Source organism: Malaya genurostris, chromosome 1 (genome assembly GCF_030247185.1).
Source record: "Malaya genurostris strain Urasoe2022 chromosome 1, Malgen_1.1, whole genome shotgun sequence".
NCBI lineage: Eukaryota > Metazoa > Arthropoda > Insecta > Diptera > Culicidae > Malaya > Malaya genurostris.
Genome location: NC_080570.1, coordinates 49,359,766 through 49,416,784, shown reverse-complemented (window position 1 = coordinate 49,416,784; position 57,019 = coordinate 49,359,766). Strand labels below are relative to the sequence as shown.

General features: G+C 38.3%; 1 protein-coding gene across 2 annotated transcripts; it reads left to right on the top strand.

Annotated features, from left to right (window-relative positions):
* The first annotated feature begins 1,552 nt into the window (after window positions 1-1,552).
* Window positions 1,553-54,380, top strand: LOC131439042 (protein hairless). Of its 2 annotated transcripts, XM_058609578.1 has the most exons (5): window positions 1,553-2,153; window positions 2,330-4,163; window positions 41,019-41,165; window positions 41,259-43,778; window positions 48,319-54,380. In XM_058609578.1, the coding sequence occupies exons 2-5, from the start codon at window positions 3,563-3,565 to the stop codon at window positions 48,345-48,347; spliced, it is 3,297 nt and encodes a 1,098-aa protein (XP_058465561.1). In that variant the 5' UTR covers window positions 1,553-2,153; window positions 2,330-3,562; the 3' UTR covers window positions 48,348-54,380. The 2 variants fall into 2 exon arrangements, with proteins under 2 accessions (XP_058465561.1, XP_058465552.1); XM_058609569.1 differs by having other exon boundaries at window positions 1,553-4,163.
* The last annotated feature ends 2,639 nt before the right edge of the window (window positions 54,381-57,019 follow it).

Sequence of the window (57,019 nt, the reverse complement as noted above, 5' to 3'; positions counted from 1 at the left end):
TTGCACACACTTTCTACATATAAAAACGAGACTTCAACGTTTTCCCTTTCGTTGTTTGTTGCTTTGGGGTGTTTTTACAGCTTCAAAATGGCGGATTTTTTCGTTAAAATCGTAGTTTTCACTTCGAACCACCAAAAGTTAAAAAAAATTAAAAAAAAAATCAAACAGAAACGTTGGGGTCTAGGAAAACTTCTAATCTAACTATGCTGCGTGCATTTGTTCACTTCTGATTAGTCTGCGCTGAGATACAGTGGACACCGCAAATCATGTGTTTTTAGAAGTATCTTCAAAAATACCTCTTCATCGGCTTATTTCGTAATATCTTTCCATAAAAAAATTACAAAATGTTGTTCGAATGATGCTTTTTGTCATGCAAAACATTTGAATTTGGTTAAACGATAATTCTGAAAAAAATCGCAAAAATGTCTTTCAAAAGTTGGCTGGCTTTAATTATAAACAAACCAGGTTTTCTAAACATACTCTAAGAATTTCAATTTTGCATTCAAATCCACCATGGGCTTCAGATTTAATTAAAATATGAGCAGAAGAGTGAACAGAGTGAAAACATTAAAGGAAACGAAAGTATTTACGGAGAGGTAAATAGATTTTGCAAAAATAAATTTAACTTAGATTAATTAAACAATGCTACCGAGTGTTTGTTTTAAACTACACTGAAATGAAAATAATTTTTATTAGATTTGTCAAATGAATCGTATGCAGGTTATAATTCATAAAGCTCTTATGGATACATATAACCTTTATTAAGAATGTACGTAAAGTGTCTATTTACGTAACCATAATAAGTTTGATAAGAATATCATATACAATGTGTACGAAAAGCCAATACAAATATAATTTTCATCAGAAATGTTACTATTAGCATTTTTATACAAGATATATTGAACATTGAAATAATTCACGCGATACTACATAATCAATCAGCATTTATCGAGCTTTGATGAAGTGCATGTTGTATTCATTTCAAATGTATATAGATAGGTTAATGAGGAACATATGACTTATTCTTTCAATTGTACATAAAAGGTTCAATGGATTTCATTACATTTAAAATTGCCGTTGACTTCAATTTTGTATAACAGATTCAGTATCATGGATTGTAGAGTTTTAGTTCGCGAATATTTATTATGATGATATTTGATCGATATGTGGGTTCGAGTAAATTCATCTCCTGCTAGTAACAATTTTTGGAAAAATTTGCATTTAAACAAAGTCATGCAGTGGCTACCACTATTAATTGAAAACGGAGGAAGAAAATCACAACAAAAACGCAAACATAAAATGGCAGCGATTTCGCTTTCGCTCCGGTTTCATTTCCAGGCCGCTTCAGGGCGAAAATCGTGGGCTGAGAATGAACCGCGGATAATGCTGTATGCTATCTTGCTTCCACTTGCAGGTCACACTAATTGTCTATCTCATTTTTTCCCACGATCGCCACGTGTGTATTGGTGAATGAAATGGAAGCTCGGGAACTGTTGGGATGTGAAACCTGCGCTTGTGGCTGGTTGCCGCTTGCTTTGCAGCTTTGATGGGTACATTTTTCATCGGTGTGCTGTGTGTGTCGACAGTAAAGAAGCTGAAGGCGCACACAAGAGGAGGCGAATGAAACTCCGCACACACAACGAACACGGCGACGACGGAGAAGAAGAAAAGCTAGCGAACTCGCAGCTCTGAACATACTGTGGCACGGGAAAAAGACATTTTTCGTTTGAATTTGCCTAGTTTCCTTAAGTTTTGTAGCAATTCAAGCTAGTTGAAGTGTAGTTCCGGTGAAATTTTGTTATAGTGCGCGGAGTAGAACATTTTCGAACAGGATTTTCGGGACTAAAATCGAAGCAGTAACGACAGGCAGGAGAAGGTTTCGAGCAAAAAAAGAAGAAATCGATACACATACTGGGAAGAAGAAAAGCGGCCAGAGTGAATGTGTGGATTTGGAAGAGATTCGAGGAGCCTCAGTTCAAGAACGAAAAAAAATTTTTTTTCTTGAGAATAACCCCCAGTTTACCGCAAATTAAAGACGGCCAAAAACTAAGATTTAGTGGTGTGATGGCGTCTTGTGATCAGTGTTCATGAACGGATTAATTATTACAGAAAGGAATTTCTATGGGTAAAACGGGAATGACTGTTATCAGCAGGTGGGTATTGGGCAATTTGTTTTTCGGTGGAATATGGCCCTCGACGTCCTGTTGCTACCGTATGTGCCAATGAAATATCTTCCACATGTGTGCCCAATAAAAATTGAAGAAAGCTAAGCTCAGAAGTTTTTTTTAGCATAGTTTGCTGATGAATTATGTCATATTTTTATTACTAGTGAAAGCTGTCCAGGAATAGTAGAACCATGAATCATCGGTACCCGGCCTAGTGATAAATGCTGTAGTTCGTTCATAGTATCAATGGACAATGGTGATTTGTGGCTGTGATGTTGGAGGAGAAAAATTCTCAGGGCTCTCGGAATATACTATTATTTGCAGTGACCAATAGAAACAATTTACTGGTAATTTTCTAAATGCTGAGTTCCTTGAAAGCAGAAGTAGAAAATGGTGACGAACCTTTGAAAAACTTCGAGAGTGAATGGAAACCATTAAAAACACACGAAGGGAAGTGAAATACGAAAAAGGCTGCAGAGCTAGCAAAAGAAAAGTTGACAGATTGCGAGTGTATGTGCGTTGGTGTTAGTGTGTCGGTGTATGTGCGCGATGATATAGGGTTTACGGTTGGGGAGAATCGATTTTTCCCTCGACAACTACGGCGACGTTGGAGTTTGCCTATCTCAAAGCATATTCTCCCTTCAATGGGGGAAAACTTCGTTTGGAAGGACCAAGTGCGGAGAGAACGGTGGTAGGAAGTGTGAAACGGAAATACACCGGAGCTGGTGGAAGAAAACCGGAAATTCATCAATCAAACACGTACGCACACAGAACCATACATACATGATTCCATCCTTGGTGCAGCATAATGTGAATTAACATCCAATAACTCACGCAAATGCAATATCGCCCCCGTGTATGGTGTCCAGAAGCGAAATCGATGGCAAATTGCATATTCAAACTACCAACATAATCAGTTCAGGCATCAGCAAGTTTCAATTATCCATTATGACACTTGGTTGGCTATAGACAGCGGCACTCAGCAACCTACAAGCTGAGGAATCAAGTAGCAGTCAAAATAATTAATTGATAATGTCCTCTTCCAGTGAAAATTATTGCCGCGGCAAGGCGATTCACAGTGAGAGCGAGAGCTTATGAATAAAACGAACATCAATAAGAAAAACAACGAACATCACTTGAGTCGGACATTCCACGGTGGAAAAAGAGGAAAAAAGGCGAGCGACACTCACACCAACAAAAGACACACACGGTTGTGATCTGGAGCTGGTACACACCAAATTAAAGGTATTACTGTAGAGAGAAAGAGAGAGAGAGAGAGAGAGAGATTGAGAGACTTTGGAATCCTACACACATTCTCAACCTTTTTGCCTGCCACATATCTTGAAACCGTGTGATCAAAGCCGACTTAAGCCCCGTTCCGGTTCGGTCCAAGGACCATGTATATTATCAATCCAAGCAGTGGTAAGGAGATCCCAAACAGTTATCCCACTAGTTCCAGTACCGGAAGTAACTCTTCCACCAGCAGCGGCAACAGCAGTATCAATAATGCTAACACCCACCAGCAAGAAATTATCAGCAAAATCTTGACAAAATGTGCCACAATGACCGATGAAGCTGCCACCAGTGGTACAACCGCAGCTGCCACTGTCAATGGTACCGCGACGATACTACTCTCTCCAACGCACCACCATTCCCATCATCAGTCGCTTCCATCCGGAGTTTCACCTCAATCGTCCCCTACTTCGTCATCCTCCAGTGCTTCCTCTCCGACGGCCGATGGACCACAATTACACTCCAGCTTCGGTGCTGCTGGACGCGAAAAAGCGAATGCCACCGGCAAATCTGGTGGCACCGCAACCAGCGGATCGTCGAACGGAACAGCAACCGGGACGATAGGATTAAACTTTGGCGCCGATGGTAGCTCGAAGCAAACCCATGGCTCCTCCACCAGTAGCGGTAAAGTCAACGGCAATGGTACCCTGCCAGCTTCGATCAGTACCACGAACGCTTCCGGCGGAAGGTTGCAGTTTTTCAAAGGTAGGTTTGCTTTGTTGACTTTCAAAAATAACACTCTGGATCGATGATTCTGGGTTTCTGTTCAGGTGCCGTCATTACATGTCGCAAGTTGTTATAAGTTTGAAACTTAATCTGGAAGAATTTTTGATTCAAATTGACCTGTTCGGCTGAGAAATTTATTGGTTACCATTCCCGGTTCCGGAGATAGACTTAAGCGACAAGACACATATTTTGCTAAACCTCAACTATCTTAGGCTTGATTTGAAGCTGTTAGTTTGGGTTCGGAGATATAATGGTATAAGTAACGTAACCGACGAAGTGCACCGTTTTTTCTTTCCGTTAAATTTTCTCATAGATGTCTAAATCGATTACAATAAGCTTAGGTTCGTTTGAAAGCTATTATTGGTTCATTGATGAAGTTCGAATATAAAATGGCTGTCACTACGGTTCCTGAATTTTAATCGTATAAATGACGAAAGCGACAAAACGCACATTTTCTTCTTCGCTCAATTCTCTCGTGGATGGCTAAACCTGTTTCAGCAATCTTGTCATTGATCAGGTTCGAACATCAACTAGTGAAGTGTTTCTCAGTAAATGCGTAAAATATCGGTAAAAACAAATTATAGTCGGAAGGATCCAAGTGTGGGGAATATGACGTGTGCGTCTAAAGCATCTATTTGAGTCCACAATGTTTATGTTATATGGTGCTGCAGAATTACTTTCTCAGCTATTACGCTATTAAGTTTTGCAGTTGATGTCGGTGGGTCGATCCATGATTTTCCGCGCTTGGGATTCTCAAGTTTCCCATCTCGTGACAATTCGGTGCAGAAACCCTGTACCATACCGTTTCATACCGAGAAACATTTCATTCAACATTTCACTCACCCCTGTTTCACTTTTCCTACTGTCTATCATTCAGCTCATGAGGAACCCATTTTTCCCCTCTTTGAATTTTTCCCACCACGAGTAGACAATCAGAAATGACTTCGCGACTAACGTCCAATCTTTCTGCAATTTGTTTTTGAGTTTGAGTATTGTCTTCGTTCAATAATCGTTGCAATTCGACATCTTCCATTTTTTTGGGTTGAGCTTTGCGGTCTTTGTCTTTGTCTTTTACATTGAAATTTACACCTTTAAATCGTCCGATTTTACTTTAGGATACTTCCGATGCGCTTGCTTCATGATGGCGGAGTACTTTTTAATTGGTCGCAGCTCTGGTGCGTTCGATGGATTAAAGTCCTTCGGTGCGGAGATCCATAATAAGACAACGGTGCGGTGATCCATAATAAGACAATGTAGTTTTATCAAAATCTGGGTGTGGAGCTTCCGTGCACGTGATTTTCTCTCCGTATTTTGCCGTTCATTTGGGATTCGATGTTTCGGTGTCGGTTTTCATTTTCTTTTGCGCGTGTACGAAATCAAACACAGCATGCTGTGTGCTTCGTTCGTAGAGGCAGTGTTGTTTTCTTCTTCCGTACCAGGGCATGTGATGAGCATGAACTTAGCGAGGCACCCCTCACCGATGATAACGCAAATAGGTGAATAATTTGTTGCTAATTTGTTGCTAATTAGTTACGGTAATTTTGAATTCGTTGCTCAATTTTTTTTAAATTTTTTTGAGTACTTCGCTAAGTTCATATGAAGTTAGCGAAGCCCCCCTCCCCTCGAAGCCCAGTGAATAATTTGTTGCTAATTAGTTACGGTAATTTTGAATTTGTTGCTCAATTTTTTTTAATTTTTTTGAGTACTTTGATAACTTCATATGAAGTTAGCGAAGCCCCCCTCCCAAATATGCTTCAAAACAAATCGAAGCCCAGTGAATAATTTGTTGCTAATTAGTTACGTTAATTTTGAATTTGTTGCTCAATTTTTTAAAATTTTTTTGAGTACTTCGCTAAGTGCATATGAACTATTCTTCTTCCGCGAATAAAGTTTGTGCGCGTTTTTGAAGTATAATTTTCTCTGCTTCTTTCATTTTCCAGAGAGTTTTCAACAATTCAAGTATATGTATTGTTAACTAATAATATTTTTGCCTCTCTCATATAGAAAGGTTATGCAATCACTTGAAAAGCCGACATGTGAAAATTGGCCCGGAAGGCCAAGTGTCATACCATTCGACTCAGCAATGTCTTTGTGTGTGTGTGTGTGTGTGTGTGTGTGTGTGTGTGTGTGTGTGTGTGTGTGTGTGTGTGTGTGTGTGTGTGTGTGTGTGTGTGTGTGTGTGTGTGTGTGTGTGTGTGTGTGTGTGTGTGTGTGTGTGTGTGTGTGTGTGTGTGTGTGTGTGTGTGTGTGTGTGTGTGTGTGTGTGTGTGTGTGTGTGTGTGTGTGTGTGTGTGTGTGTGTGTGTCAAATAATCTCACTAGGTTTTCGCGGAGATGACTGAACCGATTTTGACAAACTTACATTCAAATGAAAGGTCTCGTGGTCCCATACGGAATTCCTGAATTTTATCCGGATCTGACTTCCGGTTCCGAAGTTCTAGGGTAAAGTGTGTTCAATATTGTACACCGTCACTTAAAATATTTTCGGATGCAACAAATGAAATTTTCGAAATCGAAAAAATAATTTGGATGCCAAAAGGCTTAGAATTGCATGAAACGTCGAGATTAAGTGTCATCTCGAAAAAAATTTTTTTTTTTGAAAAAAATCGATTTTTTTAAGACTTAGAAAAAATATCAAAGTTTTCAAAAACGATGCTTTTTTAAGATCGAAAATTTTTAAACCTTGACTGCCGGGCAGCACCTCTTACACATGTCCGATTTAGCTCAAATTTTTCATGAGGACATTTTTCGAGGCGCTTAAACTTTTCAGCGCTAGCGCTTTACGAAATTAGAAGTGATCCCAAAACATTGACACCCTTATATGTATAAGAGCGGTAAAAATCAACGTGTTTTGTCGGTTACGTCACTTATACCATCATATCTCTGGAACCAAAAGTCACAGCCATTTGATCTTTGAACTTGATCAATGGCCCAATAGTAGTTTTCAAACGAGCCCAAGTTTGTTAAAATCGGTTCAGCCATCTCTGAGAAAATTGAGCGCTTATAAATAAAACGCATTTTGTCGATTACGTCACTTATACCATCATATCTCCGAAACAAAAAGTCACAGCCGTTTGATCTTTGAACTTGATCAATGGCCCGACAGTAGCTTTCAAACGAGCATAAGTTTGTTCAAATCGGTTCAGTCATCTCTGAGAAAATTGAGCGCGTATAAATATCTTCGAAAAGTGCACAAACACACACACACACACACACACACACACACACAGACATTTTCCGATCTCGTCGAACTGAGTCGAATGGTATATAACACTATGGGTCTTCGAGGCTCCGTTCGAAAGTCGGTTTTTCCAGCAATTCTAATACCTTTCTATAAGAGAAAGGCAAAAAGGGAGTACACACTTATAAAAAATCCCTGTGATTTTACATCTTATAAGATGCACATAAATGGAGCGTCGTTGTTCACGCAAAATCACGTGGAAAAACATTTAATATTGTGTCTAAAACTCCATGCATGAAATTCGTTGAAATAAAAAAAGAATACTGATAGTAACCACCGCGACTTGAACCGAGAATCATTGAATCGCAAGTACGTCTGTTAATCGACTGAGCCACAGAAGCATACATCTGCTTGGTTGGTAAAAGGTGCATTTAAATTCATACAGTCGCACCTTCTAGCAGAACGCAAGTTACAGTCGAAACCAGTAAAACTCAAGCTATTCTAACATTTTTTTTAGAGTGTAGATAAACAATTACCTCATTTTTGTCGTAAGTTGATCGTAAATTTTATATTGGAAATAAGATTGAAGAAATTTAATCGCACATGTAAATCCACCTGATAGCCACTCCTGACTAACGTAACTACTTTCAAAATGATATCCGTGGAGTAGTCGATGATCATCATAATTTTTTTTGATATATAATTTCCGTCCAGACTTGTAGTTTAAGAACATTGATGACGTGATAATTTTTGTTTCCATTTTTATCTCTTCTTAGTCTCGTGAATTCCGTAATCATTAAACTCTTGTTCACCGAATTTCATATTTGGGAGGAGGGCTTAGCTAATTTCATATGAACTCAGCGTAGTACTCAAAAAAATTAAACAAAAATGAGCAACAAATTCAAAATTACCGTAACTAATTAGCAACAAATTATTTACTAGGCTTCGTTTTGTTTTGAAGCATATTGGGAAGGGGGTTGCGCTAACTTCATATGAACTTAGCGAAGTACTAAAAAAAATTTAAAAAAAAATTGAGCAACAAATTCAAAATTAGTGTAACTAATTAGCACAAATTAGCAACAAATTATTCACCTATTTGCGTTATCATCGGTGCGGGGTGCCTCGCTAAGTTCATGCTCATGGGCATGTGCTTTATATGAAGGTTCAAAATTGAACCAGGAGTCGGATTTAGATTTAAGAACTCCGTAGGTGATCATCAGACCGTTCATTTGAATCTAATTTTTCAGAAATAAGTCAAGCCATCACTGAGAAAAGTGAGTTCGATTTTAGAGTTGTCTCTAATGCTAATGTTAATGCTAATATTACCGGAGCTTCCAGATCCGGAAGCCGGGAACTAGAATAACAGAAGTCGATTAGCCTGACCGTTAGACCTAACTGGCCTGACTGGTAAGACCTAACGATTGGAATTTATTTGTGCCTAGTTTTGAAATATATTCTCGTGTTTTGCATCACTGCTCTGTATAACTGAAATCGGATCCGAGTGAAATTCGGAAATTTTGTGTGGAACCATAAAATCGGTCACGCCATCTCTGAGCAAAGTGAGGAAGTAATTTGAAATTGGAACTTTTTCACTAATCACTCAGTAATTCCGGAACTCCAGGAACTTTGTATGAGACATTTATACCTTTCATTTCAATCTAAATTTTTGTAAATTGGTTCAGCCTTTTCTGAGATAGGTTAGTAAATTTATTTTTATTTTATTTCCATTATCACCCTGTAATTCCGGAAACGGAAGTTTGATTCGAATAAAATGTAAAAAAAAATAAAAAATGTAAATGTAAAACAAAAAATAAAATGTAAAAAAAGGGATTGCAAGACCTTTCAGTTGAATCTAAGTTCATGAAAATGGGTTCAGCAATCTCCAAGAAAAGTTAGTGCAAAAATGCATACACATACATAATCATACACTCACATAAAGACATTTTGCCTACTCGACGAACTGAGTCGAATGGTATATGATACTCGCGTTCAAAAATCGGGTTCCGCAGTGAGGTCTTATATCTTTTTCTCATGGAATTTCTGAATTTGTATGTTAATTTGCGATTAATTTTATTTTCGTATTGTAATTATTGTTATTCATACTTATGTTTTAAAAAATGGTGGATTGCGCCCATTTGAGAATTGCTAACAATGATCAAATGAAATGAACTTTTTCTCATCCTGTCCATTTAGATTTTTATTTCCGATAAACATAATGATAAATATACACCCCAAAAAAATCTATTTTACCGGTTAACTAATTGCTCATACGATGAAAATCACAAAAACCTAAAGACTATTTTTGCATAGTCACTCAAATGATGGCTGGAAATTTGAATATTTTTTTTCATAATATAATTCCGGAATTCGATCTGAATATGTTTGCGGAAATTGGTCATCAGCTAACGATATCTGCCAATCCGCTTATTATGACATTGTCACTCACAAGAAAGAAATTCTAAAATTGATGCACATGATTCATTTTTTGCACTAATAACTTTGTAATTCCACAACCGAAAATTGGATCCGGATAAAATTCCGGAACTTTGTTTAGGACCATAAAGACCTTAGAACCCAAATTCGTTGGAATCGGCCAAGCCATCTGGGAAAAAGTGAGTGCAACAAAAAGGTTACACACTCACATACACACACACGGAACGACCGAAATTAGCTCTGAGCCTAATTGGTATTACAGTTTTTGAATTAGTTGATTTTAACAACAAAATTTCTAAAATAATAGTTATTTTAGAAATTTTGTTGTTAATATTCAAAATCAACTTTGCTGCTTTTTTGAGAATGTGTTTAGTTGGCGAATATCCTGGACACAAACCATCAAAACTTAAATCTAACATATATTTCTCATTGGCAACTAATTTTGTGATAAAAATAAGAAAATTTGACTTATCTATCTGTCACCATAACTGCTGAAAGACAGCACAAAGAAAACAAAAATGAATTTGGTTTTATTCGTAAATTTATTAGCCAAATCTCATGAGAAGTTTCGAAGCAAAATAATTCATTAGGAAGCTAAAAACGATAGTCTTGTTGAAACTATTTTTAAATGTTTTGATGTTTTTCGCAGATGTTACGATATATCCATATTTATATTTTTAAACCGATTTGTAAAATTCTCAGTGGAAAGTGTATTTATTCAGAATTTGTGCGTAATACTGTTTTTATGTGGAACAGTGAAGTGAGTTCCGAATGTTGCTCTCTATTTGCATCTGTCAAACGAAGTTTGTAGTATCTTCCAACATACACACTTTTTTAGCTGAGTCTCGGCAAAAAAATGCCGAGATTCGCACAGCCGAGTAATCAGCAATCATCTCGGCAAAAATAAAATAACTGAGCGTCTCGGCACCCTCAAATTTGACAAACGTCAAATATTGCCGAAATCGCCAGCATAAGATTTGATGTTTGCCCAGTGAAACGTTCGCTGAATATTCGGCAATCCAATAAAACGAAAAAATGAAAAAAAAAAAAAACAAATTACCGAATTATCAGTAATTAAAAATCTAGTCAATTAATTTTGTTTGTAATTTCTAAACATTATAAACACACCATTCAGGATCAAAAATTCATTTTATTAACACTTAAGGAGCAAGACTCTTTGCAAGCGTATGAGTAATGTCAACAATGTGTGCGTAAAACAAATTCCGGCGCTTCTTTTCCTGATTTTAATCAATAAATCTTCCATATGGTTGAAAAATAAACCAATCGGTTCATTCTGCTTAAAATTGCAATTCAAGAAAAGCGAAAATCTTAGTCTAAAACTCTTCCACTTTTCTTAAAACTGCTCGTGAAAAAATATTTCAGTTTCAGCTTACATCCACTAACACATTTGATTAGCAACAAACACATTCCTATATGGATTTCCTCTTGCAGCAATTATTGCGATATAAAGATCTACGTACCTTATAAAAGTAAACCCGAAAAAATGGAACCTTTAATCCAACACGCGAAATGCAATGGATATGGAATGTTGTCGTAAAACTATTTATTTTTCCGGAAAACTGCTTTTGTAACAGAAAATATTCAGTGTTGTTTATTTTGTGTAGCGCAATCTAATACAAATCCATTGAAGCAGTGTTGCTAACTTCTTTATTAGGGAATTGAAATCTACATTTAAAAAATGTAAGCAATTTCCCATCGAACGTCGGTAAAAAAATTATCAAAACTGATATTTCATCCAAAAAGTCTGGCGTAACGTTCGTTTGAGAATAAATTATTGCTAAAAAAGATTGTTTGAAACTCAATCGTGCAAGCCACTTTGATAAACTCGTTGCACTGCATATATGAATACATAGATCTATGACATACGTACCAAATAAAATGTACGTAATACACAAATTACCAGCACAAGTTAACTTGGTTTACTCTTGACCCTTAAAGGAGGCTTACAAATTTGTTGCCAGTAGTGCTTAAAGCCTCTACCTTAAAACATGTAGCATAATAAAAAGCGGCGTTTCCGGATGCGGCCACCTTGAGTCGAGCTGGAAATATGAAAATAAAAATAAATATACAATATTTAATGATGCATATACGGTATTGTTCAAAAAATAAAACTTACTTTGATCTATTGAATATGTCCATGCATTGGGTTATTTTTTCGCATATCCCCCAAAGTTTTGTCTCGAGGACTCTTTGAGCTCCGTGTTGGGTGTTTTTCCCTTATAATGTGATCTGATAAAGTCGCTTTTTATAAAGCGAAACATGTTACTATATTTATTCAATATTTTTACTTACAAGTGGTTCCACGTTTCTTCGAAGATTATCCATTTTTTCACTCGAGAATTTCATCAGAAAATAATCGCGCAATGCGTAGTGAAAATGTAACGTGGCAATAAATGACAGCTGTCGTGCCGAATCTCGGCAACACCTAGCGCTTATTACGAAATCTCGGCAAACGTCTCTGCTGATGTCGGCATATCTGTTGTTTACTGATAAATTCAGCAAGCAATTATGCCAAATTTCGGCAAAGTGAAGCATTTTACCGAAATATCAGTGAATGCATTTAACGAAGTTCAGAAACATGCGTATTGATTACTGAGCAATCAGCAAATTTAGGTGTTGCTGATCAGTTTCGGCATTTTATTATGCCGAGCTCAAGAAATCGTTTTAAGTGTGTATATTGCAAATGTTTGTTTTTTTCAGCTATATCACTATACCGAAACAAAATGAAAGGAAGGTTTATATCTGTTCAAAACATAGTTTTGGATCAAGAAACTAAGAAATAGAATACTCGTAGTAGACGGTTGCTCTTCTCTGTGGCTTCTTGTTATTTAATGGTATGTTTCGCTCGGGTTCGAATGAAGAAAACAGTGATTTATAGAACATTTTTATGAAAAAGAAGAAAACAGTGATTTATAGAACATTTTTATGAAAGTCATTTTCTCGGGTAGTCGCTATCGTATTTATACCTGCCAATATAGAAAAACTACCGAGACTGAAAAATTCTTTTCGGTAGTAGTGTGCCATCTAGTGGCTAGTAGTCATTACAGTATTAACATTTTTTCGGCGACGGAGTGCCATATAGCTGCAGATTTCAGAACCCAATTCATTTTATTTTACTAATTCAACTAAAATATTAATTGAGTGAAAACGGATTGTGGCTTAGCTGAGAAATGACAGCACGTTTAATTGGTGAATTCAACTAAAAAAAAGCCATTTTAACTAATATTTTATCATTATTAAGAGAATGAGAATTAAACAATCATAATTAGCAAAACTAACTGACTAAAATAAAAACAATCAACTAATTTTTTCGTCAAAATGCTGATTTCGGTCTTTCCGTGCATACATTTGACAATTGACGAATGGTATATTACACTCGTCCCTCTCTGACGCGGGTCAAAAGTCAGGTTTCTAAGTGATTGTATAACCTTTCTATATGGGTGCGGCAAAAACTAAAATAATCATGTGCACTAAGCACAAACCGGTTTACTACGTGTTTCCAAAACTCCACTATGACGTGACAATCTTTTGACAACCAGAAAGTCGTCACTTGCTTTCGTTCGGCACGTGAGTAAAGGCGTTCCACTTCGGTGCAAAACAAGAGTTTTGCAAATAGGTTTTGCGAGGTCGCATTAGTAGTTCAACATAAACTGTTAATGTACTAATTTATCGAAGACCAAACGAAAACAAAAGTGAAATCTTTCATCTCACCCAGCGTTTTACAAGTTTAGAAATTTAAGCACCCGGTTACCATGGTAAATAATGATGTAGAACATGAATCTGAACTAACGTAAGCCATAATAAAATAATTTCACATTCGTGAGTCTGATTCGTATTTTTAAAGCAAATATTTCCGACGACGACTCAGAACCATGCTCTGTGCGAAGTTCCGTTGCAGTGAACCTAATATCTCAAGCACCAATTTTACTGATAAATCTGAAATTCCTCGTACTTACAGTTCTTCGAAACCTCTTTCAACCGTGCAACCGGATACTATCCGCAGATAACAACTTAGCACGACCAGATTATGCCCGCGCTTATTGCGGCGGGCGATGTCGGGTAATGGAGCGCACACGACCCATTCCGGTAATCTCCGGCAGCTATGGATGCGGCCCACGCAGGCCATTCTGTTTCAATTTCACATCATTACCTCATCGCGGACCGCGGACAGTTTACGTCGGGGTTTGCCTTATTTCATTCGAGCAAGATACAGCGGCAGCGGCATCTCATCCAGCATCCAAAATCACTCTCGAGATTGCTCTAAATGAGTGAAAATTGTTAATCCTCCCACGTCTCGTTAAGCGACCGGAGAGCTGGTCCGAAAAAAATGCAACGTAACGCACGTTATTGTGTCTCGTATGACACGAAAACGAATCCAACGATACGGGCACTATCGACGAATGGTTTTAATCCGAGTATGAAGGTATGGGGGCCTTTTGGTCGTGAAATAACAGCCGAATGATTGGTGTTGATGATAAGAATACTTTCGCTGATAAAGCAGCGAAAAAATTTCACTTCGTCCCGGAGACACTCGGAGCACATTTTACATTAGCCGATGAGAAATTGAACCGTGTCGCTCCCAGGTGTGTATGCACACGGTTGATATTCGGTCTGATAATCTTGCCATTGCATTTGATTAAACGTCACCGGCCCAGGGTCTCGCCACCGGTCACGAGTGAATGAAAGTAATTAATGTTATCGCCTGGAGGAAGCGATGAAGTGTGTCATATCTCGCATCACCTATGGGGAAGGTTATTTTTGTTCGAGAGGCCAATCGTTCGATAGATGCCTGAAGGTAGTAGCAGCCGAGTGTTTGTAAAGATCATGTTTTGAGTGAACATAACATAATAAATTACGTTACGGCATCGGCAGCCATGCACATATGATTCATTTTTTTTTCGTTTCCAGCGGTGGCTACTCTGAACTTCTCTCTCTCCCCCCGATCCCGCCGATGGTACATTCCCCGGTCCCCGAGCACCACTCGAAAGAAAACAGTATTGTTCAAAGTTAGAGGTGCGAGGGATCATTAATATGTGAGAATCAGCGCGCGGGTACCGTGCAAGGAATAAGAACAATGCACACTTTTCCATTCGACTGGTTTCTTCTTCACCGACCAGTCCCGGTTGGATAGGGTTGGTTGGGTTAGATCGGGAGAACACAATATGTACCATAGTGCGCGCCTCTTTCGGCCTCCGATCCGGTCATTGCACATGAAGCATGGGTGATCCACACAGATGGCACATTTGTATGACGGGGAGACAAACGGCTGATTTGGCATCCCTTCGGTAAGGTTTCCTGAAAGCAATACCGGCAGATACGGCGAGTTGGTAGAGTCGTGGGTTTCCTACTGATGGCAGTGAGGTACTCTAAATTGGAACTTCACGCATCGTTGATCGGTGTTTGTGTGAACGCGTGTGGGGAACAGATTTGTTGATGAGGCACAGGGCACACGTGGAGGGCTGGCCTTTCGTGTACGGCTTACAATAGAGCTATAGCAGCACGAGCGTAGAGAACCACGTTATAGCAAGGTGTGATCCGCGGAGGAGAAATTCGTGGCAGCCTTTTCCTGATTCGGTTCTCTGCACATTTCCTGCAGATGTTTACTGTGTACGTATGTGCTATTAGAGTTATTATTCGCTATTATGAAGTATTATAAAGAAAGAGGTAAAACTACTCTTTTTTTCCAGCGCTAACACTGAAGAATCCACCGTCACGTTGAACTAAGGGAACTTCGGAAACCTAGTGATGAGCGGTGTGCTCCAATGCATTACCGCACTGTGTTCTCTCTACTCAAGTCAACAGCTATGCTAACAATAAAAGGTGGCAGCAAATAATAGCAGAAATAATCAAGCACTTCGTCTGAGTCACCTAACAGGGTATTCAGAAGATTTTAGAACAAATTTCTCAAACGAAACAAAACTCGTCGTGGAAAATTTGGGATATCTATTATATGATCAAAGCAACACAACGTTTATCTTTGTGAAAATAGTTGCTCTTGAAGCTACATGCACTTAACCAAAAACCGTTATTTGTATCACAACCAATCACTAAGAAATCACTGCTATGTAGGGAATATATTCGCCCACCTAAATCATTTGAATTTTGGGATGCATACACTGAGGTCTTTTTTTACCGCGTAACTTCGGAAATCCGACGAAAAAAAAAACGCAAAACTAATTACATTTTTATGCCAATTATTTTAGAAACGCAAGAAACGTCCAGATCTGGTGTAAACTGTGTATGTATGTAAGTATGTCTGTATGTGACGAATAATGTCACTCACTTTTCTCAGTAATGGCGGGACCGATTTTTACAAACTCAGATTCAAACGAAAGGTCTTATGGTACCATAGGTCGCTCATGAATTTTATCTTTATTCGACTTTCGGTTCCGGAAATACAAGACAATATGTGCAAATCTATGAGAAAATGCGCACTCAATTTTATCGTAAATTTGTTAATCGATTTTCACAAACAAGATGCAAATAAAAGGTCTTGAAATTCTTTAAAAAGCCTTCGAAAAGTTTATCTAGATCCGATTTTTGGTTCCGGTATTACAGCGCGAAAAGTGAAAATTTTTCAAGTTCTTGAGAATTTCTTCAAAAGTGATGACGAAACGAGGTGGAAATGTTTATAAAATTTACTAGTAAATTCATCTAGTTGGCTGACCTTGTTAGTTAGGGGATATACAAATCTACTCTGAAACTACTAGTCTCTGGTTTTCGCTTCCAATCGCACCGGTAATAGTGAAGAAAAGCTCCAAAAACGGAACTCACTTTCTCAGCAACGGTTAAATCGATTTTCGCAAATCATGATTCAAATTAAAGCTCTGAGTGTTTTAAAATATACTGTGCAATTTCATCCCGACTGCCGGTTCCAAAATTGTAGGGCAATAAGTATCAAAACTTTCTGTCATACAAAGTGATGCAAAATCGGTATGTATCGGTACGTATTGGTACGGAAGAAGAAAACTTCACCGTCTAGCATACAGCGTGCCTTGTTCAATTTTGTATAGTGTGCAAGGTTGCCATATTTAAATCTATATTAACTTGACATAACTGTTTACAAATTGAAAAGGTTTTGTTATTTTTTACCAAAGAAAGTTTATGATTTTATTCAAGTTTGAAACAAAAATTCTAGACAGAATGTTCTAGTGATGTTTTTATATGTAATAAGGAGTGTCTTTTTCCCTTCAGAGTAGATTTTTTCAACGTTTCACATCTGATTACTCTATTTTACTAAATTATCTCTTCATTAAACTTTATTCAACTTATCAATTTCCGGCTAGCTTCTGAGAAAAGTGGATTATTATTTATTTATTACTGCAACTTCTTGCAGTTTTCAATATAAATCGAAAGCTTGCAGTTTTAACTTGAAAGTTTTCGTCACTCGTTTATTTTGCAGCAGGCAATTCTATTTAGAAAAAAAGTAGGGAAGTTTTTATTCGTTACGCGATAGCATTTAAAATTTTTCTTCAGTTTCCACGAATAAGAGCTGTGAATTCTTGGGACATCAGTGTCGGATATTGTTAAAACGTTCACTCGTAAACTTTCCACGAGATTTTGCAAATAACTCTGGTCAATAGATTCCACGTCTTTTGTAGTGTTTCAAACAGTCAACATTTATTGATAACGTTGGATTTAATCAGTTTTGCATTCAAAATAGACCATAAATTATCTATTGGATTCAAGTCCAAGGATTGAGGAGACCATTCCAAAATTTTACTGTATGTTTCGGATCTTTGTCCGAAAGACCATCCCAAAATTTTACTGTATGTTTCGGATCTTTGTCCGAAAGACCATCCCAAAATTTTACTGTATGTTTCGGATCTTTGTCCTGTTGGAACACGAAGCCATTTTTGTGTCCAATCTTCAGGAGGGGTTAAGAAAATAACAATGTTCTTATCTGCATTCATACACCCATCGATTGGAGCCAATTCTCCAACTCCGGATCAGGCAAAACATCTCCTGAACTTTTTTGAGATTTTTCCTGCATGAAAGTCCTTTTTCGCATTGTCTTACAATAAGATTTGCAACTCAATTTTCATGATAACGACCAACATGGACGAAAAACCGATGTGTTAGTTAATCAATTTGATGTTGTCTTTGTAAAACTTAGAGTTAGCTATCCGATGAATGCAATTTTTTCTCGTCAGGCTCTAATAACAAAAAATTTATAAAACGAATATAATAATGATATGGTGGCGTGAAACCAGAATAATTGAAATACGTTTCATTTTCCCGCAAGTACTTTCTAGTGGATTCTAGAATAGCTGTGAAAAAAGTACGAGTGCATAGCGAATGTAATAAACTCAAATAAACTATTTCTAAAACATGTTTCGCTAGTTCGTCTCCAAAAAACGAAATATTTCGATGCTTAAATATTTATTCGGTTCAAATTAATCTTCACAATCTAATGACATGTTTTCGAAGATATTTCTTTTAAAAATTAATCAATGTCAAACGAATCAAAAAACCTGTTTTAATTCACTTAGTGGTGTAATGATGCCTTTCACATAAGAAGTTCATCAAAATACTACAATTCAAAAAAAGTTTAGAAAAAAGTTTTGAAGATTTCTGTTGCATTAAACTACTACATTGATATATTAAATTTGAATTCAAGCTAGTGAAAATCTATTCAATCATATGTAAGAATGTGAAGTGAGCTTCATTTTAAAGATTTTGATTATTATCGTTGGTACCGTAAACTGGATATCGGAAAAAAAGTTACTGAAAAAATCACCTCGAAGTTCACAAGTGTTTTTTTGTGTCAGCGAAAATTGTTGACGAACTTTCACCCACAGAAATATCGCTAAAGAGATAATCGGAAGGAACAAGAGTGGTTAATGTGAACAAACAAATTTTTGTCACATTCCAAATAAACCGAATAAAACGCTATTTATTATGAATTTCATTCATAGAAATAACAGGAGCGCAGCATTGTCATCAAGTCACGAACACAAGTAGGTGCAGTGTTTGAATGGTGCGTTTGAATTGGCATAGCGGTAGTCTGCGCTCCTGTTACTTCTGCGTACGTTATTCAAGTTAAATGGCTAATATTTTTTAATCAGCTGCATAACACGTTTTTTTTATTTAAAAAATATTTTTATTCAGGCCTATTTGCGTACAAGCTTTATGTGGCCGTTTGAGCCGATTTTTTAAATAAAAACTTTTCTTTGTGTTGGATCCTGTTGTCACCCTTTTTCTAGGAGGAGAGAAGCTTCCATTTCCGTCCTGCGAGGATTGAGGGGCACTTTGTTCGTGGCTCGTCTCGTCATCCATTGCCGCATCGGTGGTATTGTTGTTGATTTCCGTCTTGAGTTCGTTGCTAGTTGCTGTAGATGCGCCTTGTTGTACATTGGTTGCAGTTCCAACCAACCGGAGGGTAAGTTGTTAACTGCAGCTGGTGTACTTTGTTCTATAGGGGATACTGATGGTTTAGTTGAAGGGGATTCTTCATTGTTGTTGGTGGCTGTCACAGGTGTACTGGGGTTGCTTGGGGTTGGTGCGAAGGAAGCACCGTTGTCCTTTGGTGTAGTTGTCTCCTTGTCCAGTTTATCACATGGCTTACCGTAGTGAACAGCTTTTTGGCAATATTGACATGTGGCCATCTGTGCACATTGTTATTCTCTTTAGCGAATTGAATTGCACCCAACTCTTTATAAAACTGGATGTAAACAACATTATTTGTTTTATTGCATTGAAGTAAATGCACACGTTTAATGTCAAGATGCTACTCAAGCAAACCTTCAAGTTCTCGTATCGGAGGTCGAATTTGGCACCGCCTGAAGTCAACAATAATTGTATTCTATCGTGTCGGCGGTAGCTTTTGTTCGTTTAGTTCACTCATTTCGAGGTCGTTCTATTGTTCACTACACAATACTGTACCTGGATTCTTCCGTCCCGAACGTAAGCCGTTTTGTTTTATCGACTGACTTGGATGAGATGTGAAAGCGAACTGAGCATAATACGTTGTTTTTATTACCATTACAACTATTATTAATCACAGGACTTGCCGCTTATATCCCACTTTGAGAAGAGTTTTCTCATGGTCAAATGTTCGAGCATAATTGTAAACAAACTACGTTCTGATATCTTTTCGATCTCAGCTATCTCACGAAATTTCAATTTTCGATTAAATATAACCAATTTGTGAACGATTTTAATGATTTTCTGGAGTAATTTCTTCAATTGGACGACCAGAACGTTCACCATCATCTGTGTTAGTGTTCAAATTTAGCAAACCAATAACAAATGGAGCAGAGTTCGGATAACACTATTGAAGCCATTGCTGTGCTTGTACAGAATTTCTTTCATAAAGTAGCAATGATAAATGATTTGGAATCCATTGTTTTGAAAATAACGGTCATCACTTAAATGGCAGTCACTTTTTTTTATACATAGTCTTTTAAAAGTTGGTACTTCATAAACGTCATATGGATTTGGACATGATAGCGCCATCTTTGTGTCAGTTACACTACTTATTGAGTGATGTGTTAAATTGGATGGTTAATTATTTATTGAGTAATTAAGTTCTAAGAGGTCATCCTAATAAGGGGTGTAATCGAGAAAAATAGCACACTCATATAACCTCACCAAAATTAAGCAGATTATCGAATTTTTAGAGAGAGAGAAAAACTCCTAATGAGTTATGATTAACAATGAAAAATACTAGCTTCAAATTACTTGATTTACTGAAATTTTCATTTTTACTCATGCGGTTCAAAAGCAACAGAAATTTTTCGGATTAGGTTGAGCTCTATCTGAGATACCTAGACCTCGCGTTACTCCGGAATTAGAAGTCGGATGGGGTCATTTCGGGACACGAGACTTTTCATTTGAACCTAAGTTTGTGAAAATCGGTCCAGCAGTCTCCGTGAAAATCGAGTACATATTTTTGTTACACATGCACGTTCACACATACACATACAGTCGCCGTAAATGTCTACTCTAAAATTAATGCTTTTCTGTCAAACTCTGGTGACCCACCAAAGGCATAGTTTGTTCATATCGTTCCGATTCGATGGTAGAAAATAGAAATTACACTGAATTTCGAGCCCATGTTACCTTCTTTACCGCCACAAGAACAGTAAGGCATCGACGGGCACCTCAGCGAATAATGCAATAATACGAAATATGAACAACGACCAGCAGCAGCGTAGAAGAGACCCAGCAAAAAAAAAGGTAGCGAATAGCGCAGTGCACGGATAATAGATATATAGTTGCCTGAGTGGATACGCGCAACGACGGGCACGAGCGCAAAATGTTTTGGTTCATAGAACACCACCTCGCAGCCTCCTCCTGTGGTGGCATGAAGCGGTTTCGAGAGGCTATACTCTAAAGCCAACCGTGGCCGGTGGTGTGCCACTGCGCCTCGCCTCCACTCGGTTCGGCGAGTTGGCCAAGGTAGCACCAACTTCAGCAGCACCAGCGAAAGTCCGTTGTCTTTTTATTCAGTCATGCTCTAAATAAATAATTATTTTCTTCCATTATTGCTACACTTGTTTTGCCCTCGCGCGTTCTTTTTGCTGCTCTTTGCTTTCCTTACTTCATCTCCCGGTTTCCTTGCTTCTGCTCTTCCGTTTTGCTCGTAGGTCCGAGAAGTTTTTTTTTTATTTTGGCTTCAACGCTCCCAGCGAACTCCAAGTGCCAAGGGGGAGACTTCTGCCCCAGACTCAACGTCCCGAGCCCGTTCCGATGATCTCTCTGGTCTGCGCTATTTCTCGTGGATTGCGCACACGTCAAACAATTTTCTCCGGTTTTGAATGCTGCAGCTAACTTCTGCTGGATGGGGTACGAAGCTCCAACTACGAAGACTTTAGCGTTGCGCCAACAAGAGAAGGGCTGAACGTTTTATGTGGTGAACTCGTGCCATGCTATCAGCAATGGTGCTGCTCTATTGCCAGTTACCAAGATTGACGAGCTAGCTAATAATAATGATGATGATGATGATTGGCGATTGAGAGACTGAGGTCTCTTCTCAGCAACGGTTTTTGTGTCCAACACTGAAACACAGCCGACATCGCTCACTCTAGCATCTGGACTTATTGAATTTTCAAAGTTGACGAACGGATTAACGGTTCCGTTGCAAGTAACACTTTAGGTGTCATATGAGATTTTACAAAAAAAAAGTTGATCTGCATTGGCTGTTTACTTTTTAATCTTACATGGTTGTAATATTTTCTTTGGTTTTGTAATGTTTGTGTAATAAAACAAAATTTTAAATATATTTCCCAGAGTTTTTGATGATGAGTCTTTGGGTGCAATCCTACGAGTGGCTGATGAGAGTGAGAATCAATTTACGTTTCATAAAACGTAATTAAATGTTTGGGCAAACGAACAAAACCGTTTAAGTCGAGTTCCACCGAAAATCGTAATGAGTTCCGAAAGAATCTCGAATTGCATTTAACTGGTAGTGTCGAAACAGACAATTAGTTTGTTTAAGTCTGCCAATTATTTTTTTTTTGAATTCTTCATGAACTGGGTGATTTCGTTCAAAACGAAGGCTGATAATTATCAAGATTAAAGTTAAATTAATTTTTCTCTGACTCAGGATTGGATTTCACTTACTGACAGTCTTTGGAGAGTTTTTTTTTGTTTTGATTATAGAGGTTTTAACCTTAAGGTCATTCGCCTCTTCGGGCCAGAAAAACTTTCTGACCCTATGTGCGGGGGTTGGGAATCGAACCCAGGCGGGCTGCGTGAAAGGCATCGACTTACCCATCACACTATACCCGTCCCCCAGTTTGGAGAGTTTCTAATCACGGAGACCATATCTTTCCGAAAACGCACACCTAGTAGTTTGTATGCATGATAAATGAAATTCTCTTAAGTACGAAAAAATTAATCCAAGTAGATATTTTTCAAATAACTAGTTGGATTCTTAGTGTAAGTAGGACCGTAGTACCAACCATGCAATGGCTCTGTAGGCTATGAATCGGCTGCGAAGTCTGTTGAAACAGAAGGTCAAAATTCACAAGAGGAATATAATTCCATGGCTTTGCGTTTTTAGTGTATGAAATATCGAATGATACAACGATGAACGTTTTTTCTAAACCTTTTTAAAATTATTATGTGTATTTCCGACATATGGGTTAACCCTGTCTATAACCATTCCAGCTTCTCCATTCATGTCGTGTATAAAAACCATTATTAAGATAATATATGCTATATTTATTCAATGTATTGGCTCAAAGAGAAGCCTTTTTTTCAAACCCAAACCTGGCCCGAACTCGAAAAAAGTCCAGAAACCCTACCAAATTTTTTAACCCGAACTCGACCCGTACCCGTTGAAAATTAAAAAATCGGTATCCAACGGGTCTCCAACCATCCAACCATCTCTATTTTGTGCCTACGCTTCAACGAGTTCGTCAAGTATTTTCACTTGTCCTCTAAGGTTTCACCTATTTCATGTTGTCCCTCGTGATCATTTACTTTTATAGTTTACTAATTGTAAGTTGTTAGATATTAGGTTTTATTCATTAGGATACATAAACATAAATAATCATGTCGCTATCCATTGGTTGTAAACCGAAAAATCAGTTCAGTATGGTAATGTTGTCGCGCCACCAACGAAATGACAAATACCCTACGTAAACTCATAGAGAATACGCTGTCAAAAAAGCAGTAAACAACCAATACATATTTCCTTGATGATTTTGCAGCTCGTTTTTTTTATCACAATGAAACTAGCCTGCAAGTTTTATCGAAAACGCGATCATTCCATTTTTCTTTAATAATCAAACTCAATCATAGAAAGACAAACGAAAACGCTATTAGTAATCACATAATTGAAATAATTCATATTATTTTACAAACATAAATGGAAATTCATGTGATAAAAACAAAATACAAACTAATTTGTATTGTTCTACATAAAAGACCTTCTGACGGTTTTTTATGCTCAGATCGCAGCATGCTGTGCGTTTGGCTGTCAGCTTTCGATTCTTTACTCGTTTGTGCGGTTGAAATTCTGCGTTTTCAAAATGTCGCGTATTGAAAAGGAAGTGGAAATTAAAGTTCTGGACACATTGCTAAGTGAGAAGGGTATTACTCTGCGAAAATTTTCGAAACGGTTTGAAATTCATCATGTCAGTGTTAAAAACATCATTAATAAGTTTGGGGAACATTATTCTTAGGATGAGCTACCAGGAAGAGGCAGAAAACCCGGTTCTTCCAACCCGAAACTAGACCAGAACAGACCGATACACTGAAGAAGAATGCAAATAGCATTCCGAAATACGTATCTGTATTATAACGTTTGATACACTTTCGGAAAAATAGTGACTGTGAAAATAGTGACTTTGTGAGTGTAATGACGTGATATTCCACTATGTTATATCACGTCAACGGTACAACAACAGTACTATTAGTGAAAACATTCTACTAACAGCTCAAACAGAAATTTAGAAACAGAAATTTAGTAGACCAGAAGGTTGTATCTCTAATCATGAAGAACAAATCAATGTCAATGCGTGATTTTGCCATAACAGCAGGAACGATTGTCGGAATGTTCCAGCGTATCAAGAGGCGAAATCACCTAAAGACTTAGACGAAGCAGAAAATCTCGGAACAAAGTGTAAAACAGAAGAAGCAAGCAGTAACAAGGGCCCGGGAATTGTATTCGCGTCTTTTGCAGGGTCCGGATGCATGCGTTTTGATGGACGATAAGACTTATGTGAAAGAGACCAGAAAAAAAATGTAAAAGAGACTCAAAAACCCTTCCAGGTCCACAATACTTTACTGTCGTCGTTGGGGAGGATGTGAACGATGCGGACAGGTCGATTCAAGTGGAAAAATTCGGTCGAAAGGTACCGATATGACAAGAAATATGTTCCTGTGGTTAAAAGACAACCATTTTTTACACTACCTGAACTATAAATGCAGAAAACTATCGACCTGATTGTCTCCAGAAAAGATTGCTGCCTTTATATAAGAAGCATAGTACACCTCCACTGTTTTGGCTGGATTTAGCGTCGGCTCACTATGCCAAAAAAACTCTCAATTGGCTTGCGGAAAAGGGTATACATTTCGTTGAGAAAAATATAAATCCTCCAAATTGGCCTCAGCTTCGACCCATCGAACGTTACTGGGCAATCGTGAAAAGGGCTTCAAGAAGACTGGTTAGACAGCTGGGAACATGAAGGAGTTCAAAAAAATTTTAGCTCAAGCGTCCAAAAAAATGCGATGAAACACTTGTCCGGAACTTGATGAAGAGCATTCGAACAAAAGTTCGAAAACTCGTGAAGGAATAACTTAAATTTCATCCGGTTTTCTTTGTGCTCAAGTTTAACACAAGTACAATAAAAGATCAATTTTTGGTTTGAATAAAATATCGTTTTTTATCATAATTTGAATGAAAAATTTGTGGATAGCTTATTTTCGATACACTCCTTAATCCGAGGTAGGTCAGAAAAATTTAATTGAGCAAAAGTAATAGTACAATGCATATTCAATTTTGCTCTGAGTGCAAGGCTGTGAATTTCGCAGTTGAAAATAATAACATGCACTGTGTTGAACATGAAAACGTTAAATACAACATACTAGTGTACGTGACTGACCATTCCTTGTAAGTTTGTATGTTCGATCTTCCTTTAGTTATCCACGAAGATTATGTTCGAATAGTCATGTCGCTGTACGGTAAGAAAACTATCCATCGAAAAGGAGGTGTGAAAGAATTTTTTTCTAACATTCTAAACAGTGGTCGTATGTTGCGGATGCACTTGCGGAAACCATTTCCTTCTTATGTCATTTTCGGTCAAAACAAAATGTACCCATCTAAATCGCTGGTCACTTACGACAATCAGCAGGCTACATATCAATATTGCCGGGAGACCCGTTCACAACAACAGCAACAGAATTTTTACTATCCCGACTCTTAACCAGAAAAATGAAGTAGAATCATCTAATTAGCCATCAAGTAAAACCAAACGGAAAAGTTTGATCAAAAAATCATTCGAATGCGAAGGTCGTTTTTTGTACTCAAATTCAGTTCACACATTTGATTTTAGTCTTACTTTCGAGGAAGGTCTAAGCAAAATTTCAAAACGTAAACCTAAAACCGTAAACCGAAAAAGACCTAAGCAAAACTTCAGAAACCGTGGCATTGTATTTTTATTTTATTTTCAAAATAAATTTGATTTTTTTCTTATATTATTTCGGCCCTATTTTATAAAAGTACACAAATTTGCAAATAAGAAAACGGTTTATAGAAAATTGGCTTAATTCAACCATTCCCGAGATACAGGTGCACCGCTCTGTTGACCAAGTATTACTATTCACACACAAGAAAACATGAAATAGAAACTCGTGACCACTTAGTTATTTTATCTTTTGGTGAAATTGAATTTACGATAAACTAAGTATATCAAAATATGCAATCTATAACCCTAACATGTTTTAATTTACTAGTAAAAAAGGCGGGTGGGTAATGTCAGAGACATAACTGGATGTCGTGAATACGAAAACAAATGACATGTTCCTTAACACTTCCGAATATCAATTAGTTGATCAATTGTATGAATTATGCAAGCATTCCCCTTTTTCACATTTTTCGCAAAAACAAAGAAGGCTTCACTTGATCTCGATTACTGTGAATTTCACACAGCGAAAAGTGCACAAATCTAACCAAATTGTTCTTGATTTGCACTAAACTGAGGATAATTACCTGAGATTTGCGAAAAACAAATCCTAATAGTTCTTTAAAAAAATTTTAGAGCCATTAGAACGGCTGATATTGTGTAATGCTCTCCACCGTTGTTTTTTCCCCAATGCTAATGACTGGCAGCTGTGACGTAATCGCTCTTGTCGAGAGCGTGCAGACGACACAAAACACATCTGCTCGCAGTGGCGATAGAATCCAAACTGATTCAATTTTTGTTAAGAGATTTCCTTTTATGTGATTTCGTTTGTAGCTTTTTCACTAATGGGCGGTCCTAACGGCTATTAAAATAGTCGCATACAGAATTTTTATGTCGATTATTTCATTTCGGATTTGCATAATTAATTGAAAGAAACTATCAATATGCTGTAGGGATTCGTTTCTAGCATTCACAAGGACCAAATTGAGGAACTCACTGCGATATTCACCACTTTTCGGAACATTTTTCCCGGACGATTTGTTGTACAGCAGCAGATATTTTGTTCTCTTCCTTAGAATGCGTTCTGATTGGCTGGTGTTGACATGGAGCAAATGAGACAGGTTTTTCAATAGTGTACTATTGAAATACTTCAATGCTTTTGCTATACACGTTTAAATTGAAAAATTTCGATTCTATTGGTAGTTAGATTATATAAATCCTTCCACAGATCACTGAGCTATGAGCTTTCAAAATACGAGAAAGGCAAACGCGCCTTATGAATTATCCTCTTTGATACTCGTTTATACCAAACATTTCAGAAAAGTTTTTTTTTTTTTTTGTTCGATTATAGAGGTTTTAACCTTAAGGTCATTCGCCTCTTCGGGCCAGAAAAATTTTCTGACCCTATGTGCGGGGTTCGGAATCGAATTATGTTAATTCATTAGATACAACAATAGATATTCACGATCAAAAACTTATCACTCTCTCAGAGGGTAAATTTTGAAAAGGCACCCCATAGTAAAGTTAGTCGTATTCACGACAAAAATCTCAAGCTTTTCTGAAAATACTATTTTGGACATTCTGTTTGTTATAACACATAGATCAATAAGTCCCGAGACTAACAATGGAAACATTTTTTTTGCAATTTTTTTTTATTCATTAACATAATCACCAATGGTTCCAACGTTTTTCCAATTTTTCAATACCATGTTTACAAAAAAAAATTTATCTTTCGCTTCAAAATAAGCTTCAGTTTCAGCGATGACCTCCTAATTTGAGCCAAATCTTTTTCCCTGGAGCATTTTTTTAAGATCAGCAAAGAGCCAGTAGTCACTGGGGGCTAAATCTGGCGAGTATGGGGCGTGGGGAAGCAGATCAAAGCCCAATTCGTTCAATTTCGCCATCGTTTTCATCGACTTGTGGCAGGGTGCATTGCAGCAATCGCGGCACCCACTTGGAAAAAATTTCATGCTCAATTTTTCATGAAGGATAGTGAATACACTTCCATATGATATCTGTGTCATCTCAGCAATCTCACGGAGCTTCACTTTACGATCTTTCATTATAATTTTTGTCACTTCCGGAGTCCGGATAACATTTTTCAATCCATAGTTTCGCTTGCACGGTGTTTTTTCTCATTAAAAAACAATGTTTTATCAAAACACGAAACTCGGTTTTTTCCATTTTTTGAACAAACTACAAAATGACTTTACTCCAACCTCGATAACTCAACTGTTTTTGGTCGGATCGACTTAAAATTTTGACCCGTTTTAAGCAAAGGTTAGTACTCTAGAAAGACGTGATTACTGGTTTACTACGAGCGCCATCTCTGCTTTTGTCTCGAGACTTATTGATCCATGTGTTACTGAGCGTCTATTTACTTCCACCTTCTCTTAGTTTCTGTTGCATCCCAGGTCTCCTTCTTCTATTTCTGTTCGACAATTGCCCAATATTGAGGGCAGTTGGATGGATTGATTATCTTTTTCCCACCCGTTGGTCCGATGTCACTGTAGCGATCCCCCCTGTAGTGATAGCTTGCCAAATCAGTCCAAAACTTTACAGGTCCACTGTAAGCTTTAATATACGGTAGAAAACCGGTTTTCAGGCATTCATTTTTCTTCATTTGGAAATCCTTAGTCTTGTAACAAAAATTTGTTTATTTTTCCCGCAGCTTCATATAAAACGCCAAATTATAAATTTGCTTGAGAATTTATCGGCAAAAACGATTTTGAACTTTCCAGGAACACCATCTCGATCAATGGCTTCATGAAACTATTTATTAGTTTTTAGTTGGTTTGACGTAGAGTCTTCATAACTAAGTTCAGTTTGTGCAATGACTACGTGGAAACATATATTGGAGAAGCCAAATTAATGAAAAACTTACCGAAAAGATGATTTTTTGGAAAAAGATTCGCTCAGAGACAGGACTCGAACCTGGGTTCTTATGCATTACGTGCATACGCGATACCATTTCGCCGCCATAAGCCTTGTGATAGACACAGACACCGGTCGTGAGACGGCCAGGATGTAGACCATGTTCGATGTACGTTCTATCATGCCTAGTCGTGTTTTAGAGCTGTGTCTATCACATGACAGCGCGTATGCACGGAACCTGCGAAGAACGCAGGTTCGGGTCCTGTCTCTGAGCGTATCTGTTTCCAAAAAATCATCTTCTCTGTAAGTTTTTCATTCATTTGGCTTCTCCAATATATGTTTCCACTCAGTCATTGCCAAACCTTAACGTAACTGTTCTCCGGGAAGCTGCCCGTTATCCATTTTTATGTTTCATTGTCCAAGAGGAAGCATATTATAGGGCAATGAGTATTAAAACTTTTAAACTGTCATACAAAATGATGCTAAATCGGAACGCACCGGTACGTGCTGGTACGGAATAAGAAGAAAACGCACCCGCCTAGCACACAGCGTGCTTTGTTCGATTTTGTATAGCGTGTATACTTAACTGTATATTAACTTGACATAACTGTTTACAAATTGAAAAGGTGATGGAAAGTTTTAGATTTTATTCAAGTTTAAAAAAAAATCAGAATCTTCTAGTGATGTGAGAAAGGCCACCTAGTTGACACATTTTGTTACAACAACTCGCGATAGTCGGCGACCAATTTCTGAAGTGAATCAGATTTTGTTGGTGAAGGTCCGAAACTTAAACCATGTTCTTAATGGAAACATAGCTTCAAATCTGAACTTTTTTTGGTCGTGATTTAATCTAAAATCTTGTATGAAATTCAGTCTAGAATTTGAAGTTCGTTGATTTGAGCCTTTTATGATTAGAAAATCGACTGAAAAATTCCACGACAGGGTTTGGACTATCGGGGATGATTGTGGTGCTACAAACGGCAGCCGTGAAATCGTTTGTCCAATTACTTGCACCATATTTTTTTTCTGCTGCTCCGGTGGTAAATAAATAGAAATAGGCACCAGTTGACTTCGGGTAGGTAGGTGAGGGTTTTCTATCTTTCTCGATAATTCCGATTGCTGATCGAAACAACTACAAAATAACATCGCGAAAAGGCAAAGATAAAACTATAATAATGAAGGAACTAAGGAAAATAGAGAGCACGAGGAAAACACTGCGCAAAGCAAAAAATAAAACTGAAAATTATTAAGTAGACTCTAAATATGATTATCCGTGGAATGGGGCGCGGTGGCAGTGGCTGTCGGTTGCAACCGGAGGTAGGAAAAAAGCCAGAGCACCTTCATGGTGCCTACGTAATGAAGGAAATACAGGCAATGCTGTAACCGTGAGGGGGGAGATGGCAGTGCTGGCGAGAGGAGAGGAGACCCACGAGAGAACGACGAACGCGACTGAGCTCTGTGCATATCTATGCTGTTTTTTAGATCACCCTCACACCAACTATTCCGCTGCTGGTTGTGATATGTTATGGGGGGGAAGCAACGATCAGAGCATTTACATAGGGGAAACTGAGGGTAGATACGGGGAGAGTGAGGGCGCGAGGGGAAATGTCGAATAGAGAGGTAGGAAGGTTCAAAGGCATATCGTGTAAGCGGGAAAGGCAAGTAATATGCGGTGTTGAATGAGTGTTGTTAAAGCGTGAAGAGTTAGGGTCGGCCATAGTCAACGAAACGGTGGTGATCGTGTGAATTATGTACTCGGTATCGTCATAGCCAGCAGTGAATTTTACCAACCGGGAGCGTAATTTATGGATGGCAACTGTTTGAAAAACTAGCGAGAGGTCTCAGAAAAGACTACCCACTGCCACCGAAACAGAGCATTTGAAGTAGCTGTGTACAAACCCGACCAAAGCGAAGATAGTAGAGAATCCAAGAGAAAGACGGAGAGCGACTCGACAAACAACGGTTGAGCGGTATAAGGTATGGCTAGTTGATGGCTGGGCTATGACGAAAGGGAAGGTAGTGTGGGATTGAGGTGAGTAAAAAGTAAAATTGTTGATGTTTTCATTACCCTTGGCGCGTGCTATTTGCTCGTTGAGACTGGCTTTGATATATACCAGCAATAGCAGCAACAGCAACAACAACAACAACCGAAGCTATTTAGTTGCGGGCTTCGGATGTTTTAGAGGGAGTCGTGGTGACATGGAAGTTTTAGCATAGGGACACATCGGTAGACTGTGCAATGACTGAACTGTGTTGATATGTGTAGTAATGTGGCGTGGCGCGAGCGCACCACTCAAGGGATTGACAGCCAAGTGACTTTCGGCTCCAAAAGGAGGGAGGGTGTGAGAGGCAGCGGGGGCGTAGAGATAGCGGGGGGCTAGGTTCAATTGTTAGTGAGTACAAACGACGAACGAAACCGGACGAGGAAGTTCAAGTCAAGTATCAGATGAACTTGGCTTAGGTTTGTTGTGAAAGCTCCACTGAAAGATCAGTTATAATACGAAAGAATTCAGAACAAGGGCTTACAGGAATTGGAAGAGAAACGAACCCGCTCCGTTGACTCGATGTAGGGTGGGAGTATTGAAATTGATGATGTGGGAATGTGAACGGAATTTTTCTCATACCATCTGATCTTTAGGGGCGAACGCACAGGATCCGGTGTAAGTTATTCAATGCAAATCTACCTTGTGGTACACAAAGACACCGTGACATTCCAGAAGTGGGAATTTCTTCGTCTAGACTATTGTCTAAGAATGATTTCATTGTTTCGACTTTTCCTGGGGTTGTTTAGCATGAAAAAAAAACCCGCTAATTCTTGCAACTAATTACCTTACTTTATAATGTAATAAGAAAAATATGTTTGTTTAGTAGACCAACGCACGTTGCTCTCATATGAATGCAGCTTAGATCCATGTCCTGTTGAAAAGTCAAGCTATTAATTCGATCTATTAATATATAGTCTGTAGCGAAAGAAACAAGTCACCGCTAGATCTAGGAAAGTCATGTTATTTCGCAAAATTCCCACACCGTAACAAAACATACTACTTTTCCTCAAACATTTACTGACATTAATTTCGTTCATTATCTTGTCTGTTTCGTTGTTTTCTTCTTCCTTCGTTTTACTGCTCTTCTGCCAGTTTTTATCATAAGCTCTTCAATCTCCATATTTGACCACACAGTTTTCTTATCCTTCTTCTTGGCTGTCTCCGTTTGTTATTTTTTTTCCTTTATCATCGACCGTCTCGGGCTCGTTGGACAGCGGGCACCTACCTCAATCGCATATGAACCACAGACATAACACCCATACACACAGGCAGCTGCTGTTATTTTTTTTGTTTTTTTTTTCATAGGCAATAATATCAACAGCAGCATCACCCTCGTTCGCTCGCTCACTGAATATCCCACTGAACCAAACCGAGCCAAACCAACACATAATAATGTTGGAACGTGCGCGCGGTCAATAAAAAGAGAGTGTAGCACGCAGTGCAGTGGGTAATGGCTTCAGCAGCCGCGGCTTACCCCACGGATTACCATCCTCAAGCTGGTTGTGTGAGGGCAGCTGCGAGAAATTGGGCAGAGAGAAAGAGTGAGAGAGTGAACAGAAAAAAAAACGCTGCCACCAAATAGGCAATAACTACCATAATCTGTACCGCGTGCCCTATCAATCCTTTCCAACGGGAGGGAGCTCCCAAAGTTGATCAATGGGTGTCGATCGATCGATGGATGGATCTCTTGAATGCTTCACTCCTACACCTCCAGGGTCTATCAACAAATCGATTGGATGCGAGGGATCAGTACTACTCGGACGGACTTTTGGGAAGCCGTACGAGCACACTTCTGTGTGTGCGGCGACACGATTCGAACCCAAACTTGCCATTGTATGCTAATTCCATCCCATACAGCTTGGTATAATTATTATCGCCGCCGGGTTAGATACCGAGCAAAGCTAGCCGTCGAAATGCTGACTGATTGACGGAGGGGTGAGCTGCAATCCAGGATGGGTAATGGCAGGATTTTTGAGCACGTATCTCGGTTTCGGTTTGTAGGCTTACTCTGGCTTACTGTGGCTAATTCGCATGGTACAACATCGTGTGTTTCGTGTTGTATCAAATGTACGATAAAAGTGAATTTGGTTTCTTATAGGTTTTCTGTATAATGCAAAACAGTTTTCGAGAAGTCACTTGAAATATTGACCAATAAAAGACGAAGAATTTTATTTATTGGAATATGAGTTAAAATTAAATTATTAAGATTTGAAATAGGGTTTCAGCCACAAGTGGTGACTTTTCAGCCCTATTATATAAATGATTTTGTTATTACCATTAAGACATCATTTACTTCCGCAATTCTGAGATTTTTGTGTAGGGAAAATCTTAAACCTACTTGTATTGTGTAATGGGGAAAAGGAACTTATATACAAACTTACTAACTAATACAGAGAGCGAATCGATTCAATTGAAGATTGCATCGATTTTTGTCGGAATTTGCTTATAATATTATGTGACATTATATCTAATGGTTCTATATTTGTGAGTCTGTGTAAGTCATTTGTACTTAACCAGGAAGGACGCTTCAAAATCATTTTCAGAAAACCAGATGATATCATCATTTTCGAGTTGAAAGTAATTTCATAATTATATTGATTTAAACTACTTACAGCAATAAATGCTGGAAGAACATAACACCCATATACCATACGACTCAGTTCGTCGAGATCAGCAAATGCGTGTGTGACAAATAATTTCACTCAATTTTTTTTTTGGGAAATGACTCAACCATTTTCTACAAACTCAGATTCATATGAAAAGTAGTATACTCCCAAATAAGGTTCCTGAATTACGTTTGGATCCGACTTCTGATCGCGGAACCACAGGATGATATGTGAAACGAAATTAAAATAATGCAATTCATTTTTCTCGTTGATGGCTGAACCGATTTAGATTCAAATGAAATCTAAGAATCATCTATGATTCAAATGGGAGGTCTTAAAATCCTATAAAACATCTTACTTTTTAGTCAGATCAGACTTCTGGTTTAGGAGATATATGGTGATTAGTATAAAAATTTCCATTTCACATAAATTAATCAGGTTTATCGGGTTTTCAGATTTGGATAGTCGATTACCAAATAAATTTATTTCAGTTTAGGCGTTATTCGTTGTTGGATTTGGAATGTACCCCCAAATTTCAATTCGCACTACAATTTCTCAAAGATTTCTACAGACTTCTCAGGTGAATTTAACTGATTTCGGCTACACCGATTTTAGAATTCCGGTTTCAGTATCGAATCGTTTCTCAAAGCTTCCTTGGGTTATGCTAATTCCTGAATACCGGCTCTGGAAGTACCATAAATAATGACGAAAAACTCTAAAGTGGAACTTACTTCGACATCTCATGGAATGTTCAAACGATTGTCACACGTTAAGATTTAAATTCGATACGATTTTCAGTTTCGGCATTACAGGGTAATAAGTGAACAAAATCTCAATTTGCCCAAACACCTAAGAATATCCATGCAAAAAACACATGCGGATTGATAAAAAAAGGTATCATCTCACTGCTAGGTGGATTAATCACGTTTTTTTAAAAAATTCCGGTTCTTTTTTTATCATGAGGTATATCAAAAATTCATTATTGAATCGCGTTTTTCTTGGATTAGTAACAATTTTTAGACCAAAACAAAGCTATCGACGTTTTGTTTTAATTTTCACATCTAATTTCTGATTATAATCGTAATTAGAAATCATAATTTAATATTTTCAAATGGTGCGCAAGCTGCGATCAAAAATAATGCGCTTTACGTAGCCATTTTGCTACACATTGAAAAATTAGGCCAGATAGAAATAGTAATACAATTAGTAGAACAGATAATATCGAAAAACTTGTAGAAAGAAACTAACCATTAGGAAATTGAAAAAAATTTTTGATTTGTTGCTAAAAGAAACAATTTTTTCAGTATCGAACCCGGTTTTCTGCTGCCACTATTTCTATAAAATGAATCGATGTGATAAGCCCATGTATAGTTAGTTTGACAATTTTTTTTTCTCTGTGTGTACAAGTGCGAGCGACGTTTATTGTTGTCGTGGGCAGAGATGCCAGATTCACAGGTTAGTTTGTGTTTCACAGATTTTCAATATGCTGCACGAATTTGCACAAACCGCACAAATTTCCGATAGCGATCACAAAATGGAAACCCAACTAACCAAAAATTCGAATAAAAGGGACTGATTTGTCTTAAGCAGCCTACGAAGTTCTACGAAGCATTCTAAGCAGCCCATTTTTAAAGTAAGTTCGCGCGACGCAACTGAACGAACATCTAAGCTAATTGTTCAGTTTCTAAGCACCGGGAACTTGTTCTGTACTTTCAAGTTGAAAGTGGATGTTTTAAGTATTTGCGAAACTTCTAGCTGCTCGAGAATAAGTCTCTAAAAGTCTTCAATTTTCTAGGGAAAACAGAATAATAATGTATTTCCGACAGGGCGCATGACAGTGCCCATATTTTTTTATGCACGAAAAATATCCCGTTTTGCTGTGCTTTTATGGAAAGAGGATATATATTTTGCACAGACTGATCATCCTTGATCATGAGCGAATGTTTTGTTTCGTGCAGCTGGTTGAAAATTACGCATTGGAAAATATTTCAATAAATATTTCAAAAAAATAATAGGAATGTGTGTCGGCATGAACTTTAATCGGAACGTTATGCGTAGGTTTAAAATGCAAATTAAAGCATTTATTTTTTTATTTTTTTCCTGAATATAGCATTAGTTTGATTGGTAAATTGTTCAGAATTTGTTCAAATGTGGGATACACATTTACACCGTGTAAAACGCTGTTTACCTATGAAAATCAGCTGGTTACATATCAGTTTTTTGAACAACCTGCACACTACGGTAAACCTTGCGTTGAAACAGCGAAAAGGACATCTTCAATCAAAGACAAGAACAACCGTTCAGTAAAGGGAACTAGTGAACCCAGTACTTCTGCTTAAAAAACGGCGTATCTACAGCAGCTAGAAACGAGGACAAGGCAGCGAATAACAAGGAAAACGAAAAGAAAACGGAAACCACTCACAACGAGATCCAACAGTAAAAATTATTTGTATTTAACAAAATCGGCCACGTATAGCTTTTACACGAGTAGGCCTGAATAAAAATTTTATTTGAAAAAAAATTATGGTCCCATACAAAACTCCTGAGTTTCATCCGGATCACACTTCCAAAATTTTGTTTTTAGGCTGTTCCAACTTGTAAGCCATATTTATTGCTGGCCATATGGAACCACCTTCGGCTATACCAGTCCTCAGAATTCGGTTTTGGTCGAACCGGAAGTAGTGGTCAAAAACTGCAAAACGAATCTCACTCACTTTTCGCCAAGATGGCAAAACCGATTTTCAGAAACTTCAATTCAAATGAAAAGCATTATGATTTCATACGAAAATCCTCAATTGGTTACGGATACTTCTTCCGGTTCTGGAACTACACGGTTTTTTTTTATTTTTATAGATTTTGCTAGTTTGCATCCAAATAAACTTCCTTGTTTCTATTCAATGGGGGTTGACAGTATGAGCCAACGAGGTAAACCTCAATCCTATGGGATACAGTCGGTGCCGCAGCCGAAAGGCCGCCGCCTTGGGGTAATGGTGTCGATGCACCATTGCCTACCGGCAAGGGTCAACCCGCCCGCAATTCCCATAGGATGTGCTCCTGTCATTTGCCCTAACCAGCCATCGGCTGGAGGGACCCAGGCCCCGTCAGCCTCCTCCAGGGTATTGGGAGGCCGATGTACCGGGGGCGACACGATCGTCGCCGTACATCGCAAAGGGGAACACGTTTGGCGGGAGGACCAGGCACGTGTGAGAGGTAGGGTGGGAGCCCTTCCTCCCCGTGCAGCCCGGCAGTGGTGCCCTCTGTGCTCTACTGTGAACAGCGGCTCTGTGTCTTCCTGCGCCTCTGCCTCCTCCTCACGAGGCAGAGCTGAGGGAAACCGCGTGTTGTAGTGAGCACAGTCACTCATTACCCCTGGTTGGTAAACGATTGGACAATGCGTAATTCAGGCCCCAATGTCGCTCTTAGCCTCTTGTCCAGTAACTCCTATCCCTACCTCCCCGCGGTGCCGACTGGGGTACGAGTAACCATAGGACCTTGGTCGTACGCAGACAGGGAAGGGGGTCCTCTTAGGAGGATGTCGGAGCGTCTGTACTCCATGTTAGGAGCGGCTTCAAACAGCGTCGCTTCTGGTATCCAGCGGCTGAGTATGAAATGCTGTATTCCGTCCAGCTATTATCCATGATGGCAATCCCACCAACGGGATTGTCTTAGTGCTGGTTGAGACGGTAAACAGAGCAAGCACGATGATCCTCCGGCGAGACAGGGGGTTGGCGCAGGCCTAATAAGCCACCCGTAAAATATACATTGCCTTTAATACAGAAGAGAATACGACCCGGAACAATAGGCATAGACCCACGCGACGAAATAAGGACTACGACTGGAAACTTGGAACATGGAACTGCAAGTCGCTAGGTTTCGCAGGCTGCGACAGGATAATATACGACGAACTGAATCCTCACTATGGCGCAAAGTGGGATACTTCATGAAATTTCATGATTCATTAATAAATATTTATGAATATTTATAATGCCAATATTCCGTAAACAATTGATGGTTAGGAAATTATTAGTTTTAGTTTTTGACACCACGATACAAAACCTAATCAAATATTTGGAAATCTTGAAGAATCCTATTCAAGTAATAAGGCATGTTACAAAGTATTTAAAACAACCCAAATAGAGGAAGTAATAAATTTAAGTACAGTCTGTGATTGACATTTAAACTATCAAGACTGTTCATCTATTATATTGAACCAACTGAATATTTACGCAGAGCTCCATCAGGGTTTGCACTAAAATGAGTTCCAAATCCAAATCTGCAAACCCGATAAACCTGATTAATTTATGTGAAATAGACATTTTTATACTAATCACTCTGTATCCCCTAAACTGGAAGTTGGATCTGACTGAAAAGTAAGATGTTTTATAGGATTTTAAGACCTCTCATTTGAATCATAGATGGTTCTTAGATTTCATTTGAATCTTAGATCGGTTCAGCCATCTACGAGAAAAATGAGTTGCATTATTTTAATTTCGTTTCACATATCATCCTGTGGTTCCGCAATCAGAAGTCGGATCCAAACGTAATTCAGGAACCTTGTTTGGGAGTATACGACTTTTCATATGAATCTGAGTTTGTAGAAAACGGTTCACACACGTATTTGCTGATCTCGACGAACTGATTCGAATGGTATTTGGGTGTTATGTTCTTCCAGCATTTATTGTTTTGAATAGTTTAAATAAATATAATTGTGGAATTTCTTTCAACTTGAAAATGCTGCCATCATCTGGTTTACATGTCATATTCGAACGATTATGTTGCCAAAAATGATCCATGCTAAAATTGGTCCGAGGCAAAAAGTCATGAAAAAGATACTGTACACAGTCTTTTTGGTACTTAGAAACAATTGTATGTTGCAGTGTAAAAATCGTGTTTCATGTTGCTCCCAAGCATTGCTTTGTCATACATCGCTCAAAACTCCTACTGCTGGAATAGGGAGAAAAGTCGCTTACACTAAAATATCGATATTTCCATTAAAATGGACAGATTTTAACAATCTATGGCTTGTTGGAAAGCTATTACCGTGCGGAATCTAAGTCTAAAAACATATCCTGTTTTCAAGGTCAATTGTGACAGATATTGTCAAAAAACTGATATGTTCTGACATAAATCTTTGTATAACTCAAAAAGTAAACATCCTATCTCAAAACCATTCAATAGCGTTTAGGGTGACGGGAAGACCTTTCATTTGCGACTAGTTGGATCAAAATCGGTCCTGCCATCTCTGAGATTTCGACATCTTTGTTGACAACACACAGACATACAGACCCACTCACATACACACACGGACATTTGCTCAGTTCGTCGAGCTGAATCGATTGGCATATGACACTCGGTCCTCCGGGCCTCGGAAAATTTCTCTAAAGTTTGAGAGATTTCTATATCTATTATTTATACTTAAAGGTAAAAAAGTCTGTTTACAAACAGTACCACTGAATTGTCAACATGTATTCATCCGATTGAGGTTAGCAGTTACTGTAAAAAACCAAATTGTGTTCCTTGACATTCATAGAAAAAAAAATCATTGATTAGGTATTGCACGAACAAAACTCACTGAATGAACATCATTTGACATCTGACGGTGGTTTGTTTGCATATTCTTTCTAATTTGAATACATGTTAATTAGGTCTTACACGAACATGACATAATCTCACTAAATGAGCTTTTTTTGACAGCCGCCGATGGTTTGTTTACAGTTTAAAAGTTCATCGGATGTCCATCGTTTGAATTTAAAAATTGCAAGTCGCCTCACACTAAACAGATTTATACAAATATCGCTCCTTGATGCTGGAAACGCAATCTTTTTAGTTCTTTTCACTGTGGAACACGTTTTTAACAGGCACCTTTACGTCATTTTTTCAATTTTTAATCTGTAGTCGCAAAACAAAACAAACTACCGGCAGCTGTCACAGATGAACTTGATTCATCGGCAGTTCATTTGTGTCGTCATCGTGCAAAACCTAATTTTTAAATTCAAATGATGAACCTCTGATGAACTTTTAAACTGTAAACAAACCATCGGCGGCTGTCAAAAAAAGTTCATTTTGTGAGGTTATGTCATGTTCGTGTAAAACCTAATTAGGTTTTTTTATCGTGACGTCTCAAATGAACAAACATTCATACTTGACATTCCTCAAATGGATTCAACTTCGTTCTTAGAAAAAAAACCTCTCTAGTACACGGTGAAGTTACAGAATGTTTCTTTCGAATACCCCGAGTATACGAAAATCTGCTTCCTTCGACGTCTTTCTTCATGATTGCACAAGGAAACATCTAGATTTGTAACAAGATTAGTAATTTAATCACATTGAAGTTTCTTTTTTCGGTATTCTGATTGTTCTGATATTTGCAAATTTCAAACCAAGATTCCATTGAAAACGAAAACCAAGAAATAATTATCCCCGCAGATTACCGGCTTCATGAGGCTGAATAGCAATATTTGTGTTGTTAACCATGAACATGTTTGTATGTAACACTGCATAAACCTCCAACTATAACTCTGAATAGCATTGCATGGGCCCATGTTATAAGCAAAGCACTATTTTTTTTGCTTCATACTCGTTAATAAACGTCGGCATTAACCATTGTTTCTGACTGTTTACGATAGGAAATGGATCAAATTTATTGGTATGTGTGGGGCTTTGCAGTATGGTGCAAAGAATCGACCAATTTTCCGGTTCAAGCTTTTTACATGCTAAGACGAATCACTTCGCGTGCCTTATACCATTGTATTATGGAATTTTTCACGCATTGGTTCATACGAACAGACAATTACAAAAAAAAATGGATTCAAAATTGTTGCGCTAGAAAACTTTGGAGTCTGGCCGATAAAGAGAGCCCTAATAAAGTTGGTGTCAACCAAAACGAATGCGTCCTCGTGTGAAGCGACACTCAGCTTTTCGCTTCGCCGGAAAACTATTCGTTTCTGCATAAACTGTGGTACCCTGTATCGTGTGGATATTCATTTCTCAATGAAATGTTTGCTCGTCGACCAGAAAAAGGGGCACTCATGCGGAAATGTCTGAATGTACTGTGTTGGGTATGACGGGGTACAACATCGAAAGGTTGCTGTTACTACGAAGCTATGGTGCACTGAGCACATCCCATATGTTGGAAACACAGTACCAAAGGGGTGGTGGTGGTGGAAACGATTGCACTGTACTTCAACATAAACCTTGGATAGAGCGAGAAAGAGTGGCCTGCTGTCGCTACGCGCATATACTGCACGGCAGTATTAACATATTAAAACGGTGACACGTGCTACCGTCTCCTCCGCCGCTGTTCCCCTATCTTACTGATTCTATATGTCCGCTTCGCTTTGGTTTGGCCGGTGAATGATGGGAAAAGTTTGCTTGCTGTGAGAATATTTGTGTTTCTAATATGGCAATCGAGTAAACGAACAGTAAATTTATTGTAGCATCAGGGTTTCCGTTAATTTTCTAGTGAACTTTACAAGTACATGAATAACTTATGATAGTCGATATGAAACGAAACCTTCGTCATCATAAGCTAAAGATATGAACGTCTATGAAAATCTGATCATTAATTCCCTTCTTATTCTCCATTTTATTCTCTTCTAGATGGTAAATTCATCCTGGAGCTGGCACGTGCTCGCGAAGGTGAAAAAACCAGCTGGATCTCGGTTCCTCGCAAAACGTTCTGGCCACCGACGGTTAGCTCTACCAGTGCCAACTTTCACAAGCACGAAAGCTCGACCTCACTCAGCTGTAAGTTGTTATGATGCGCTGCTGCTTGCCGCCACCATCAGCTTTTGATTAATTGGTTGGTAATTCTAATAACTCTGTTTTGTTTGTTTCCAGTTTCCGACGATAACAGTTCGGTTCAGTCGTCGCCTTGGCAGCGGGATCATTGCTGGAAGCAGCCGAATCCGCGATCGAACATTTCCAAGGAAATGACACTGTACTATCACCGACCGAGCTGCGTTCGTTTCAAACTTTCGCCGGATGTGTTGAAACGTTTGCGACTGAAGCGACGGAGACCGTACGAGCAGTCAATGGGAGGCGGCGGTGTCGGCGGCACAGTTGCCCTGAACTATGAGATTATTAGGCATAGACAATTGCCTTCGGAAACGGAGGACGACGCGATGGATCTGAAGGTTAATGGCAAAACCACCGAGACGACAAGTGATGAGGATGAGAATAAAAGTCGAACCAATGCAGGCACTGGAACAGGTGCACAGAATGGAACGAAAGATTTCAAAATTAGGAGCTTTAGAGGTACGTTAAAACGAAGAAAAGAATTGGATTCAATCGTGCAACAGCTGAAGGCACGCGGGACTACAAATGCAAATAACACTACACGAATCGCATCCACTGGTATGCGATCCGTGTTTAACTCGTCGCACCAACAGCACGTTTCTCCCCGGAAAAGAATACTCAGAGAGCTTGAGAAGGTCTCCTTGGAGGACAGCAGTACTATGAAACGATCTCGTCCTAAGCCAGGTAGTAATAGCACTGTGATCACGGCAACGACCGCGACACCACTCATTCCAGTGACCAGTAATGGATCTGGGAGCTGTGGCAGCAGTAACGGTAGCAACAACAGCAGTAGTAATAACAGTAGTAATAGCAACGGTAAACTAACGAACGGGATATCGGCAATGTCGGCAACAGAAGCACGAACACCAATCATTCCGACGACACCGGTTTCGCGACCTATTAGTAGCTACAGTATAACCTCGCTACTAGGGCACAACTCGTCCAGTGAAAGCAGTAGCGGACGTTCCAAGCAAGAAACAAACACCACAACTAGTCATCATCCGTACCAACAACTCCATCCGCATTCTTCCCATTATCAGTATCCCGTAAAGGACGTTGTAACCTCACCGAAGTCTCCCTCCGATGCACATGTAAATCAGAGGTATTTTGGCAAGAAAAGATCACCGAGTTATGGCACACAGAACGCTGCATCGGCAGCTTCTCCGAGCTCTGCCACGGAATTCGGGTCGGGCTACGGAATGGTTCGATCGCCAGATCTCAGTCCTAGCCCTGAACATCAAAACCATAGCTTCACGCGTTATCGCCAGCATCCGTACAGTATCCACCCGACTGTCTCTTCTCCCAGTAGCTATTCAACTATGTCACGATGCTCGCCATCGCCGAGCACAAATGATTCGGTCAGCTCGCCATACAGTGGAAAGTATCGATCGGCTTACATTGCATCCAGTGGTTCCCCTCCTTCCTCAGTGTCCAATGCTACCACGGTTCACTCTCCACAGCACTATTCGAGACATTCGCCTTTAAACTTTGCTCGATCGCCACCGCCGTCACATCAAGCGAACTACCCAGCTGCCAACAGCTTGCGAAACACCGGAAAAGATCCATCATCTCCTCGAGCATCCCCTAATGCGGAGTCGGTACGAATACCTGCGACAACTCCTACTTCTTCCAACTCCACATCATCAAGTATTCGAACTGTGCCAAAGAAAACGGCAGCACTGCGACAACAATTTGGCTCCCCATCTTCTTCGCCATCTACCGTAGATCCAGCGAAGCGAGAGCGTTCGAATTCTAACGCATCTTCAACATCCTCTGAAGTTAGCCGGGCAGCTCATTTCAAGAAAGAACTAGACTATACGGATCGGTCATCGGGATCCGATGCTGTCGATGGACATTATCCTCCCACGTCTGCTGTTTCCCAAATGAATCCAGTGATTCGGCCAAACACAGTGATCGCATCTCCCACCCCACACCATCCGGTACCGAGCCCATATTACATGTACCCACCACAAATCGCCGCATCTTTAATTGCGGCCCAGCAGTCCAGTGCTGTACCGTTTTTACCGGGTTCGCCGCTTACATCGTACTATCACATGTACAACCAGGCAGTGGCCGCCTACCGTAATCCACTCTGGATGCACTATCAGGGACTCTCACCACATGCCGCAGCCGCCGCGGTAGCAGCGGCATCGGTATCACCGCCTAGTGTTGCACCCTCTCAATTATTACCGACTTCCCCAGCTAGCACCGGTAATCGAGACGCACAACTACGAGATTCCAGTCGAATACATTCCGCCGCAATCAATAACAACAATAACAATAACAGTAATAGTAGTACCAGCAACTCCTCTCCATCGCCATCGGCTTCCGCGTTGAACTACAGTGCTGCTGTGCTCGCATCATCCCACCACGCCACTTCTCAGATTCATCATCCTCAACCGCACCACCTGCAGCATGGACATCATCCTAGACTTTCGCCGGCGTCGCCCTGGAGGGTACCTCCATCTACGGCATCGTCGTCCTCACATGACCTAACCGTTGGGACGACTACCGCCTCATCATCTAGCTCGTCGCTCAGTATGAAAGAGGATTCCGGGGCAGGTAAGTGATAATGTTTGATTTATTATTTTTTCGAAAACAGCAATTGTTCTCGGTACGTGTCACTAATTAGAGTCTATAAGCGTTGTTGAACGGAAGTACAATTGTCTCTTTGAGAGACTACAAATAGATAACACCAAGACATGATCATTGTTTGGACGGCGTGTATAGTGCAATTGGTGAGACGAGCACACTCAGGATCAGGGCTGGCAATAATAAACTCCGTACTTCATCATCACCGAGTTCAGCTCACCTGCAAATCGGTTTCAGAAGCATCGCTGAGCGAGTTGAGTAACTGGGTAACCATTTATGTAGAGAAAACATCGTCTTTACATCGTAGTGTCACGCAATCAGCAGATGAGCGCTGAGTGCACATCAAATATTAGAACCTACTGAGAGACGATTTGTGAGTTGTGATTTTATGTGTTTGTACATCAACACATTGAATCAAATTCTTATGACACTGTATTCCCCATCCACCAGAGTTGCCATTCTCAAGACATGTTCTCGTATGCTGGAAAACGCATTCGGTTCAGTAGCCAGTTGTGTTTAGCTCGAGACATGAAATTCAATCGCTACAGTACACCACGCTATAGTTCGACTTTTGTTTTCGTACATTAATGTTCGTGTTCGTTTCGAGTTCCAGTAAAAACAAACCGAAAATCTGGGTTGTGTTGGCAGCTCTGTGGTTTAAGCATACACTTACCGGTGTAGCTCGGTACGGTGATGCCAAACTCAGTACTCACTTTTCAAAACTAGGAATGAGAGTTAAATGCTATGAAACCAAAACAGAACCATCATAATTTGATGTCAGCGGTGCTCTGTATTGGTGAGTGTGTTTGTTTAGATCAGCGATGAGTTTCATATCTACCATCATTTTACGGATTGCATCGTAAATCATGAGGTGAGCTGATGAATAGAAAAAAAATCAAATCTTATGAGCGAGTGTTTGCCACCCTTGCTGAGGATGCGTTGATTCTCTGCTAACATTAGGTTTTTTATCGTGACGACACAAATGAACAAGTATTTATCCTTGACAGTTCAGCGGTACTGTTTACAAACAAGCTTAAACAAAAATCGAAGAGCACATCTAAAACAATCATCTTTACACTTTGCAACTAGTCACTTTTATTTAATAAATATCAAAAACGAACCGTATTCAATCGTGAACAAATGTTTTAAAACTTTATTTAGGCGTTACGGACCGTAAATGGTCTGATCCAATTTGTCAATAAACAAACAAAAGAAAATTCTGTTTACAAACAATACTGCTGAACTGTCAAAATGTGTTCATCCGATTGAGGTTAGCAGTGACGGTAAAAAACCTAATATTTCAACACTCGCGGTCATAACAAAAAAAAACCTATCGTTTTGAAGATGGTCAATTTCGTGCGATGGCGGACTTTTCTGGATCGAAGGGTTTTCTACGTCCGAAAGTAAATTTATAGCCAGTCCGAGACCTATGTATGTTCTTATCATCATCTCAAAGCTATATACTTCTATGTCAACCTCATCAGTGAAACCAAAATCATACCACTCGTGTCTTTTCTCGCTCTTCTATTTAAATGCTGCTTTGAAGTCCACAAATAGGTGATGCGTAGTTACGTTGAATTCGTGACACTTCTGTGACAATCATCAAATCCCAAACATATGAACCTCATGCTCCCGTAAATCCCGCTTGATAGACGAAGGCAAATGATTTGAGAGAGAATCTTATAGGCAGAAATGATATAGAATTGCAGGAAACCCGACTTTTTATCGAAGCCCTGGAGACCCTTCATCCGCAGAGTGGTATAAAGTTAACTGTATGATAGTAAATCCCGACAAGTGCTCGATTCTCACTTCATATATTTTGACCCACCTAACAAACTTTATGGATTTAACCGTTGTTAAGTAACCCATGTGGAATCAATTTGAAACTAATCACATCAAATTACCTATTGCGGAAGAGATTTTCAAAGATATTACAACATTTGGTGAATATTTTCACAAAGTGGGCCAAAATAAAATCAATCCTAAAGTGGGCCAAAATACCTCTGTCACCCTATTAATCGTACTCGACACACTACAAGTGCAACCGGAATTATCACGTACTCTAATAATAGCAGATATCTTCAACGATAGGATTGACTGTACCGCTTTGCTTAACGAAGTATCCATGTATCATCTGGATATGATTTTTATCTGTCAACAAGCAGAATACGTAAAAATTTTATGAATATTATTTGTAATTATCGTTAATATCAAATGGTGTCTGTTGATCGATTGTGAAGTATAAGGTGTTTTTGATTGAAAAATCTACTAATGAAATGGTTTGATAAGCATTATGCAGGCACTGCTCCAGGAATACCAACAATCAATGGCTGGAAAACTGAATTTGAATTCGCGGATTAAGCCCACGCGGATCATTTCACATTTGTGAATCATTTGTTCGAAAAATAAGATCTTTGCAAATTTTTGAAGCTTGTGAGTTTTATGGAACATAAAAAAATTAAAGATGGACAGACTTTTCAGAAATTGGTCAAGCTAGCTGAATTGGTGAATTTTCACCTTGATAAAGCTAAAATTAACGAGAAGGTGGTTCTAGCAAATGTTTTCTTGAGTGGACAAAATTTCGATTTTATGCTCTCCGATCTCGAATGATACAAATTGCTATTTCAGCAGAACTGTTACTAGGAATTACAAAAACTTTTCGATATATGTGATTGCGTTTCCCCATTCTAATGCGGAAATCGAAAAAAAGATTATCACACTCAAAAATTTAGATGTCTGGTGGAAGATATCGTCTCAGTGAAAACACATTCAATAATGTAAATAACTAAGTTAGTTCCTCAAGGAAGTCATTTTGGACCATTTAGATTATTAATTTTAGATAATTTCACTAATTGATGTAACATCAACAAAATGGTTTTAAATTCCACTAAATGCTTCGTCATCTTTTTGAGTCGCAAAAAGTCTATTTAAGTTCGACTATAATATTTCACAAACTGTTCCCGAACGCGTAACATCTGTTAAGGACCTGGGTGTTCTTCTGGATTTCAAGTTAAATTTTAAGGAGCACACAGAGTTTACTATCTCCAAAGCCTCTAAGCTATTAGAATTTAATTTTCGCGTTACTAAAACAATTCTCTGATGTACATTACTTGTAAGGTCTGTATTGCGCTTTAGTTCGCTCAACTCTCGAATATGCTGTTGTTATCTGGTCATCTTATTACCAAAACAATATTCAAGGCATTGAAGCGATCCAAAGTAAATTTGTCCGATTCGCTCTTAGATGTCTTCCATGGAGATATCCTTTAAACTTACCGAGTTGCCAGGACCGCTGCAAACTGATTGGTCTCGATTTATTATTTGTCCGTCGCATTGTTGGTATGGCTGTTCTTGTGGCAGACCTATTTCAGTCGCGAATCGATTGCTCTGAGCTATTGCAATTGTTACAATTAGACCTTCGACGTCGTAATCTTCGATCCAATTTTTTTTCTTCGGATTCCCTATGTTAGAACTAATTATGAATATAACAAACCCATTGCTAGCATTTGCCGCATATTTAACAAATGCTTCATTTCTTTCGACTTTATCGCATTTATCACGTAATGTTATCAAGAAATCGTTTCTCGTGTTGTAGTCTGATTAGATTTAGTTACTATAGAAGTACTAGATTTAAGGAAATGTATCATTTGGATGATTATAATCTGTTGATCCAAAAGATAAGGAATGCCTGCTGGAGAGTAAGTTAGATAGAAATTAACTCTCTCTCTCTCTGCTCCAATTAAAAGAATAAAAGATAAGGCGGAAAAGAAATACATTCAGAATAGAATCTGACAACAAGAGAAGGCGCTGTCTCAGGAAACAAAAGCTAATCAGATGGCGATAAATAATTGAAACTGAAATTAAAAAGAGTAAGTCACCTACCTTAAAATTTTTCTTTCCAAGAAGAAAAAGCGTTCAGTTTTCAACTTCGACTTCGTGCGGATTTCGCGTTTCGATTTTAAAATTTTTCGTAACAACCCTGAAATACCGATCCAATTTCATGGGAATTCAAAAATTGAAATTGTAGGAGACGGCTGACATCGTAAAGATACAAGAAAATGTATTTATAATTCTGCATGAGCACTTCATCATGAAAAAAAAGTATTTGAAAGTGAGTGCCGCGTTATCACACAGCTGAAATTATTCGTTACGATGGTTAAATTCCATGAATTGAAATTCGATTTGCCTCCTCATGCACCATATTCGCCAGATTTAGCCCCCAGCGACTGTTTTCGTTTCTCGGAATAAAAAAAGAAGTTTGCTGGATAGAGATTTGCATAAAATGATGAGGTTATCATCGCTGAGACCGAAGCGTTTTTCGAGACAAAGGAGAATAAATTCGTGAATAAAATCAAAATGTGAAAAAAATGTTTTCTTTGTCCGATCGGGGACTTTTTTCGTACTACCTTTCTCAATAGTTGCGGATCAGGTCAATAACCGGGCTATGAAACTAGAATAACTTTTGAAATTATTTGTATAGAATATTGGCTAAATATTTTTTTTTCATTCGCAGATGTACCCCTGAACCTGTCTAAACACTGAGTGTGTAGCAATGCGAAAGGAATTGTAGCGTTGATCGCTGTTGTACTGAGAACTATGCTGGTGATGGATGATAATCGAGATCGGAACACTGCTGAGCGAGAAAAAAACACAGTCATGGCAAAACTTGAGTAAAGGAATCATCCATAATTTTACCCGTAAACCAGTAGATAACCGGAGACACAATGAAATTTATTAAATACGCATAGCGTACAGCCGCACATTCGTGTCCGTGTAAGTAAAGTGTCCGTGTTGTAAGTGTGATTTTTGGCTGAATCACTAAAAAAATCTTTTCGGAAGCCGTATATTAGAGAGAAACAGTAATACTAGCCGTATGTTTTTCAGTGTTGGTGTGATTCCGCATAAATATGCCTAATATTTTAAGAATATATATACATATATATGAAATATGTGAACATGCAACACTGTGTCGACAGTGGAGGGTCCAGACTACAAACAAAACAAAACAAAACAAAGAGACAAACGAAAACCCAAGGTTTTTACTATTTTTCCGAAGATAAAGAAACAAAACAAAACAAGAGGAAAGCTATTTTTGCTAAGGATTTGTAAGAAATTATTAAAAGAGGAAATTATATACATGTAACATATATACACTCATCTACATATACACGTACAGAAATATTATATATACAAGAGAAAAGTTCACTTTAGAGCCGTTGAGCAAAAGGAAAAGTTCCTTTGCCAGTTTTTTACTCGGTACATTTTAGTACTGATTTTTTCCCGCAAAATGTATGAAAACACTAATACATGAACATCCGTGCATAACGAATGCGAGTCAATTACAGGATTCGTGCTGATGCAATTCTCAATTAACGAAAACTACTCATCTACAACTGGAAATGGCATCTTCCTCGAGCGTAATACCTGTTTGGACGCACTTCAACTGTCATTCCCCAAAAAAAAGGGATTTGGTTGCGACAAGTTCGGGCTACCATTAATGCAGTAACATAATGTATTGTCCTAACGGTTCGTAATCTACCTGGTTTCCTTTTTATACTTTAATCTGCTGTGGTAAGCGCTATCAAAACCTGTTATACACAATGCAGATTGCTAAAAAGAATGAATCTCAACTTCTCATCAATTAAAAATTGTGTTTAAGAATGGTCGTAACTGAATATGTAAAGTGTATATTATATTATAGACTGAAACTTTTCCTTTTTAAGAAGTTGCGTTATGTAAGTGGTATCGAGATAGCTTAAGCATGTATGCAAAAAAAAGGAAAAAATCGATCGAATGCTTACCCCGAACTTTTTTGGGGGTTGTAACAAACAAAACAAATCAGAGTACACTATTTTATCCGATAGAGAAGATGACGACGAGGAATCCAATTATCAAATTTCAAAATATAAACAACCAGCCAATCAAATACATTGTGGTGCGGAAAAGAGATCTAAATTTTAGCGCAACAGGAAGTCAAACAGAAAGAGGATATTTTTATACATCGACAAAAGAACAAATTTTCGGCAAAACATAGGTTTTACAGGTGTTCGAATAGGGTGTTATACTGAATCTAAGAAAAAAAATTAAATTGAAACTATCTAGAACAAACAAACACGAGTCAAACAAAAAAAAAACAAGTGTGCCTTTTAAAACAACAACAACAAGAACTACACTACTAAATAAACGAAATAAAAAACGTACTACAATTGAAAAGTTGAAAGATCGTATAACAAACCAAACAAACAAACAAAAAAAACGAATCCTAGAACAGGCTTAAGAAACTAACGAAAAACAGTTAACCCATCGTACGAACCAAAAATTAATCTGTTGAAGGCGAGAATTTAGAATGCCGGTGAAATGTCCGATTTGTTTGCATCATCACCCCGCAGCAACGTCGTTGTGTTTGTGTTTGTGCTTGTTCCTAGTAATGCTGATGAAATGACAAATAACTGGTGCACTGCTTCAGCGAAGAGAGTGATTTGGAGAAAGAGAAAAAAACTTCACTCGACAAGTGTGTATAGCTTTTTAGCATGAGATTGTGAATGACTACATCGTAGATATGGATGGGTTTGAAAAATCCTGTATTTCAAGATACCTATATGATAAAAGCAGACATTGAAAACCTCGGTTCGTACAGAGTTGGGTACGTGGAGTGAATCCTGTTTTCAAGGTGTGCTTTTTTCGGTAATCGTTTCCTGTTTATTTCTTGCTGTGTTTCTATACTCTGTTATTGTTTATTCTGACGTTTTACGAATAAATGTCTCAACACTTCCTTTCCGTTTCAGTACAGTGTAAAGCAAAACAGCAGTATTCCACTTTAAACGATATAAGCTTAAGAAATTGAACAAATTTGTTAATGCTTATGTAACATTTAAAACAAAACAAAAATAATAATACTACAACCAGAGATGATGTTTCCAACTAAAAGCGGAAATTTCAATGGAACTTAATTCAATGCAATGGTTTACGATGGAATCACAGATACTCCGTCGAGATGATTTGTTTGAATTGAGTACTACGTTATTTTTATCAATTGTTTACAAAAAAATGAAAACCCTGCTGCAGTCATTCGTATGATCAGAGCTTATTGCTGATTTCCGGATGGAGAGGCGAATTTCGGGCTCACTTAAGTTTTAATGAATCTTCTTGAATGTCTAGACGGTAGCCACTTTGCAAAGTTTTTTTTTTAAATTAATTTAGATTGTCCTTTGAAAAAGGCCAAACTTTGTTTACCAATTTTTTTCAATTACCAAATTGAAAGTCACATAAAAATAATCCAATAAAACACAATTCTGAGAAGATTTTCTTAAATACACTACCGCTAGTTGCCCGATGTTTGCTAAAATTATCAGTATGGAAAAAATTCGAATCATGAACGGTTTTTTTGTAGGACTCGATTATAATTTTTTTTCAATATTCCTTGTCAAAAATTGACTAGTTTTGTGAAAATCGCTAGAAGGGGCAACATTTTTTTGGGATATGCCATATTTCGACTATAGCTATTTGAAAAAAAAAAGTGTTGGGACAAAGAGAAACGTGGGCGGACACCAAGCCATTCACGGGCCTATCTGCACCAGATTTCCAATCCGTCACTAGGCTAAAAAAAGCGGATGACCATTAGGCTAAAACCTGTATAACAAAAAAACGAAGCAGACCGTTCTTAAACATTCTATCGCTCTGTGCAATAAGCAGGCGAATGACAACATCAAGGTTTTCTATTATAACACTGTTCGGTGTTTTCTCATGTTTCGTCATCGGCTCCTCAGTGTATTGGCAGTGCAAATTGAAATGCCAATTTGAACTGATAAAGCATTGATGAATCGAAGGCGACACTTGACGAAAATTAAAATAAATATGTGATATTTTGCACAATCTGGTTACCCCCGTAATCCCAAAACAACCCAAATTGTTCACTGTTTGATTGTTCAAAATTTTCGTCGATCCCAGTCAGAAGACCCACAATGGAATTTTCAATTCGTTCAATATAATTGGTTACAAATAGGTCACCGTGTTGAACGATTTATTACACGTTGAATCACAAAGAGCCAACGTTTGATCGTTGTTGGTCTTCTCACTGAGATAGGATAACTTGCTGGTTTTGTAATTTTTTTTCAATCCAAACAACAGATTTACTCATCCCATTCTCATGCTAAATGTGCGCGAACTCAACCAACCAATCGCTATCAAAAGGTGCCAAAACAGTTTAGCTTATAACAAAACAACGAATAAAAGAAAAATTAGGTGTTATCAAACTGCAAACATGCTGAATACGACGTTGCAATCCAACATTATTGAACAGAGACCGAAGCGACAAGTGTCCAAATGTTTTCTACGGCAAAAACTAAAAAACAAAAACCAACAGCAACTGTATATTTTCCGAAACTTCTTGACGCACACTAATACATTCCAATGTGAACTGAATTGCCCTCACGTACACTACGAAGCAGAAAAAAAACACGCATTTATATATTACAAACAAAAGGTAGACAAACTGATTTAGATATGCTGTAACACATTAAAACAATACAAAACAAGACATGGTATGCAGCAGCAACTCGCCCATTCTGAATGATAGCGAGATGCAACGATAGACTGCACAAGGTCATTTATCATTTACCATTTGTCTTATGTTTTTTAGTTATCTCACCGACACTAAATTTCTCTTTGAGAGCAAAATCTGTATAAAGTTGTTTTCTTTAATGTATATGAAATGGTAATTTATTTAATTTATTTTCGCTATGAAATCAAAACAAGCTATTGAAACAAAAATGAGAACTCAAATTCAAAATTCGGATGTTGCACATATTATGTTTACGCAAAAAAAAAACAAAATGCCCACCACAACCGGTAGAACGGTAAACAATAACTCTTGTACATTATTATCCCCTTAGCTTATCCCCCCTCGGACACAGTTTGGTTTTTATCTTACCATATGTGAGTGCTTTAACTGTGTCGTATTGACTCGTAGACTGGGTTCAACCAAAAGTCCAAACAAAGTTGGAACGCGAGGCGCAAAAGACAAATACTGTGTATAAACTTACATTTGTTAGTGTTAGACAACCACACAAAAAATGCAGATTTCTTTGTAAAAAAAATATAAGTATGGTACGTAATGTGTTGCATTCGATATACCACCTACACACAATCTCCGTAAATAAATGTTTGAATGAGTGTTCTCCTAGTTGGCATAGAATCGTTTGAAGTAAAACCCGATTGGTTTAGAAGTTATAAGGAATAGAATTATTTGCCATGGCGGTCAATAGGATTTCTTATACATTTGGATTATTCGTAACTGAACTTGAAGCGAAACACGTTAGTTAGCATAAAAGGCCAATTTATTCAACCAAATCCAGTGTTAAGATTCGTTCCCAATAGTCAAGAACCCATTTGACAGCTATAAAAAATAAATAGGCATGTGGTGAATGTTATCATTCTCGGTCACATTATGCGTCGGAAAGGAACGTTTACTAAATGAATAACTTCAATTCCAAACAACTTTATGTAAAACGACTCTTTGCCAAAACAGGATGGAACCGTTTGAATGTTAGTCTCGTATGCCTATAGTTGCAGCTGTATTCAAGTGAACTATACATACCGCAGTGTTTTTAATTTCCGCAGTGATCAGAGCAGCACGTGCTTTGGTTACTAGAGAAAGAGAAAAAAAAACAAATAAGCGCAGAAAGATAACTGGTGGAGACGAAATGCAAGTCTTTCCGAATACTAAAACCTCAATTTACAATCTAATCATTATTCTTTAGTGTTCCTTATACATTGATAACCGAAACTAAATAAACCGACTAACACACAAGTATATAAAACTTCTTTTCGTACCATGCGAAAACAATACTTCTATATTGATGACCGGTAATTAGTTCTATACATTAGTCAGCTGCTTTACTACTATTCTATCTCATGGAATTTACATACAAACAACCATTCGGAAACTTGCGCATTCTGGAGCAACTCAAACAAAAGACATGAATCGAATATTAAGAGAGAATCGAAGACGTTTTTTTTATTCTAATCAAAGCCGTGAATACAAACAGAAACTATAACTTTGTGTACATTTGTTTAAAGTAAGCATCTACATTTAAATGAACCCATCGTCAAGACATGAGTTGAAACCCGTAGGATTTCATTAGGTATTTTCGAGTTTTAAGTTATTGTATTACTAGATATGTTTTATTTAGCTTTCCATTTATAGACAGTACTGGGAAAAATTATATTTTATATGACTATACTAAACCGAGGTTGAGAAAAAGAAAACATGCGAACAGAATAAAAGATGATTGCTAAGCTTTCGGTTTCGGTTCCATTCTTTGGGCTTGTTTTATTTATGTAAAGAGAATGGTGGTTTCTGCGGATTATACTAAACACATGTGAAGAATCAAACCGAAGAAACTATAAATACTGGAAAAGAAAAAAACAGAAAAAAAACAATCTAAAAAATTGTAGTTGTACAGTATTTTTTCATATAAATATATTTTATTATTCGTATCAATTACTATTATTATTAAAGAAGTATGATATAACAACACAAATACTATGGAAGAAATAAAAATGATTCAAATTTAATTTTTTTTTAAATTAACTAGAAAGAAATATGAAATCGAGCGGAATCCAAACATATACGAAAATCTACAGCCTAAAGACTGTACCCGAAAAAATGCAACTCTTACTTTTGTGACAAAAAAAAAAATCGGTGAAATTAAAAAAAAAAATCTCGTTTCAAGTGAAATGTTCTCATGTGCAAAATTTTGTTACAATCTGTCAAGGGGCTATCGAGATGGCTTCCAAGCAAGAAATGCTTCAACATAACATTTTTGGCACGGTTGTGGAAAATGCAAGCCAGTCCTCACAGGTGGATCGTGAAACAGTTTGGAATTTGACAATATGATCGTGTCCCAGGGGAAAAATCGCTCATGGAAACCTAGACAACCACGCGACGAGCTGTTAGTGGAACAAAAGCAAAGAAGTGTATCCTTGGGAACGCGAGGAAAATGAGGTATCACTTCATGCACAATTCGAAACTTTTGATTCAAGAGGAGGCCAAAAGGGTCAATTCACCCGTCTGCTTTATCCATCAGGCAATGAAATGGCCAACTTAACATTTTCTGGGTAACGAAGGGGTCTAATCGAACCAATAAACAGAATACGATGCCCAAACCCTGTTGCAAGAAACTGTTCGTGAGTGCTTGGTGCAACCTAAAAGCATCGTAATGGGCGACGAGACGTACATTAAAGCGTAGAGCAAATTTTTCATGTTTCGGCAAGTTCCGTCTAGTTGCTCCAGAGAACTTTTGGAAGAAGATGAGCGAATGATTTTTAAAGAAAAATTAGGGTTGGCAGCCGTTGTGTGTGATATGTACACCTTATGTATTACATAGTGGAAACAGAGGTAACGCAAGTAACCATCCACTTGTCATCGAGATAGAGCAAGTAAATACAGGCAGAGTTTCTCTGCATTCGATTTTAGGCAGTTCAGCTAATCAGTTGGTTTTTCTTTCTTCAGCAAATCTACCGAAATTCAAATAGGTCAATGTCCTATAGAGGTCGATGCCCTTTAAGAAGTTTGTAGGTGAGTATATCATTACTTAGAACTTTGTGTTCAAAGTGCAGAGAGATAGTAAAACTGGCGACGAGGAAAAACGTATTGAGTGAAGCATTGGACGGCATTTTGGAAGTTTCTTGTGAGATGATATTTGAGCCATAGCCATAGGCTTCTTTATATAACATTGTATTTGTTACTCTGGTGGTGATAAAAGATTTAATTTTTCCCAGGGAAAGAATCAAACAGCGTGCGGAGGTGCCATTTTTTTTTCTGGTTGATTGTTCTTTCTGAATAGTGAGTGAGTAGCCATTAGGGTAAATTTACATATAGTGGAGTTTATGATGGAATAATGAGACAAAGTGGGATGTTTTTTTGATTAAAAAAAAATCACCATTTTGAACAACGGCGTCATATTTCATTTAATTTTCTCTTGGTTTAAAAGATTAAGAGCATATTTTAATGCTATTAAGTTGAATAAGTGACTCGTTTACAGCAAAAAAATTTATTACCGACAATTAATAGGGTTTTTATCTTTCTTTTCATCCGGTAAAGCTTGGAGAATAACTGTTCAAAAAGGATTGAACTTTGTCGGAAATATCTACGGAGCAGGCAAAGGTGCTCGCAAGGACTTGGAAGGCATCGGATTCGGTGAAGGAAATTTAGACGGACCAGGCAAAGGCGCTGAGATTAAACGACAGAGGTCTAGTATATAACACTAGCTAAGTGGCTTGAGCTGGTGACAGTATTGGATTTGTAGGAAATGGCTCAAATGAGCATGGCCTCGATTATCGAACCGTATAGGAAGGGTACGCCCTTTAGCGATTGGATAGATCGTTTGGAATTTTGTTTTACCGCAAATGATATTACTGCTGATTTAAAAAAAGCTCATTTTATCACTCTGAGTGGTCCGTTTGTGTTTGCAGAACTTAAGCTTTTGTATCCTACGGGGAATTTGAACGATTTGTCGTATGAGGACATGATAAAAAAGTTAAGAACACGCCTTGACAAAAAACCGTCTGGTTTAGTACAGCGGTTGAGATTTTCGAATAGGGTGCAGCACCCTGATGAATCCTTAGAGGATTATGTCCTCGCAGTGAAGCTCCAGGCTGAATTCTGTTCTTTTGGTACTTTTAAGGACCAGGCCGTAAGAGATAGAATTATCTCGGGTATAACAGATACAGCCCTACAGGAAAAAATTCTAAATGAGGAGGAAGACTTAAGCGCTGAAGCCACAGAGAAGATTATACTGACATGGCAAATGGCCAAGTCAAACGCCAAATCGCTGGGAATAGGGGGTAAACCTGAGACAATAGCATCGATTAACCCAACAAATTCTCCTCGTGGAAAGGTTTGGCAAAAACTTATGAATGCTTACTGCAATTCGCAAGCTGCTAATAATTTTAGCACTCCCAACTCATCCAGGGGTCCGGTAAAATCTAGATTAGGTTACAGACAGTATGGTCGAGGGGAAATACCCAAATCTCATTTGAATGGTTCGGAAAGATTATATGAACGTAAGAAGATAGGTTATTCTAGATTGACATGCGATTTTTGCGGAGTAAAGGGCCATATTAAAAAAAAAATGCTTCAAATTGAAAAACCTAAAAAGGGATGCGGTAAAATTCGTCGATACCTATGAGAAGCCTGGGACCAGCCAAAGCAA

Bases quoted from the DNA above. Each gene is read 5' to 3' on its own strand.
- LOC131439042 (XM_058609578.1), top strand. From the start codon at position 3,563: ATGTATATTATCAATCCAAGCAGTGGTAAGGAGATCCCAAACAGTTAT. The intron at 41,166-41,258 runs GTAAGTTGTTAT...GTTTGTTTCCAG, and splicing joins AAGCTCGACCTCACTCAGCT to TTTCCGACGATAACAGTTCG. The intron at 43,779-48,318 runs GTAAGTGATAAT...TTTCATTCGCAG, and splicing joins GAAAGAGGATTCCGGGGCAG to ATGTACCCCTGAACCTGTCT.